This window comes from Hyaena hyaena, unplaced genomic scaffold (assembly GCF_003009895.1).
Source record: "Hyaena hyaena isolate Hyena2069 unplaced genomic scaffold, ASM300989v1 scaffold_43, whole genome shotgun sequence".
NCBI lineage: Eukaryota > Metazoa > Chordata > Mammalia > Carnivora > Hyaenidae > Hyaena > Hyaena hyaena.
The window spans coordinates 3,666,063-3,730,545 of record NW_024080675.1 but is presented as its reverse complement, the minus strand read 5'-3'; the positions used below and the strand labels follow the sequence as shown (position 1 = coordinate 3,730,545).

Here is a 64,483-nt window from a genome sequence, read left to right as displayed (position 1 = left end):
GCTGAGCTCTCGAACTCTTCTTTCCTGTTCTTGCATCAGTTTGTCTCTTTTTTTGTCAGCTTCTTGTTTGTCTATAATGGTGTCTTCTAAATCACTTATTCTCCTTTCTGCCTCTTCAATCCGTGCATTAGAGGCCTCTAATTTATTATATATCTCATTTATCGCATTTTTAAATTCTTCATGCTTATTTTTATTTTCCATTCTGTCTGTAGCCATAGTTTCTTTGATGTCCCCTATGTTTTTTTCAAGCCCAGCTATTAATTTTACCATTATTATTCTAAAATCTTGTTCAGTTATGCTGCTGATATCTGTTTTGAGCAGTTCATTAGCTGTCATTTCTTCTTGGAGTTTCTTTGGAGGAGAGCTCTTTCGTTTCGTCATTTTAGTTAGCTTTCCGGCTCTTCTTGGTTTTGAAGACCTGTTAATGCTCTCTGTATCTATGAGCGCTGCTATATCCAAGAAGACTCTTTGACTGTTCAGGACCTATCCTTTCAGAGAGTGTTTTTTGAATGGTATCTCTTGGTCTCTCTTGTTGGGACTTTGGTTATTTTATTTTCCTATTCGTAGTGATATTTGGGACTCTCCACCTTGTGTACTCTGGCTTGTTTCTTGAGGTAGCCGTTAGAAGGCTTTCTCAGTGGATTCTGCGTCCTTTTTCTCCCAATCTCTCAGGTTTTGTAAGGTTTCCAATGGCTTCAGATCTTTTCCGTGTGATGTATGGGGGTGAGTGCAAGTACGGAGCTCTTTACTTCTCCGTCATCTTGCCCCCTCTCGGCCAGGTTACATTTTGATTTATTTAGTACTAGTTATTGGCCTACTGACTTGGGAGATGGAGATAGAACCTAGGGGCAGGGAAGAGGCTACATATGTTCTCTGTATCATCTTCAAGTGAGGGAGAATACTAGCTTTTTACTGGAGAGGGCCACATAGCTTGCCATGTTCAGCTATTTCTGGAGATTTGAGATTTTCAGATGCATCAACCTGGATGCCACAGGCCAAATGTCCAAACTAGATCCCTGACCTTGGCACAGCAGAGTTACCTGGGTTAGGAAAGAAAACCTCTTTAGAGCTTGACAACTCTTACAACTAAGTTCTGTGTCTGGTTCTTAAAAGTCTCTGCCATCCTGCTCTAGGAGATGAGAGGCTCCTTGTTTGCTACCATGGAGGTTCTCTAGCTTTTACTCTCAGCTTTTAATTGCTAATTAATCATTCTTAACGCTTTTTTTTTCCAAGGCAATCAATGGAACTATATCCACAGCCACCAAGTTCTTTTTACCTTATGGTTATGATTTCTCCCATATTTTTCCAAACCCCATATTCCCACCAACTAATATGTCTATCACTGTTATTATTTCTTTCGATTCATGTTTGCCTGGCTTATCTTTTCCTGACTTTTAAGTTTTTGTATATCATTATATTTTGGGGATTCCAGCATATAGCAAATTTTTAAATTTCCAATTTCCAGTCTGCCTCTTGATAGTAAATAAAGTTGACCCTTAAACAATCTGGGAGTTAGGGGGTCCTGACCCCCTGCACCATTGAAAATCTTTTGACTCCCCCAAAACTTAACTGCTAATAACCTACTCTTGACCAGCAGCCTTACTGATAACATAAACAGTCAATTATTTTATGTGTTAGATGTATCATATACTATATTCTTACAATAAAGTAAGCTAAAGAAAAGAAAAATATTATTAAGAAAACCGTAAAGAAGAAAAAATACATCTATAGTGCTGTACTATAAAAATTCCACATACATGTGGACACTTGTAATTCAAATCTGTATTGTTCAAGGGTCAACTTTAATCCATTCAGATTTACAGTAATTTCTGATATGTACTTAAGTATCCTATCTCATTTGACATTCTCTATTTTGGCCACATTTTCCTTGTTTCCTTTCTCCCCTTCCACTCGTTTTTGAGGTTAAACATTCTCTTTCCTTTACCCTACCTTTTCCCCCAGTATTTACCTTTAGAATTTTAATGCACAAAGAGTTAAATCTAAGACTAATTGATACCTCTATCATGCTACTGAACAAAATGAGGAATGTAAGAGTGTTATCACTCTGTATTTTGCCCTCATTTCATCCATGATTATTGTATCACAACTTGATTCCACTTTGGTGTAATACTACCCTTTGACCCTTGGGTGCATATTTGGTCATTGAGCCCCACAGGCATATGTCGCTCCACCACTCTAGCTTTGAGTTTCCATTTCATCTCTAGGACTTTGTGATTCTTTCCACTTCTTGATTTCAATTTCAGCTATGTACTCTAAAGGAAAATTTGTGCTCTATCTTATTCAGCATTTTTGTGTATTTGGAGCAGGATGAGAAGTTGCCCATTTCTGCTTAGTTCACCATATTGGCTAGAAGTTTCCTTTTATTAATCTTTACTGCTTTTCAATCCTTGAAAGCTACCCCACATGCAGAAGATCATCAAGGCCACTCAGTCAGTCAATAGTTATTTATTGAACATCTCCTGAGGGCTGATGCTAAATTGTGGAGTTAGGAAAACTTGCTTAGTATGTCTGGAAATGTTTATTCTGTGGTTGAAAGGGTATGAGAGAGTGTGATTTTCCCCGGAGGGGTGGGGGATGCTCTTTTAATCCTGTCTCTTAGTTAAACATTCCTGGGGACAAATGCTCTCCTAAAATGAGGTAGAGGGACTGACTAAAAACTTTCCACTCTGTTAGAAATGATAGCAGAGTTTTGATTCTCTGAAGTAACAGCCCTCAGGGAAAGTCTGTGTAATTGAGATTCACCAAGAAATTGAAAATTCATTTCAGCCAAGAGATTCCACCTCATTTTTCATCCACCCTTCTCTCTCCCCTACCCTCTAATGTACCAAGGCTTTCAGCAGGGTCTCTCTCTCTCTCTCTCTCTCTCTCTTTCTTCCTCTCTCTTTCTCTTTCTTTCTTTCTCTCTCTCAGAGAGCTCTAGGGAAAAGAGAAATGGTGAGACAGTGGCAGTGTCGGAGAAGGTTGGAGCTCTGGACAATCCACATGAACCCCAATGACCAGACACAGTTTTTGAAAAGGTTCACCCTCTACAGCTTTGGCATGGCCCCAAGTACCCTTCAGAGATCTGTGCTTCACCTGGTAGGAAGTCAGCTCAGATATTATTTTACTTCCATTTTATATTTCTCATTGTTCATAGTGTTTATTTGCCTGTCACTCCCAGAAGCCCTCAACCACCGCATAAGAATATGCAGGGAATCAGTGTATCTTGAGTCATATACTAAGCCTCTCTGGGAGGTGCAGCAAAGCAACAGAAAAATCAAGGTGAGTCAGTCTCCGAAGATTTCCTCTCTCCACACCTGCCTCCAGAAATAGTTGGCCATCATCAGACTCCTGGAACTGGCCCTCTGGCTTCCTGGAGATCCCTGTCAGGTCCCAGGGGGTAAATACCATCCACTTCTCGTTAGCATTCTGCTCTGTCTGAGCGGGTCTTGGAAGCACCCTATGAGAGCTTGTTTTCCATCAGCCATTGACACTTTTGACTCCTTTACAGAGGCCCAGTAATTGGGACCTCCTGGGTCTTGAGCTACAAACACTGCCCCACTTACTCTACAAAAATTTCCTTTTTTTCTTTTACAAAACACAAGTTTGTAACTGAACTCTTCCTTCTCCACACCCAAAACAGGCATAAAAACAATCATCAAATAATCCTTCTGGTCCTTGGTCCAAAAATAAAAGTCCTTATTTTTGCATGTCCCAGGCCCTGATGACCTAAGGAGCTTCAGGTTTACCAAATGAACTATTCTTTTATGTGATGTTGTTTGAAACTATACATTTAAAAATATAGAATGAACTGTCATTGTAACTCTGCTTTCGTACTCACTTTTGTCTGATATTGTGATTAAGAGTGATGATGATAATGATGTAATAGTAATGGAATACTAAAAGCTAAATACTAAATATGTTTATCCGGTCCTTTCTTTCTTTTCTAATGTTTTATTTATTTCTGTAAGGGAGAGAGACAGCGTGAGCAGGGGAGGGTCAGAAAGAGAGAGAAATACAGAATCTGAAACAGGCTCAGGCTCTGAACTAGCTGTCAGCACAGAGCCCGATGCGGGGCTCGAACCCACGAATGGTGAGATCATGACCTGGGCCAAAGTTGGATGCTTAATGGACTGAGCCACCTAGGCACCCCTGTATGTGGTCCTTTCAAAATCCTTCCCGTGTATCATCTTCATTCAGCCTCACAGTGATCCTATGAAGTAATTACTTCTCACTTTTTTAAAGATGTGACTTTACTACAAGTCACATAGGTTGTGAACCCTCAAACCACCATATTCTGCCACCTTCGGAACCCCAATAAATATTTCTTCAGGTCAGACCCAGTAATGGAATCCCCACAAAGAGTAAGACACGTTGATTGGCGGCAAGGAGTTTACACAAAAAATAGACCATTGAATCTTAGGAGAAGTTCACAAGGCAAAAAGTGTCAAAGTGTTCCCTGGAAAAGGCTGAATGGCTGCAGATTTAGCTGGAGGGATAGACAGCAGCAAAATAATGAAGGGTCTTGTGTGACATCTCGGTCCTCTAGGAGTCTTTGAATACAATCAAAGTCTAAGAGTTATACTGATTTGCATCCTATGGACGATTCCAGAGTAAATGTCACTGCATCCTGATATACTTTTCCTGATCCTGAAATTGCTCTAATTGCAGAAGCAAAAGAGTCAGAAGTTTCACCCTGAGATTGTATATCACTCTCCTGGAAGCTGGAAGACTGAGGATGGCTCCTTGTCTTTCCTGGGATATAGAATGACAGGGAGACCAGAGTTCTAGACTTGAACTTTCAAAATAGAGGACTCTGCATTCAACAGACTTACAAAAAGTTACAATGTATTCCCCTCTATGTCAGTTGCTCAGAACATTAAATCAAGTAGGATTGAACCACCATTTAAGCAGTTTAAAGATTAATAGAGGGAGTGAGTATATAAAAGAACAAGTGGCCCCCCGTGTGACATGGTCACTGGTGAAAAGTAAGCTTCCATCTTGTAGAAGCACAGAGGGAGACGGCAGGCTCTGGGGAGGGGGCCTCCAGAATGAGTTTGGGTTCTGACTCTCTGACTGATTATTAGTTCTGTGACTTTAGGCAAGAAATGTAATTTCTTGGGGCCTCATTGCTTCTATCAGCAAAATGAGAACATTGGATGATATCCAAGGAAACTCTCAGCCTTAAAATTAAGTGATTAAAAATGCAATCATTTTATGATACTAATGACTTAAAAATACTTGATTTCCAAAATTCAGCACATCGAAATGTAAGCTAAGCATGAATTTCTTCTGCCTAACCCCCACCCACTCTGGAAGCCAACTGTCTTTGGTATATTTGAGGGAAATGCTCTCAAAAGATCTTTTGTAGGTTAAGGGTTTGAGTCTCAAATGCTAAGTTTCAATGTCCTTATAAAGCCCACAGAAGTACAACTCAATGCTTTTAAGTGTAAGCTCTGGAGACCAACTAGTTTTGTGACCATGAGAAAATGACTTTCCTTTTCAGTTTTTTAATCTGTAAAATGGGAATAACAATCAGGTATGCCCTTTTTCTGTTGTTTGGAGCAATAAAATAGTTAATGCATGTAAAGTGCTTAGAATAATCCCTGGCATGTGATAGGCATTCAATAAGTATGAGTTAATCAACCTATTATAAAGCTCAGTGGTTTTTCAATCTTTTTAAAGACAAGGCTACTTTCTACAAAAAACAAAAGTTCATGCAATTAAAGTTGTACATTGCAAACCCTATGGCAACCACTAAAAATATTTTAGAAGTGTGTAAATAATAAGTCAATTGAGTAAATAAAATAGAATCATGAAAATGTTCAGTTAACCCAAGAGAAGGCAGATGAAGAAGAAAAAAGAAATAAGGAACAGATGGAAGAAATTAAAAACAGCTATTAAGATGGTAGATTTTAATCCAACCATATTAATAATCACATTAAATATGAATGCTTGAATGCACCAGCTAAAAAAGACTATTAGATTAGATCAAAAAGCAACCCCCAAATATATGCATTTCTCAAGAAACCAACTTCAAACAGAAATGTAAATATAGGGGCTCCTGGGTGGCTCTGTCGGTTGGGCATCCGACTTCGGCTCAGGTCATGATCTCATGGTTCGTGGGTTTGAGCCCCACACTGGGCTCTGTGCTGACAGCTAGCTTAGAGCTTGGAGCCTGTTTTCGGATTCTGTGTCTCCCTCTCTCTCTGACCCTCCCCTACTCATGCTGTCTCTATCTCTGTCTCAAAAATAAATAAAACATTAAAAAATTTAAAAAAGAAATGTAAATATAAATATGCATGCAGTACCATTATCAATATAATATAAATTCATAGTAAAGAAAGAAAATATACCATGAAAAAATTAGCCCAAAAGAAATCTGAAATAACGACTTTTATATCAAACAAAATAGACTTCAGGAAAAGGAATATGGTCAGGGATAAAGAGAGACATTATATGATAATAAAGGAATAAATGTTCAGGAAGATAAAACAAACTTGAACATGTATGCCCATAACGTTGGAGCTTTAAAATGCATCAAACTGGATGGTTCAGTTGGTGGAGCCACCGACTCTTGAATTTTGGCTCAGATAGTTAACCTAGACTCTTGGGATGGAGCTCTTCATGGGGATTATTGCTAAGCATGGACCCTGCTTGGGATTCTCACTCTCTCTCCTGCTGCCCCTCTCTCTAGCTCCTATGCACTCACTCCCCAGGAAGGAAGGAAGGAAGGAAGGAAGGAAGGAAGGAAGGAAGGAAGGAGGGAGGGAGGGAGGGAGGGAGGGAGGGAAGGAAGGAAGGAAGGAAGGAAGGAAGGAAGGAAGGAAGGAAATACATGGAATAAAAACCAAATAGAACTAAAAGGCAATACTGAGTTAATATTCAGTTCAAGTATCATGAACACAGAGTTTGTCTAGAGCCAAAGCAATCGGAATTGGAGAGAAAAGTATGGTATCAAGACATATCTAAATTAATGTTACCTTTGTCAAAGGTGTAATTTATCTTTTGTTTCTTTTGGTGATCTTTTTATTTTTATTTTGTTTTGCTTTATAATTGTTTTATTATGATACAAACATAACATTTACCATCTTAACCATTTTTAACCATACAGTGCAATAATATTAATTATATGCATATTTTTATGCAATGGATCTCTAAAATTTTTTCATTTTGCAAGACTTAAAATCTATAAACATGAAACAACTGCCCTTTCTACCTCTTCCCACCTTCTGGCAACTACAATTCTGCTAAGAGTTTGACTACTTCAGGTACATACTATAAATAGAATCATGCAATATTTGTCTTTTCCTGATGGGCTTATTTCATCCAATACAGTGTCCTCAAGGTTTATTTATGCTGTAGTAGATGACAAGATTTCCTTCTTTTTTTTAAGGGTGAATAATATTCCGTTGTACTTATATACCACATTTGCTTTATTCATCCATTCAACAATGACCATGTAGGTTGCTTCCACTTCTTGGCTATTGTGACTAGCACTGCCTTGAGAAGGGCATGTACAAATACCTCTTTAAAATTCTTTCTATACTTTTGAGTAAATAGCCAGATGTGGGATTGCTGAATCAAATGACACTTCTATTTTTAAGTTTTTGAGAAACCTCCATACTGTTTTCCATAGTTGCCATACCATTTTACACCCCCAGCAACAGTGCACAAGAGTTTCAAAGTTGTAATTTGGACCAACTCTGAGCTTCAAAGAACACGGCATGAGTGCTCTCTCTGTTTTGTGATAAGATGTCTTATTCTCCTATGCCCTGGGGAGTAATGGTGGTTCAAATATTTAGGAGTTTTGAGACTGGGTCTCCAGACATTTGTAGACTAGGTTTCCGTCTCCACTCCTCCAGCCCCACTGCTGTAGCAACATGTGTGTCTGCTTTACACAACGGGCTTCTGCAGAACCATTTATTTAAAAAAGAGTTCTGCTGAAAACAAATATATCCAAAAAAAATAAATATATCTATATAAATATATATCTAGAAAGAGGTAGATGGATATGCAGATATGTAGATGTACATAGATGGACATCCAGAGAGAAGGAGAGAAAAAGAGAAAGAGATAATAGGTTGCTTCTTTTTTTTTAATTTTTTAATGTTTTTATTTATTTTTAAGATAGAGAGAGAGACAGAGTATGAGCGGGGTGGAGGGGGGGGAGGAGAAGAGAAAAGGAGACACAGAATCTGAAACCAGCTCTAGGCTCTGAGCTGTCAGCACAGAGCCTGATGTGGGGCTTAAACTCAGGAACTGTCAGATCATGATCTGAACTGAAGTTGGACACTCAACAGACAGAGCCACCTAGGCACCCCAATGGTAGATTGCTTCTAAAATGACTTGGAATGATCCCTTGTCCCTTGCAATTCATGTTCTTATGTAATCCCCTCCTATGTGTATGGACTGCACCTAGTCCTCCTTCTGAAAAACTGAATATAGAAAATTGATGAGATGACAGTTTCCAGATTAGCTTTTAAAAAACTGTCATGTTGTGGCCTATCTTATGGAAAGATACCCCCCCAAGGAACTGAGGAAGGTCTCCAGCCAACAGCCATTAAGGAACTGAGGTGCTCAACGCAAACACGCATGAGAACCTGACTCCTGCCAGCAACCATGTGAGTGGGCTTGGAAGCAGATACCTCCCCAGTCAGATTCACAGATGAGAGACTATAGCCCAGCTGATGCCTTGACTTCAAAGTTTCAGGAGACTGAGCTACAGGACACCTTGTGTTCAGACTCCTGACTCTCAAGAACTATGAAATAATAAATACTTGTTTTAATCAACTAAGTTTTGGGACAATTTATTAAATAGTGATATAGATAATTAACACAGTAACCTGTAAATTATATGATCTAATATGTATACATATTAAATGAAATATTACAGGTTGGCCTGGGGACCTGGAATCCTGTCATAATGTTGTTCCTGTGGGGAAATACGCAAGTATGCTCTGAATTCTACAAACTTTTCCTTATAAACAATTGAAAGAGTGAAGTCCAATGCATTTGTAAGTTGAGGACTTTCTGTATTTAAAGGACATGCTTTTAAAAAATTTAATTGAGGGGCGCTGGATGACACATTCAGGTAAACGTCTGACTCTTGGTTTCAGTTCAGATCATGATCTCACCATGTGTGAGTTCAAGACTCACGTCAGGCTCCGTGCTGACAGTGCAGAGTCTGCTTGGGATCTCTCTCGGCCCTTCCCCTGCTTATGTGCTCTCTCTTTCTCTCTCACACACACAAATAAACTTTAAAAAATAAAAAATAAATAAAAAATTGAATTGATATTTTCATTAATCTTCCTAGGATATAAGTTGAAGAATTATATGTAATTTGATATCCTTTTTGTATTTTTTCTGCGTTTTTCAATTTTTCCTCAATAAATATATTCCACTTGTTTTCCACCTGGTAGATTCATACAAAGCATTCATGGATCAATCCATGAACGGATACTACTTCACATGAGGCTTTTCTGCTTCCAAGTTAGGATGTAGCCCCTTTCAGTTACTCCATCCTTTCTGGAGGAAATAACACTGATCAAATTTTATCATAATTTATCTTTTGAACTTGCCTTCCTCACTGGGCTGTATCTTAATCATTTCCACATGCTCTGGGTCTAGCGAAGTGCGCTCATGCAGAGTAGGTGCTCAATAGTTGCTGATGAGGGGCACCTGTGTGGCTCAGTCAGTTGCACATATGATATTGGCTCAGGTCATAATTTCACCACTCAGGAGTTCGAGCCCAGCACCGGGCTTGCTACTGTCACCATAGAGCCTGCTTTGGGCCCACTATCCCCCTCAGTCTGCCCCTCCCTCACTTGCATGTACATGTTCCCTCTTTCTCTCTGTCTCAAAAATAAATAAAAACATTTAAAAAATAATATCTGGTTATTTAAATGGTTATTAAAATAATACAAATAAATAAAATAAAATAATAATAATAAAGAAAGTTGGTATATGCTGGTATATATATATATATATATATATACTAATAAATAAATAAATATATGGCTGTTGGTATGAGGGAGGCTGAATTAAAAGAGGAAGAATGATCTCTTAAAAGAAAATCTGATTTGTGGAGCACCTGTGTGGCTCAGTAGGTTAAGCATCCAACTTCAGCTCAGGTCTGATCTCATAGTCAGTGAGTTTGAGCCCCATATTAGGCTCTGTGTTGAAAGCTCAGAGTCTAGAGGCTGCTTCAGATTTTGTGTCTCCCTCTCTCTCTCCCTCCTCAGCTACACCATGTCTCTCTCTCTCTCTCTCAAATAACTAAACATTAAAAAATAATTAAAAAAAAGAAAATCTAATTTGTCACCCTTGCTTCAACCCTTCTAGTAGTTCCCATTGCTCACAGGAAAAGGACTGAGTCTTTATGGCCTGGCCTCTGCCTATATCCATAGTGTCTGCATTCTCCCCACATGGGCCATCTCCCACTTATTTGCCATATTCTCTCCCAATCATTTTGCATATGCTGTTCTTTGGGCCAGGAACGGTATTTCCCCCATCTTCTGGAATTTTATTTTGTAGTATTCACAACAATTGTAATTTTGCTTTTATTTGTGCTTTAATTTATTAGTCCATCTGCCATACAACAGAAAGCTTCACAAGAGAAGAAGGTGGCCTGTCTGCTCACCGACACTCATGAATGATTGGATGTGTTTCGATCACAGGAGGTTGCCTATTAACTATATTTCCCAGCCGCCCAATGAAAGGCTCCATTCTCCATTATAGGAGTTAACATGTAGGTAAGCACAGGAAAGGTATTTAAGGATAAGAAGGTGGAGTCTGAAGGTAGATTTGATTAAGCTCATTTAGGATCACCAGGAAGGAACAAAGCCCTAGAATCTATCTATCATGCACCACCTCATCCCCAGGCTTTAACTATGGGAACATAAAAGAAGACATGTTGACCAATAGATGAACATACCTTTGTAAAATAATTTTGAATCTTATTAGCTAAAATATGCTGAGTACTAAGCACTGCTTAGTACACTGCTCTAAGTATGTTATATGTATCATCTCAATCCTCAGCACAATCTTTTGAGACAACAGCCATTACCTGAATTTTACAAATGAGACAGAGGCACATAGAAATCAAGGTCACACAACTAGAACGTGGCCGACCAGGAATTGAGATTTGCGCAGTCCAGTTTAGTGTCCATACTCTTAAGTAGTGCAAGACACCAGCTGTCTTCCCTTGGGAGGGAAAGAGACTGAAGATCCAGCAGATTTCTCCCAAAAACTAGAGGCACTCTGTGACTAAGATTAGGATTTCCCATCCATTTTCCCACCTGAACCTATTCCTCTCCTATATCCACATACTTCCAGATGTATATTTTATTCTCACTGTCAGAGAACACCCTGAACTGTGGGGCCAAATTGTCTAGATTAGAATCCCAGCTCTACCACTTACAGGCTGTGTAAACTTGGCAAAGTTACCTGACCTCTCTGAGCCTCAGCTGGCTGCATGGAAAATGAGATTAATATCTGTGTAGTGGTGTGGGGAATATTGAATTAATTAATGCATATAAAGTTTTTAGTGCAGCATCTTCCCCATAGTAAGCAATGAATTAATTAGCTGCAGCTATTACTGTTGAACAACCCACTCATCTGGTTTGCAACTCAAGACTTTGGCAATATCGCCCTGTTGGGAACAGAATCCTTTCATGATCATAAGAATCACTGAAATTTTACAGGTGTGTTTAACAAAAATTATTTTCACTCCAAGCCATTGGGTTCACATGTCCTGCAGTCAGCTAGATCACTGAAGGAGTGGAATTCAGGGTACGCCACTCCAAAATATGACACTCCAGCAGAAGGATTATTTTGACATGAAAACAACTGAGAAAAAGCAGACACAGGAAAAACTCTCTACTTGGTAGGACAAGATGATTCTTAATCACTGGAGACAATTCTAAACTCTTATCAGCCCAGAGGAGGCATGAGACATCTACATAACAATTCTTACCTAAACAACTCTTATCTTCCGAGGTTTCTCCCTGGATATTTCCCTTTCCAGTTTGCCATCCTAAAAGTCTAAGGCTCTTTTCTTTTCTCCTGTCACTTCTCCACAAATGCACTGTTCTTTTAGACATGCTATGCAAGTCCTAAGTTCTAACCACCCCTTAGAGTTACCCATCACCGGGTTTCTCCCTTACCTGTGCAGGTTAATAAACTTTTGGTTTTTTCTTGTTAATCTGTCTTTCATCAGTCTAATCTGCAGGGCCCCAGTTAGATAACCTTAAGAGGGTAGAGTAAAAGGCTTTCTCCTCCCCTGCAGAACAAATTCACAATCCTGGTCTCGCTGCAATTTTTAATTTTATTTCTAGAAGTAAATTTGTGGTCTGGAAGTACAGTGATTGTTCTGGTCATCAGTGTTGAGTGCCGCAACGCAGATGCCTGAGTTCTCATTTCTCCACCGCACGCAGCTGGGGAGGTTGCCTGGGCCAGTCCCTTTCTGTCCATCATTGTCAATTTCTGATGTGTGAACCTTTCCTGGAGCCAGAGAGCAGCATCAAATAAAGGTTGTGGAACTTATTACTATGTGTAAAGCACCTGCCATCCCTGACTGAAAGAAGCTATAGAAATGCAGAGAATTCCATATGATTTTATCTGCAGAGTAAGTTCGGGCCAGAACATCAGGCAGGATTTAGGCCATATCTCTTCCTTCCTTTGCTATTGTGGATTAAAGCCAGTCCATTTTAATGTTCCTAAAATGTATTTTTTTTCTTTCTGGGAATAGCTAGACATGCTATGCTGAGAAGGATTTAATTCACTGTGTTGTCAGGGGCATGATGATATGGGCTCAATTTTGAATGTTAGGAGAAAGCCATAGGACACTAAACTCTCCCACTGTTGCAATCCTCACAATACAATATAATTAAGGGGAAGCAGGAGGGCACCTAAGCAAAATGTTAGGATGCTGGACAGTTTGATAGTGGGGTCAGAGAACGTTGAACTTGGTAGAATGGCTCCCTGGTGCGGGGCGTTATCAGGCCAGAATGAATGAGGAGGAAGAGAGAAACACAATCAGCCAGAGGGCTGCAGAGTGTGGTTAACTGCCGGAGGGCAATTCTGAACAAACCACAAAGTATAAAAAAAATAAAAAATAAAAAAGGACACCCTGGGATTAATTGTCATTCCACTGGCCTGTGAGGCAACTGATACCAAATATAATTGAATTACTTTGTAATTATTTCTTTTAGAGTATTTAACCTAAGCTAGGCTTTGGAGATGGATTTTTTCTCTCTCTTGCTTTGCACTGCAAATGGTTTTGCATTACGGATATTTTTCTGCTGTACTGTATTATCTTGTGCAAACTACTCTGGTTTGTTTTCCCCCTCTTCCTTGCCAATGGGGTTGTTTACTTATCGGAATTAAAGTCAGAAGTGAGCGTCTCTTGCCAGCAGGACAGAATTTCTAATAAATATGTAAATAACACCTCTCTCAGCTGTGGCTGCAGGCTCCGCACTCACGTGGCCCACCCGGGCCACAGTCTGGGGCTCAGGCAGGCTTGGAGGATGAAAGATTTTCATCAATCTTCAGATCACAGAGAAACGAAAATAAATCCAACCTGAGAGGGCAAAGGAACAGAGGTGAGGTAGTGGGAAAGGGCATCTGTCCTTGTGGTTACAGAAATGGGTCTTCCTTTGGCTCCTGGGTGAAAGCATCTGAAGGTTGGCATGACCTGTCATAAGAAAGGGACATAGAACATGCAGAAGTGGCTTAGGGTGGAGAGAAATAAATGTCTCCTCTGCAAGCAGGCCATGATCATTTTAATAATAATAGTGGCAATATTGCCATCAATCACTGGCTACACCTGCCTTATGTCCCAAGTCCATGTTGGCAGTGATTAACACCTGGTATCTACATTGTACCTTGAACTCAAAAATATTTTGAGGATGTTGAATAGATTTATCTCTCTGCTAAAAAGGAAATAAAATCAAACTTCTGCCGAAGTCATAGATTCAACACTGACTGATATTTACCAGTGTTAACTCTGGAACCAGAATGCAGAGGATTCAATCTTACCTTGCCACTTACTAGCTCGGTGCCTCAGGCTTCTCATGTGCAAAATAAAAATGAGTATTTACTCAACAAGTATGAATTGAGTGCCTACTATATGCCAAGCAAGTTCTAGATGGAGATACAGTAGAAATCAAAACAGAGGCTCTGATGTCTGGAATGTCTGCTCTGATTTACAATAGTGGTACCTACCTCAGTGGGTTGTTGTGAGCATTAAATGAAGAAATTCCTGGTATGTAGTAGATGTGAACTAAATTTAAATTTACCATTTAAAGTCATACAAAAAGGCAGACTACCGGATAACGTTCTGCTGAGCCTAGCACTAGTCTTGAGGTAATGTCCATGCTCCCATTACACAGGGCTACAGCCAGATTATGGAAAGACCCTTGTTGAAGTTCTCAAACATTTGGATACACTTGGCTGTGGTCAGCAGGCTCCAAGAGAGAGAGACTATCTTGGCTGGGGGCCATCCAAGTGATGCTCTGGTGTAATATGCAGAGATATGCTATAGAGAGCCACATGATTTTCTGACACCCTCTCCTCTTCCTCCTGGAATCAGCCTCAAAGCTTTGTAGAATATCTACTCTTCATGAACGTGCTTTGGCTGCAGTTACAGGCCCTCCTCTTGAAGGAGATGTGGCCTCAGTTAAACGACACGATCAGATTTTTTTTTTCTCTTCATCTATTTCTTCCTGAAATAAAGCAGAATGGGGGAGGGATCTCTTTCTGGACCTTTTGCCAGCTTAATGGGTTTTGTGAAATGACTTCCCGGCAAGGAAATCCAGGGGTTGAGTGGAGCGGTGTATGTGAGCTTTGTCAGAGTAGCATGCTTGGGTGAGTCTTTCTCCATGATAAAGGGAAGAATTAATTAGAGCCATAAATTATGGATTACTAATCACTGTGCATTCTAATGAGAAGATATTCAGCTAGTTTGGGGTTTTCTGCGGCCCACATGCGTGGTTGCGTACTTCAGCATAGTTTCTCTGGGGCTTCTTGACTTCCCCCTCTTCTCTCAAGGTGTCTGACCTGAGTGACATCCTAGAGGCATTATCGGCTTATCCACTAGAAAACCAAGAGTGCATTAGCTTTCGAAGCCTCAAGGAGTAAATATTGTTAGAAAGTGCTGGAATCACCAAGCAGATTTGCTGCTACCTTTTGGATTGAGGCCATAGCTAGGGAAACACAATTTTGTTAAATATTTAAACAGCAACTTCCAAGTATCATCAAACCATGGAAGCAGACCCCCACCACGACTGCCATCACTACCTCCCCCACCCCCCCAAAAAGTAAAATAATTCGTTTTCATGTTGGGCAAGAAGATGAATTTCAAAATGAAATTTCTAACATCATAGAATGTTAAGCAGCTATTAAAATGATATTTACATAGAGTTTTTAATGATATGGAAAGAATCTTATAACCTTAAGCACAAAAATGGAATAGAAAATTACATTAATATACAGAACGATCTTAATAAGGTTTCAAATGCATGGGGTGGTGGGGGTGGGGGGGAGTTTGAAAGAAATAAGCCAAAATTTCAGTAGGGTAGAATTAAAGACGATTTTTCCTACTCTTCAAAACCTGTCCACATTTTCCAAATTTTTAAAACATGAGCATGTATTACATTCAGAAACAATTTGACCATATGATTTTTTTAAACCACATATATGACAACTCCAAATCAGCAATACTAATCTAGTTGATCAAAGGCCACTCTCCCAACCCTCAAAGGGTGGCCTTTGACATTGATCAGGGTGGAGGTAACGAGCAGCTTAGGAGAAGACACTATCCTATGACTGCACTTTCTTCATTGTCCTGCCTTTGGGAGAGTTCTGGCTGTTTGGGGATCCATGCCAGTACTTCTAGCTTGGAAGTGGTGATTAGGGGGTGTTTTTGAAAAGATCATCCTGGCAGCAGCGCAAAGAGTCTATCAGAGGGGTACCAGAGTCCGGAAATTACAAGGCTATACAGGCAAGAAATAATGGTAGTTTGGGTAAGTGTGGAAGCAGTGAAGATGAGAGAGAAGTGGGCACTTTTGAGAGATATTCAGGAGCTTAAATCAATAGGTCTTAATAATGCATTTCAAGTGGGAAAATAAGTACGAGAGAGCTAGTGAACAAGAGAGATATCTCTTTTTCTGACCATGTAAGGGATAGAGTGTGAGTGAAAAAGAAGCACCAAAAGAAGCACTACAATATGACAAGGTTGTTTATTGGGTGGGAAGAGGGAGTAGACTAACTATTATTGCAAAACAGATTGGCCTAAACCTAGTGGCTTAAAATATAAACATTTATTATCTCAGTTTCTATGAATCAGGAATTTGGGAACAGTTGGGTGACTTTGGCTCAGGATGTTGCAGTCAAGATGGTGGTCAGAATTGCTTTCATCTGAAGGCTTCCCTGGAGCTGGAAAATCTATTTACAAACTTATTCATGTGGCTGTTGGTTGAAGGTCTCACTTTCTTATCACGTGGGCTTCTCCATGAGGGACCTTACAACCATCTTCCCCAGCATAAGTGGTCCAAGAAAGAGACAGAAAGAAGGAACTGAAGCGCTTTTTATGACCTAGTCTCTGAAGTCACACACTGTCATTTCTCTCTCTCTATTCTACTGAAGTGAGTTGCTAAGTCCAACCCACACAGTAGAATTAGGCTCCACTTTTGAAGGGTGTGTCAAATAATTTGTGGACATATTTTAAACCATCATGGGAGGGAGTGCTAGGTCATGTGCTTAGTTCTTGACATACTAAGTTTGAAGGGCCATCGAGAAACTTGAATCTCAGGTAGATGTAGATATGGATCTGTCCCCCACTGCATCCCATTCCCAAAATATTTGGGCTGGTGATACAAAAATTGTGAATCTTCCAGATTTACATGGTAATGGAATTTTTGGGTGTGATTTCTTAAGAAAAAAGTGTCGAGTAAAATTTTTAAAAAAATGAATAAAGGTTAAGGAATTCTAACAATGTCTGTATAGAGGAAAATGAATTTGCAAAGGAGACAGAGAACAAAACACACACACACACACACACACACACACACACACACACATACACAGAGCAGAGGGCAGGCGGCAGGAAGTGGGAGGGGGTAGGGAGGAAAACCAGGAACTGTTATATCATGAAAGCCAAGCAAATGATACTATGAAAGTACAAGAACCGATTAGGAGCTAATTTGGTGACTGCAAGGCTGGAGGCCAGACTAGAGTAGATGTCTAAATGTGGGCACTGATTACATACATTTTTTTATATTTTTGTTTTGAACTAAATTTAGTCTTACATAAAAGTTACGAAATAATACAGCAGATTTGCATATACCGTTCACCTGGCTTCCCCTATTGTTAACTGCTTATATAACTGCAGCACAATTATTGACTCCGGAAAGTTAACCCTGGTTCAATAATATTAACTGAAGTATAGATCTTATACAAATTTTCCCAATGGTGTTGGCAAGAATACTACAGAAATGATGCCATGATCTTCTCAAGGGCCCTGTTTTGTTGATATGCCTTGTAACTGGTGATATTAACCTTGATCACCTGGTTAAGATGGTGTGCTGCTGGATTTTTCTTCTGTAAAGTGACTTTTTTTTCACCTTTGTAATTACCAAACATCTGTAGGAGATACACAGAGACTGAAACATCTTGGTTTTCCTCAAACTTTGTCCGACTATTTTTAGCATCAATCAATGGACCTTGTTTACATAAATGGTGTTTGCCTAATTGTACTTTTCTATTTTCTTATCTCCTTCTACATTTATTCATTGAAGTTTTGGTGTAAGAAAGAGCTGTCCCTTTTCCCCAGCTATTTATTTATTCAAATATTTATGTCAATATGACTTAAGGACATTGACTTTATTCTAGTAGTTAAAATCCAATACTGTCATTATTTATTTTCATGCTCAAATATTTCCAACTTTGGTCATTAGGAGATCTTTCAAGTTGTTTTAACTGTCTTTTATGAAAAGTCTCCTTTTTTATTTGAGCGCTTCTTACTTTTTTGCATTCCAAGATACTCCAAGCTCATATTTTTTTTTTCCTTCCCCAGACCTGGTATCAAACATTTCTCAGAGAATGGTGTTTAGAAAAGATCTGATCATTAGATGTGCTCATAGCAATTAGAATTTCTATGCTTCTAGAACTTCTCAGTGGATGGAACAGGAAATGCATGTATGTATGCTAATCCACATATACACAAGCATCTGTATTTATCTGTGTGTGTGTATACATGTATATGTATTTGTTTATATACATATATATGCTGTACGTGTATATACATTTACAGATAACAAACCATAGGTTTATACTGATGACTGTTTTCAATTCATTTCCACAAATTTTGTTTTAGTTTTCCCCCTTTCTTTACCTGTAACTTCTTTCTCCAATGGCAAGCAAGCTGGCTCTCATTTATCCTGCCTGTGCGTTATTAGGAGATCTTTATTTCATTGATTCTGGTGAACTCCTAAAGTTGCTTTAGAATTGTTAAATTCTCATATCTCAGTAAGAAACAAATTAACTGATGAAATAAATGCAGCATTTATGCGCAGTTCTTTTTGCCTGTAGTTGTACAGTATCCAGTTAACATATTATTTACTGAAGTTATTTCTTTTCTTCTCTGTCCTCTTCAGTGCACTTATGTTATTTGTTTGCTATAAAGAATCAAGTTAATTTGCTAATTTTTTTGTCCTATTTTGGATCCCTCATCCCCATCCTGGTTGGTTCATTTATTCTGGTGAAATCTTAAGGTTGTAAGAAACATTAGTATGATTTTGAGAGCCAGAGGTTATGCTCAGAGAAGTAAACTTCTTTCTCACTCCTGTAACCCCAATCTTACTTTTTAAACAAAAATGTTCCCTTCTTTTCACCCATTCTCAATTGCCTCTCCTTTCTAGCGAGTAACCCATTTCCTTAATTTGTGAATCATCCTTCTTTTATTTCTTTTGCACAAATGAGTAGATACATGTGCTTTTACTTATACGCTCTTCTTGCACATAGAAAGGTAACATACCATACATGTTCTTTTACGCTTTACTTTTTTACTTACCAGCATGCCCTGGAAATCATTTCATATTATCCTATAGTGCTCTTTCTCATTTTTATGACCATATTAGCTCTTCATTGTGTGGATGTAAGATAGTTTATACAACCACTACTCTATGACTGTACGCTTGGGTCATTTTCAATATTTTGTAGTCACAAACAATGCTACAAGGAATAGCCTTCTGCATATATAGTTTTCTATGAATAGAGATTAATTCCTAGCCATGGGATTGTAGGCCAAAAAGCAAGTGCATTTGTAGCTTTGTTACTACATTTTAGCTAAATTTACCTCCAGAGAAAATGAGAGTGCCTGTTTTCCTATAGCTTCACTCCCAGAATGTGTTGTCTTTTTTTTTTTCTTTTTAACTTTTGTTAGTCTGTGTGGTGAGAAATAACATCTCAGAGTTATTTAAATGTGTATGTCATTTATTAGGAGTAAGCTTGAACATTTTTTCATTTTTTAAGAACCTTTTTTGTGAATCGTCTTTGTGTGTCTTATTTTTCATTTCTCTATCAACTTTTTGGTCTTTTCTTCTCAATTTTAAAAATCATTTCTTTATTGGGCATATTATCTCTTTGTCTGAGCTATCTGTGTTATCTGTGTTAGCTCAAGCTAACAGTTTGTGTATGGTATGTTTTGTGATGCAAATTTTTTAAAAACAATCGTTCTTTCCTTTTGTTATCTCTGGATTTAGTCACTCATTACAAATCTATTGTTTTAAATCATACCTCTATCCCCAGTCCAAGCTAAACACTCTGAACCATCCAAAGAAGAAATAGTCTATATTTACTTCTTAGAATCCTTCCCCCACCTTTTCCAGAATAAACTAGAATTGCCCCAGTCCCTACACGGAAGATTCATCAGTTTGTTCACTTCTACTTAACCATTTCTCATCTGCTACCTAACCTTGGATTTCTGATCAGATAGATTTCGTGGCTCTGTTTAATATGTGGTTTCATCTGTGACTCAGGGATATACTGCCACCTGGAAGGTCAGAAATCTCTTAGCAGTTAATGGCCACCTACCTACCTAAGAGTTGGCAAACAAGCATTTAACACAAAGTATAGCCCGTAGATTCCACTACAACAAAACCTTGGCTTGTGAGCATAATTCTTTCTTTAAACATGCTTGCAATCCAAAGCACTTGTATATCAAAGCGAATCTCCCCTTAAGGAATAATGGAAACTCTGATGATTCCTTCCACAACCCAAAAATATTCATATAAAATGATTAAAATACCATAATATAATACACAATAATAAAGAAAATACCAATTTTGAAGAAAAATAAGCAAATTTACCTACACTTATCTTTGAAAAGCTTCGTGGCTGGTGTGAAGGAGACGAGAGAGGAGGGTTATTGTGTAGGACGACACTCACTATCACTAATGTATGATGACTAGCGTACTGTAGTAATAAACTCTTGTCAGATACTGTATTTAATGTACCTGGCAATAAGGCGGCAGAGGAAAGGGTCTGTATCTGCAGGCAGCCTGACCTAGAATGAAGCAGAGCATTCCTAAGCTTACTCTTGCCTGGAAAAGCAAAAGACAGTCCAGGTGCTCTGAACTGACCAAAAATACAATAGTGTCAGTATGGGCACCTTCCAGCATTCTGAAAAATCACTGATTTCTGCCAAACACTGCAGCCTGAGCCTGAGCACCCAAGCATGGAAGATGATCCTGCAGCTTGAGAGAGAAAGAACCATTGACTCAGTTACGATCATGTGATGTTTGTCTTCGCGTGCTACTCGTATTGCAAGGCAGCGCTCTTTTATCAAGTTAAAATTTATTATAAATGTGTGCTCATCTTGCAGAACACTTGCAGAACAAGTCACTCGCAATCCGAGGTTGTACTATATGTATATAGGCACACGTTTTACAGAAGGCCATAGTGTGAGCACCAGTCAATGAATTCCAGCATGACTGACTCTGCTTGCAAATGAGCTCTGTGCCAGGTGCTATGGGTCCATAAGAGAACTATAACGCATAGCCTCTGTTCTTACGGAACACATAATTTCCTCCAAATGCTAATGTGAACACAGATCAAAGAGATAGATTGTAATAGTACATTGTCCATAAACAAGAGCTTGCCTGTAGGTTGCAAAGCACTAACTTGGGGCATAGTGGACATTAATTGAAAGAAAAGAAAAAATCACTCAGGTCTGAAGTCATGTGGTGAATCTTGAGATGAAACTTGAGGGAGGGGTAGGATTCGGATGGGTAATGAAGAAGAGAACATTCACTCATTTCATGAGAATGTACTGAACTGAGCACCTGCTAGGTGGAAAATATGAGCTCCATCTAAAGTGCAAAAATGAGGGGCGCTTGGGTGGCTCAGTTGGTTGAGCATCCAACTTCAGCTCAGGTCATGATCCCACAGTTTGTGAGTTGAAGCCTCGAGTCGGGCTCTGTGTTGACAGCTCAGAGGCTGAAGCCTGCTTCGGATTCTGTGTTTCCCTCTCTCTCTGCCTTTCCCCTGCTCCTTCTCTCTTTCTTTTCTCTCTCCCTGTCAGTCTCTCTCTCTCTCTCAAAAATAAAAAAATATTTTAAAATTTTTAAATAAAAAAATAAAGTGCAAAAATGTTACAGCCCAGCTTCCTTTTTAAAAAGTATGCACCCATCCACATGCCACCAGATTTCTTCCTATTTTAACATTTTCAAAGTACTTTTTGCTGAGAAATGTTAGATGGGATTTACCCCAAAATATTCTCCCAAATGTTAGAGGCGGTCTGATCTGATGTACTTGCAAAATGTATGGAAAATCATTCCTTTCCATTTTTTACTCATCAAAGATGCTTTCCCGTTTGTTCTCCACCCCATCCCTTTTCCTCCCTTTTAACAATAACCCTGAAGACTGAGTATTATAATCCCCATTTCACTGTTGAAAGAATTTAGATGTGTGAAGCCCAATCACTCTTTAACGGAAAAGATGAGGGGATGATCCAGGGCCTGAGTTGTGAACTCCTGGGTCACGTGAGCTTACCTTTCCTCAGCTGGAGGAGCGGGGTGTGGAACAGAGATGAGTCTAGGGTCTGGACAAGAATTCCCAATCCCCAGCTATGGTGTCTGTAGACACACTGGCATGGTTGTTCCCACCCACTGTGATGTGAACAAGTCCCTTTCGATTCCTTTCTATATCTCAGCCTCTTCCTCTGAAAAATGAGGGCTCTGGACTAACCATTCTCTAAAATTTAGTGCTAACGGTCTCTGCTGCGAAGCGCCTCACCAGCTCACGCTGCATTCTGCTCCACGTGGCCATCAGATTGTTCACAGTGTCCACGTAGGAGAAGGCACTTGGCCTGTTGACCTCCAGAAGCATCCCTCACCTCCACACCTGTGCAGAGAAGTCCCCCCCCCCAAAATGTCATATTCACCTTACTCCAGGGTCCTTTGATGTAGTAACTGGAGGGTTGGGCACAGCAGCGGGAGGAAAGGTAGGAGAGCAGAAGAGGAAATAATTTCAAGGAAGAACTTGCCTCTGATGCAGACAGCTTAGGTTAGAGAATTTTGTACTCGAGTAGCAGCAAATGTTATAAAAGAATCACTGGGGAGAGCAAGGTCTCCTAGCCCCTGCTCTGAGCAGAGCTGTGAAAAATGAAGTCGAAAAAGCCAGATTTACAGATCATCTAGGGAAGCTGAAATCCAGCAGTAGGATATTAAACACAAAAGAGCTGAAGTTAACATGAAGCGTTATTGGTTTGGGGAGATGGGCTATTTCCCCAAGGTCCATAATTAGAACCGGGAACCTTTTGCATGTAATTAAGAGTAAGAGATTGGTTTAACAACCCCAGCTGAGCGAGTCTGAAACATTTTTTTTCCAACTGGCATTTGGGATTAGGAATTTTTTTTCCTTGTACTTGTAAAATGTGAGAGTTTCCTGACTATTTAGGAAATTGAGGCTAATTCTACTTCCACAAGCACTTTTGTTGCTAATAATAATAGAATATGTTTTGCATATGTGATGTGAAATCAACAAGGTGCCCTACAGAAGCAAGATGGCCTTTGAGGCACTTCCCCCCCCTCAAGGAAGCTGTCACTGAGCAACTGATTAATTACTGTAATAATCATAATTTTTAAAAATTAAAAAAAAAATTCCTCTTCCCATTCATTAAGTACACTGCAGATAGGTGCCAGGGGTAATTATTGTCTAGAAGTACTTCCGAATTATCTTTTCTAATCCAGCTATGCTGACATTTTTGAGAGAAAAAAAGTGTTTTGTCTTTCCTCTTATGAACGAGGTGACATTTGAATATGCAAACAGTGTCACAGTCTGCCCCGTGGATGTTTTTCTGGAGGTATGATTTATGAGGCCAGACTATTGTATTTGTTATCACATGATGAAAAAGGTCATTAGACAAAAAGAGCTCTACCTACTGGGGTCTGTGGCTCATCTTGTGATATTTTAATTGTGCACTTGTGCTGACCTCAAGGCCCACCTCATGGGGTAAATTGTGTGGACAATAGTTTGCCTACACTTTGCCCATACTCTCTACTCTTTGTGGTGTGGTTTGTGCCAACTTTCAGTCACTCCTGGGATAGATTACAGATCGAGGGGCAGAAGGCCAAGGGGAGAGAGAATCTTAGGCAGCCTCTACGCTCAGTGCGGAACCTGATGCTGGGCTCCATTCCACCACTGTGAGATCATGACCTGAGCCAAAATCAAGAATCTGATGCTTAACTGACTGAGCCACCCCAGGACTCCTAAAACATTTCATTCTAGTAAGTAGGTTTAACTTTCTCCCCCTGAAAATAATTGTTTCTGAAGTATTTCACAGAGTCTAAACTAGAGGTGGTAAGCTGAGCTGTGTGTTGGTGATTCATTGTTAGGGAGACTGACTAGGTGCAGTGCTGTCCCATGGGCTCAGTGGTGTTACATCACTTTATCTTTGAGTTGGAAAGACCTCAGATGACTTCTTCTGTAGCCTTTTCCCCCAATACGACACCCTCCCTAACACTCCCAGAGTGGTAATCTCTGCGTAAACATCTCCAATGACAAGGGATTCATTTCCTTCTCGAAAAGAAGCCCTGTCCATTTTTAGACAGTCCTGAAACTATAATTTTACTTTTCAATGCACTGAAACCTGCCTCCATGTCAGTTTCGTCAGTTTTGTCCTAGCTACATCCTCTAGATGGAAGAATCTGTCTCCCATATGGTAACGAAGCCCGAAGAATCAGTCCATGTCTCAGTTAACCCTAACCCTAACTCATCTAACATTGGTTTTGCAACCTCTCTTAATGTCTTAATATGTGGATAATATTTACTGCTTTTTTAACCTCTACAGTAGGCATAATGGACCGGAGTCATATGAGTGTACTTGGTGTTACATATACTTCTTTATGTTCTAGATGTAATTCTTCCCCTTTATCTCCAACAAAAGTTTATCAGAAAGCAAAAAAGGGACACTATTATAAAAAATAACCTTGAATACATTTGTGTGTATTATGGTGACTTTAGCTGCAAGTAACAAAAATCCAACAACTTAAACTGGTTTAAACAACAAAAAATATTAAAAGTGGTGTAGGCGTAGGTGGGGACCTCAGGATTGGTGGATGTAGTAGCCCAGTGATTTCCTAAAGGACTCTGGTTCTTTCCAGATCTCTGGTCATCTACACTGGCAAATTTAATTCCAATTTCTCCCGTACTTGCAAAGTAGCAAGCATGGCTATTTGCTTTCTTGACCATGTCTGACAAAAGAGAGACTGGCCTGTCATCTCTCTCAAAGAGCTAAGAAAAAACTCATCCAACACTTTTTCATGTACTGCCCTTGACCAGAAATGGCTCACATATGTATCCATAGATCTATCACTGGTAAAACAGATCCCAGAACCAGGCTTAGACTCATCAGAGTCTACCCTCAGAGCTGGGCATGGGTTTTGCCCTGGGTCCCATGAGGATTTGTAACTGGGTAACTGACACCAGGATTTTTTAATAAGAAACCAGCATTAGGTTTATGGACTGCTGTACTGAAAAGCGAAATATTCACAAAGTTCAGCATCTTGTAACTACATGGATTTTTTTTGTTTGTTTATCTCTTGAATTGATTCTTTGTTGGCTTTCATCTCCATTTTTACCCATCATTGAGTTCCTGATATGAAATAAGTCTATACACTACCTTCCTAAGACTTCTTTTCCAGCTGGCTTATAGTTAGACTCTGTCAGTATGAAGGACTGGAGGAGACTGGAAGGCAGAATCTATTATGTGCCAATTTCTGTCAGTGTCTATACACAGAAGCATTTGTATATGCAGGTAGGTAGAGACCTCTAGGTTCAGACAGAATGATCCCAACGATAGTAGCAATTGCAAAAGGCTTGCAGCCTCCATAATGTGGCCTCCACAGCCTCTCATTAGTTAGCTGATCTGTTTTTTATGTTTTCTCAATGGGTTCTGAGTAAAAGTTTATGGGTGATTTATACACTGTCTATTCTGTCTGTTATATTACTCTATACTTATTAGGATATAACTTAAGGAAGAAGAGTTATTCATCACCTACCATAAAGGAATGGTCTTTCAGTTAAGGTTTTATTTACAAAAGAGAGGTCTTCACCACTGGAGTAAATCATCTGCAAATCCACATTTATCTTAATTCTTTTTGGTAATGGGAAGACTTTTTTCTCCCAGGGCAGTGAATCTCCAGTTGTGTCCTTCTGCCGAGCCATAATCAATTGTGAGGTGTATAAGTCAGTATCCAACCAGGAAAATGGAAGCTAGTTTGGGTATTTAAAACAGCAAGAATTCAATACAGGCAATTGATCATAAAATTATCGGAATGCTTGAATCCTCAGAGAAGATCTAGCACAAGGCACTTCAGTGCCTTTTCTGAACTAGTTCTGTTGCCTTTAAGCATGAAGGCCCCAGGTGCAGACTGTTCCATCGAAAATCATGTCATGGGGGGCAAGTCTGACATTCATATAGGGTCTTAAGTTAATACAAGTTGGGGGATGTCAATGCTGTAGGGGCCCTGCAAAGTGGAACCAGAGGTCCTAACCACAACGGCTATATTAGAGCATGTTCTAGCAGCCTCGATAACCAGCATGTCAAACTCTGGGTCATACCATCTTTCGTTCTACTCTTCCAGCTCAAGGAGTGATAAGAGTTCCCTGAAATTACCCATCCTTAGGTAATCCTTTTCTCACTCTTTTTGCATCTTTAATTCTCCCAGGAATTTTGTAACAAAGTCCCTGAATTTAAATCCTCTTTCTTAGGAGACTGTAGACTAGCTTCTGCTTTCCTTCCTGGATGCTAACTGGTCCAAACTGACCATTATTCAGTAAGTCACAATGGGATCCACAGCCCTGTAAATCAGTTTCCTTATCACAAAACATGCTTGAAATTTAAGGCTTAAATCTTCTACTTGACAGAAGGTAACAACTTGTAACTTTTGTCTGTATCACTTCAGTTTTGTTTAGGTTAACTTTTGTGTTGTTTGTTGGTAGCATTTTGTTTGTTTGTTTGTTGGGGTTTTTTTTTAGTTGTATGGAAGAGAAATTCATTAAAACACCTTAAGATAGTAAGCAAGGGATTTGTGCAGTTATATTTATAAATGCAGGCTAGATCTGAAACTGATTCTGTCATTCTATCAGAAGGAAGGTGATCCTCAGAGTCAATTCCTCTCTTTCTTGTTCAAAGGCCACATGACTACTCTGTCACATCTTTTTCTTCTATGCATTTGCTCCCTTTCCTCCTGCTGATTTGTTCATTTTTTTATGCAACTCTTTATACTTTCTCTTACCTCATGACTTCTCCATATTTCTGTTTCTATTTCCTCATAGTTTAGGTTACATCCAACTCCTATAACTCCAACTTTGTTGGATCCCATATTTCTCAATTCAAAATCTGGAGGAAGTAAATCTCATTGGCCCAGCACCTCTCTGTGCCAAGCAACAGCAGAGCCCTTTAATTTTGCTGGATACTGGCTGCCCTTGAGTCAGAGTCTACCTGTGGCCCAAGCAACTATACTCAGGAATAAGAGAAGAGGTACTAGTTACATAACCTAAATAAAGCCCAATGGCTCCCCTCTCATTGAGGGGGCAGAAACAATGCTGACATGCCCTAGGTAAGCCTCAAAGCATATGCATTACCTGTCATGCCACACACTCACAACCACACAAAACCTAAGTTGAATGTTATGATTTTGTAATTTTTTTTCCTTTAGGGTTGACATGGTGACATGTATAAAACCTTTCTAAAATGGAGGCACATAGCACTTATTGTCTCTGAGCCATTAAGCATGTTAGGTAATGTCCTGGACCTCATGTCTCAGCAAACATGACCTTGATGGCAGGTATTAGAAGACATTAGGCAGTGTGGAATAGTACAAACAAACAAACAAACAAAATGAGTCATGCAAATCTGGGGTTCAAAATAATAAAATATTATTTAAATAAAATATTATTTAAAAAATAATCTTTGTGTAATATATATGCATATATACATATACATACATATGCATATATGTATACATATATATATACACACACATATATATATGTGTGTGTATATATATATACTGGAATATTACTCAGCCACAAAAAAGAATGAAATCTTGCCATTTGCAATGATGTGGCTGGAACTAGTGTCTATTATACTAAGTGAAATCAGTCAGTCAGAGAAAGACAAATAGTGTATGATTTCACTCATGTGTAGAGTTGAAGAAACCAAACAAAGGAACATAAGAAAACCAAGAAACAGACTCTTAACTGTAGAGAACGAACTTATGGTTACCAGAGCGGGTGACAGTGGGCTAAGTGAGTGATGCGGATTAAGGAGGGCACATGTTGTAATGAGTACTGGGTGTTGTAGTTAACTTTTGAATCACTAAATTCTATACCTTCAACTACTATTACACTATATGTTAACTAACTGGAATTTGACTTAACCACCCCCCAGATCTTACATGTTAAGCCACCGAAACATATAGCAGTGATATATTGATGTTCGAATCATAATTTAAAGAGACATTTAATATAAATAATATAGTTTTATGTTGAGATAATGGTCACGTGTTGAATGAGCATATACAAAGGAACAGCAGCATGCATAGAAGATATGTATATCCTTAAAACCTCTTAAAAGAAGCTCTGCAAAAATAAAACAACTAATGAAATTTATTCAATGTATATTTTTAAAAGTTTCAAGAGATCAAAAGAAATCTAAATGTGCAGGATTGTACATAGTCAATCCAGCCGACCACTTATACCTCTCCTCTGGGTCTTTCCTTCTGCCACTTTGTTATTTCTTTCAGGCTCCTTCCCTTGATCTGTATTTATGTCTACAACTGCCTTCTTTTCTCCTGTCCATTATTAGTTCACTCCGATGTCGCTTCCTCGTAGCCCCTCTAGCCTTCTGGACTGCTTTAGACTTTTCCCCTTATTTTCTTTTGAGTTCAGTTTTTCTGCACTTGGCCCCACCCAGTGGCAGGTTTGTGATACAAAAATATTAGTGGATGACTGAGAGACTGAGAGTCGATCCCATGAATGTGGAGACCGTCCATCTGGCACCAGTTCATGTTGAAGCTACAGCTTCTGGGCTAGGTCAGAGGAGAGCTTTATAAAGACATTGATTGACACTATAAACTTAAAAGTCAAAATTCTATTCAAGGCCTGGACTCCATTTCTTGTGTTGATTTAGGGGAACTTTGTTTTGTTCTTCTCTGTTCTCTCCATTACGATTTCGCTTACATGAATAATTATTTCAAAACTCCACAGTAAAGATCTCTAGGCTATTTTCCAATTCTACCATGCCTCCTTCCCTCAAACTCCAGGCTACTTCCTATTTTTTTAAAATTCTGATTTCTTACCCTGCTCAGAAGAATAAAGGGTCTTTGTTTGTTTTCAATATATTTCTTTGATTTTAATCAATATTTGATTTATTTCTTCTCACTTGCCTTCATCCCTCTCCCTGAACATTGACACATCCTGTTCATTATCTCCTTTTTTTTTCTTTTTAATCTGAAGAGAAAAGGTGGCTGTTTTTGCAAACAATGTAAATCCAACTTCCTGGTCATTCAATTGAGATCAATTTCCGCCTGGGAGACTGAACATACTACATCCATGAGGCGTGTAACATCTGTCAATAAGAATGAGATCGGCAAACTGTAAAACAGCAAATAGCCAGCTTTATGGACCAATGCCATAGACAGGCCCGCTGGGAGGCCAGGCCTTACCTGCTGCTTCCTCAGTGTTCCTTCCAGGGATGCAGGCTGTTTACATGTTCTGCAGACCCCAGAAATAATTCCCATGATCCAAGCATAAAAATTCATTAAGTAAATAAAACACAATGACTCCTGCCCAGAAAAGGAATTTCATAGGAGTGACTTTGTGTTTTGTCATTTCACATTGTGTCATTCATAGGGTGGCAGGTTAGAGCCAAAGGAAAGAAGGGAAGAAGAATGACCAGTGTATGGACAAGATTTGGGCAAAGAGTTTCTGCATGAAGAGCGGAGCTTGTACAGTGCCCATTGACAGGGTACGGACGAGGGATCAGGCAGACTTGATTGCCGGTATATGCCCCTTAGAATCCTCTTGCTTGGGGCTCCTTGGACAAGCCACTTGAATAAGAAACAAAGATGAAGCATGTAGAAATATGTGATTATATACAAAGACCTCATTTTCATTGATCTCTTTGCACATTCAGGTATCATTTGTGAGCCTACTATGTGGCAGATACTGTCTTAGACACTAGAGATAAAACAATGAACAAAATAGAGATAATCTCTTCCCTCATGGGAATTATAGTTGGCCCATGAACAATGTGGGGATTAGAGGCCACTACCCCCTAATCCAACCCCCCATAGTCAAAATCCAAATATAACTTTCCACCCCAAAAAACTGAACTGCTAATAGCCTATTGTTGGCTGGGAGCTTTACCAATACCATGAACATTTGATTAACACATTTTTATATGTATTGTATACTGCCTTATTACAATAAAGTAATTAGAGAAAAGGTTATTAAGAAAATCCTAAGAAAACATACACTCACAGTACTGCTGTATTTATAAAAAAAAATCTGCATGGAAGTGGAGCTATGCCTTTCAAATCTATGTTGTTCAAGAGTCAACTGAATATTCTAGTTAAGAAGACAGATAATACATTTTTAAAAAGCATACAAAGATAGTTTCACACAATGTTCCACAAAAGTGGGAAAAGTAAGAGTAAGTAGAGAATGCCAGGTTTGAAGTGGTTATTTGAGACAAGGTGGTCAAAAGACTCTCCATGGCAGGTGGCACACGTGTAAAGAATGGAGGGAACCAGGCATTTGTCTAGAGAAAGAGCATTTCATAAATAGTACTAGAAAGGGTGTAAGGCAGAAATATGCTTGCTGCGAGCAGGAACTGCAAGAAATAAGTAAGAATGAGAAAGGAAAAGAGTGAAAAATATGGTAAAAATTTAGGGAACAAGGGTGCCTGGGTGGCTCAATTGGTTAAGCATTCGACTCTTGATTTCGGCTCAGATCATGATCTCACAGTTCATGAGATTGAGCCCTGCCTCCGGCTCTGTGCAGATGGTGCAGAGTCTGCTTGAGCACTCCCTCTCTCTCTGTCCCCCTCCTTGCTCTCTCTCTGTCTGTCTGTCTCTCTCTCTCTCAAAATTAATAAATAAAAATTAAAAAGTTTAGGTAATAGACGAGGCAGTGTCTTACAGGCTCTGACAAAGAGTTTGGATTTTATCCTGTCGGTATTTAGAAATGATGAAATGTCAGCATGGAAGCATTGAAATAATAATGATGGTGATCATAGAGTCTTATGTGCCAGACCTCATTCCATTTCTGTAAAATGGAGCCACATGGTAGCCCTTCCCCCTGGATTTTTAGGATAATTAAATGATATTGCATGCAAAGTACTTGAATAGTGCTCCAAAAAAAAATAGACCATTATTATGGTCATCAGGGACCAAGCTATTCGTGCTCACAATTTCAACCCCATTTTGTCCCCCAAGTACATTTCAGATACAAATATGTTAATGAGAATTATGCTAACATCAATAGACTTCTGTGAGAAAGTATTTTTCCGGCGAACTCCATTAAAGTCAATTTAATTCCTTGATCAATGTTCCATATTGCACAATTTAATCATTTGTAATTTTTTCCCATTTTCATTAGTGTTATTTCTTTTCCATTTCAATTTTGCGGCAAGGCTGAAATATCTCTGAAGTTTAAATGATGGAGTCAAATGGCGGTTTCAATCTGATCTGGTGAAAATATCCTACTGCTTAAGAATCCTGAGGGTCAAGGAAGTTAACTGATTTTTCCAAAGACATACAGCAAGTAATCAACAGAGATGAGATCCCAACCTAAGTCTAACCCTGGTACCATTATCTTTCACCATGATGCTTTTCAAAAAAGGAAGGAGGGAAAGAGAGAAAATAACACTACTAATACCTACCTTCAAGGGTTAACATGAGGCTTAACTGACATAATATATGAGAAAGCACATTTGCAAAATGTGAAGCACTATGTTATTGCTAGTAATAACAATTAAAATAAGATCCATTTCTGGATCTAGAAAAGCACAGTGAATAAGTTTATTCCTAGCTGAGTGCATTCAGCTAGATTGGTGAGTTTCATTTCCTAAAGGTTTTCAGTTGTCAAATTCATCACAACCCACTTCAGCATATCCTGAGAGCCTCTACCAAGGAGGAGGATAGATTTGGGAATCTGTTTGGCTTGTCCCAAGATGGGTTTAAAAACAACAATTGACTACAGTGGCGGAGATGGGTCGAGAGGGTCTGGAGATCTAAAACAACTTCAATTAATACTTTAAAGTCCCATTGGGGCCCATTGTCTGTTAAAGAGGATCTAATTCAAAGAATTCAGCATCATGACTTTAGGAAGATGATAGTTCTTGACAAAAGGACCATTCAGTAGTCCTTCTTTGAGTACTTAATATTTTGAGGCACTGTGCTAGAGGCCAATGGTATAAAAAGACACTCAGCCTCAAGAAGCTCGCCACTTCCTAGGGGAGATAGTCATGCTAAAAAGCCAAGCACGACACAGTATCAAAGCCATGATGGAAGCATGGAGAAGAAACATCTACCCCAATATGAGAAGACTTCCTGTAGGAAGTAAATCTTGATGGTAAGTTTCAAGGAAAAATAAGAGTAGTCATAAGACTGGGCAGAGAGTACATTCCAAGGGAAATAAATTACACATGTTAAGAGTTAGTGATGAAAGAGAATGGTGCCACCAAAGGAGCATATGAATGACTTTAGGGCAGGGAATGACTCAGATGTAAAGAGACTGAACAGGTGGAAGGCAATGGTTTGAGTACTGAGGGAATGGACAAGTCAGAGAATGGCTCAGATGCAGAGGGAGGAGGCAGGTGAGGTGAGGAAGAGGCTGAGTGCAGGTCCCTGTGAGGCAGGGTAGAGGCCACGGAGAAGCAGGCTCATGTCTCAGTGAAAGAGATGGGCAGGGATCAGACCTGGTCAAAATCTACTGCAGACACTGAATGATGAGACAGTGACCAAGACTAAATGTTGATTAGATGAGAATGGGTTGGTTAGATGAAGCTGATGTTGCAATTGCTCCCAGACTGACTAGAAAACCAAATCCATTCCTACAAACTGGGGAAATGAACCTAGGGTTGTCGGCTGTTCTTGGAGGCCATTGTCTTGGGCACAGCCTCTCCATGTGTGGTCTGGAACTAAGATGGACTGGGGCTGCAGGTAACAGACTTCTTGAAACCTAGCTGGAGTGGGACTGGGACATTTGGGAGTCAGTACAGTTTATACCCAGCAATGTGTGGGGCTCTTGGGAGATACAGATTTTTGCTGAGCCGCTACTACTAAACCCTTTTTATTTAATCTTCACTTTGAGTCTGTGAAGTACCTGTTAGTATTCCTGTTCTATATATGAGAAAATTGAGGCACTGTAGATTGCTTGAAGTGAATTCAACATGGCTCCTGGAAATATGCGTCCATATCCTAAACCTCAGACTCTGTGAATATTACCTTATATGGAAAAAGAGTCAAGATTAGCCTACATGGGAAAAGATGAGTTTATGATAAGGATCTTGAGAGGATAAGCCTAATTCCGGATTATCTCAATGGGTCCTAAATGAAACCACTTATATCCTTATAAGACAGACATACAGAGGAGAATCCATGCAAAGAAGAAGGGGTAATGTGACCACAGAGCCAGGGATTGGAGTCATATGGCCACAGACTAAGGAATGCCAAGCAGCCACCAGAAGTTGGAGGAGGCAAAGGATGGATTTTCCCCCCCAGAACCTACAGAAGGTGAAGCTCTGCCAACCCATCGGTTTCAAACTTTCAGCCTCCAGAGCCGTGAGAGAATGAATTTCTGTTGTTTCATCCCACTAAGATTGTCATAATGTGTGACAACAGCCACAAGAAAATCATACATCGCCCAGGATCCCAGTCAGGAAGGTGGAGCCAGCATTCAAACCTAAGTCTCTCAAACTCCAAAGCTCTTGCTGTCTCTCATACCTCACTACCTTACAATGACATTAAAGAGATTCAAGGTTTCTACAGAACAAAAGGGAAAATGGTGCATGTAGAAGCAAAATCTTGAGATGAATGACTAGCAGAACTGATGCCTATTGCACTGGGCTTTGCCACCAAGCAGGGGAGCCACAACTTGGCAGCAAACTAGAAAGAACTTAGGCAGGAGGTTTGGAAGTGCTGTGCCTTGGAATAAGTGGATAAGGTGGAAAGAAGGTTAAGACCCAGGTCAAATATGCCAGAGCTGGAAGACCATGAGACTGCTGCAAGTCATCTTATTGAATATTTATCTATAGACAGGCAAATTCATGTGTGCTCAGGATTCCAGCAGTACCAGAAAGCAATAAAATAAATTGGAGGTGACATGAAAATAGAAAAGAATTGGTTATTTGCTTCCCCCCGTCAATATCAAAACAATCACCATGGGTAAAATCAGAACTTTGTTAGGCTTCCTATCATTTTTACGTTAATGATATATGACTATAAGGCCATACTTCTTTTCAGTACCAACCCATTCCTGTATTACAACTGTGGAAGGAAGAATCACAAAATGGTGCCCAACAACCAGGTCTTCACCACAGGGAGGCTTGGAGAAAGGAAAAAAGTGCATCTGTTGTGGGTCCTGGGATTAAGCAAGGTGGGGACGTGAAGGAGGAGTTGTGCCCACACTCATGGTGCTTACTTGAGTATAGTCTGAATGAGGCTGAGATCAGCAGGGTAGAATGGCTAATACGGGGCATATGAGGTCGCAGGTTCATAAAACCAAGAATATTCATTTCCTAGAGCTTTCATAACAGCAAACCACAGACTGGTGGCTTCAACAATGAAAATTCATTTTCTTGCAGTTCTGGAGGCTAGAAGTCCAAGATCAAGGTGCTGGCAGGTGGGGTTTCTCTAAGGCCTGTCTCCTTGGCTTATAGATGGCTGCCCATTTAATGCTTCATCCCTACCTGGTCACCCTTCTGTGCATGAGTACCCTCTTCTTATAGAAACACCAGTCACACTGGATTAGTTCCCCGCCCCCCGAACCCTCTAATTTTAATTTAAAGTCCCTATCTTTGAATAGAGCCATATTCTGAGGTACTAGGGGTTAGAGCTTCCATATATGAATTTGAAGGGGAAGATGAACGTCATCCTATAACCTCAAGAAACAGAGGTCATCATGACTTGACAAACTGGATAGGGGGAGGAGGAAGACATGACACATGCACGGCAGAAGGAAGTCTGAACACATTCTCAGAAGGAGAAAGATAACATAGCAGAGAATATCCAAAATCCAGATTTTATGTTCTTTCAATGAAAGTTGACTAATGTGAATGTGTTTATTTAAAGGATACAAGATAAAGAAAAACAGTGGAGATGGTACCCCTGTGTGCAAAAGCTCTCAATTTATAAATGGCTTTGGTAATAATAGTGAAAATCACAAACCTTGAGTACTTACCATGTGCGAGGCACTGTGCAAGGTACTTCATGTGTACTCACCTCTGGGATAAGGATTAGACATATGAAAAATGGAAGATTGGACTGGAAAGTCCTAAACACTGGCACTATATATTTGTTAATATTAGCTGTTATCATTTTGATCATGGAGTTAGAAGCCATTATTTCATATGTCATTTTAGATACAAAAGAAGTAAAGTGCAGAGAGGTGAAGGAACTCACTCAGGATCACACAGCAAAAAGAGGTGGAGCTGTTATTTGAATTCAGGCAGTCAAGCCCCAGAACTGCTGAATTCAAGGACTACACAACACTGACAGAAGATATTGTGTCAGAGAAGCTTTGGTATCAGTGAGATCTAGGTTCAAATCCCAGGTCTGGCACTGATCAGTAGTTTGATCTTGAACCAACTGTTTAACTTCCATGAGCTTTAGTTTCTTAACTCTGTAATGGGAATAATACCTCCCTTTCAAGACTTTTGTGAGGAATATATAAAATAGTAATAACAAATAAAGTAATATAATCATGTTACATTCCAGGAACATTCTAAACACTCTGCATACGGGACCTTAATTAATCCTTATGTCAATCTTATGAAGTGGTGTACAATTATTATCTGCACTTCAAAAAAGAGGAAACTGAGGTATATAGAGGTTAACTAACAGGATAAACAACAGAGCTGGGGCATTATAAACCCAAAATTCTCACGCCAAGTCTCCTCACATAAGACAAAGGAAGAGGTTAGCAAATAATAGTTACTACTACTGCCACTGCCACCACTACCACCACCACTACTACTATTTTTATTAATGTATTATATTAATATTATTATTATGAAGGTCAAACACATGTGCCTTGAAGACAGAGAAATACTCACTTGCCCTGAGTATTCAGTCTATGATCAGGGATAGATTGAAACATGGGGACTAATGTTTTAAAATATTTGTTCACCATTTACACAGCAGAGAATTTGAATGCTCTGCTGGGGAGAATGAAGAAGTAGACCCAAAGATGGTATCAGTCAACCTCGCTTCTGTCATTAGAGTAACTCATCTTTGGTTTTAAATGTGCATAACTCAGCAAAGAAGAGAAAAGCACTATCGTCAAGGAGGTTATGTGTGATGTGCAGGTTGGTTGTTGCCCATGCTCATCCCAAGTGCCTTCCCCATCCTCCTTCTAACCATATCTGACACGATCCCAGAAAGATGTTAATAAATCCATTTATCTCTCTGATCATATTTCCAGGAGTGTTTTAGTGCCCCTTATACAACTTGTTGTCTTGTCAGCTACCCAGCTGTCCTCTCCTTGGTACTTCCTGTAGCTGATGAAGCAGATCATCAGCCTACGCCTCCTGATTCTTCTCCAGGTAGAATCAGAATGTGTCTAAAACAAAGAACAGGAAGGACGGCATTCAAGCCTACCTACTCTATGCACATAGCTTATCCTTAGGTGGGAGTAACTCTTCTGATCTCTAGTGAGGTTAGGTAATTCATCACCTTAGATAGAAGAACACAGAGTCAAAGCTTTGGAGGTTGGGTAACAGCAGGGGAAGAGGGAAAAATGGAAGATTGGATTGGAAAGTCCTAAACATTGGCAATATATATGTGTTAATGTAGCTGTGATCATTTTCATTTTGATCAAGGAGTTAGAAACCATTATTTCATATGTCATGGAGGGTTTGCAAAATCTTCACATCTACCTGTCTAACTTGCTCAAGGAAAGGAAGGCTTGAAGCACTCAGATGGCTGGGCCTGCTTATACCCCTTTCAAGGCCTGCATGGTTACCAACGTCAAGGCTGTCAGAGAAGCCTAATTGAGCCCAGCCTTCATAACATGGATTCGGCAGCAATTCCATCATGATAGGCAGTGTGTGGGTAATGGGAGTGATACAAAGCCTTGAATCATGGCTCTCTCTGAATGTGTTGGAGCTTGCTCACGAAGGGAATTCATCCCCAAATTAGAAACCTTTCTGAACTGAACATGCCATAAATTAAAGATCCCTTTTACTTCCAGGCATTCAGAAATTAATTCTCATGTGCCCAAGTATTTTCATGTGTATGCTACATTCTAAAATAAAAACCTTATTTTTCCTAATTTAACTTATTTGGTATTAGTACCAATTTTTCTATTAATGAACAGTAGGCTACGTACTCCTTGTGGGCAAGGAATGCATTAAATTCTCTGTGTCCCCAGGGACACACACCTAGTAGATGCTCATTAAATGTTCATTGGATGAAAGGAGAAATGATTTGGTCATTTATTTTATATGTACTATGTTTCAAAGTGGTCAAATTATAATCCTTATGAAATATTGCTATCCAGAATTTTCATGAAGTCGAATCCTGCCCTAAGCGACTTCGATCCTTTCAGTATTTCCAAAGAGTAAACTTGCATAGAATTTATATAGCAGCTTCAAAATTTAGCAACTGAATTCACTTTTATTTCCTTGGAATCCTTTGTGGTCTAAGGAACTGAGTGAATGAAGTCATGAGGATCCTCAAATTGAGCCCATTATTAATGCTTCATTGGTGAAATGAGCATATTCAGTGTGTTACCTGTCATGTGAAGTCCTCTCTATGGCCCTGCATGCCTCGCGCTGCTCTTCAGTAAAGGGTTAAGTCGGCATTTGTCCTCAGAGCGTTTTGTTTTCCCCAAGACCTCCGTTACTGCTATAAATTTTTCAGTGTGGCTTTTATGTAAATGTAGCAAGAAAGGCAAGACAGAAAAATTTATTTGTAAGCTTTAGGGGGAAAAATAAGGAAGCTGACAATGTTTATTGAAAATAAATGAATATGGAATGTAGAATAGAGGCCAAAGAAGAACTGAATATTTTGTCTTAAGTACTGCAGGAATAAACCCCTAGAGGAGCAGAAAAAGGCAGAGGATGACAGTTTCGGGCAGTCAGGCGCGCTCTATGTCCCCCTCGCTCCAGTTTCCTGCACTCAATGAAATCATGGACCCAGCTATGAACCAAGTCCTGGGCTGCTGGTCAGAAGAGCCTGAACTTGAGTCCTCCTTCCCACCATCCTGCTGTGTAGCCCAAAGCAGGCCATCTAATGCCTCTGCTGCCTCCTACATCTCCATCTGCTGTAGAGAAATTTTCACAACCTACCCCACTTCTGATAAGTTGCTGCTTCCCATATTCTCAACCAGGTTCCTTGAGAGTGGGAGCTAGGTATTATTCATATCTGTGCACCCAGGGGCCTCACACGTAGCAAGCCATTAATACGTTATGTTATATGAAGGAATTTATCAAGAGCCTTTTGTATGAGGTGCTTTGTCAAGCACACTGTGTTTTAAAATATAGGTTTTATTATTATTCAGGTATAGTGAGGCTAACATATTGGAGGGTTGTCATTGAAAAGATAATTTGTTATTCACAGATCCCAAGGGGGAAAGAGAATGGAGGTTCGAACCATGCTGAGCAAGGCCACAGGGGAAGGACCAAGATTAAGAGGCAGAAGAAGGAGGGGAAGACATAGGTGAGAGCCTTTATTCTTGTTTCCACAGGAAAGAATGGACACAGCAGGGTAAGCAGGATTAAGATTGACTAGTTCAGATAATTTCAGAAGTTCTGGATCACAGGGGCTGTCTCTCCTTGTCTGGTACCTGGCCCTGGAGTGATCAGGCCAGAGAAACAGTAGTTTGGAATGTGAGAGCCTGGTAAAGGAAGTGGTTAGGGTTTTGGGCTCTGGATTGATTGGGTTGCCTATGAAAGGTGGTGGAATTAGTTAACCTTGACGGGGACAATCCCTCCATGGTCAGCAAGGCTTTAACCAAGATGTTAAAGCATCAGACAGTAAAAGATACGGCTAATATATTAATTCTGTATATTGTATATATTCTTTTAAGATAAATATTAAATATACTTTACTATACATTTGCATATGAAGAAAGTATAGCTCAAAATGATTCTGAAACTCAGCCATGGTCATAGTAAGTGGAAGGGCTGGGATTCATAATTATGTTTGAACACAAAGCAAGTGTTTTTCTAACTCTGACATGCTGCCTCCAGTGTTTACTATTATCAACTTGGATTGCTATACATCTCTCCTAGGTACATGTCCAGTGTTAAAAGAAACACACACACACACACACACACACACACACACACACACACACACACGCTCATATTCAATCACAAACCAGTCAAGAATTTCTAGACCAGCAAGACAGTTATGACAATAACCCTCTCTTTAGACTTGATGGAAGAAAAAAGTCTTGCAAGGGAGTGAGGACATTTAGTTTTTAATTCTGTCACCCAACAAGTTACGAGACCTTAAAATGTCATTTGGACAAGAAAGGCTGAGCATAATCCTTTCCAAACAGTAAGTGGCCAATAAATATTTGCCAAATTGATTTAAGTATCTGTTTTCTTACCTGTAATAAAAAAGGAGTTAAAACAGGTGAGTTTCAAGGTAATTTACATTATTAAAAAAAGATCCATTGGCATGTTATAATGCCTGAAAAAGGGAATATTTAGATTACCCAGAAGATTTGAGCAAGAATTCAATGAACTCTGCTAACTTATTCCCCTCTCCATGCTCAGAGACCCACAAGATTTGGTCAGGTTGGGTACTCCAGGCCCAAGTTCATGATGGCAGATGCGCCAGGCAACCCGGGCTGTGACATGAGTGAGCCACTTGGACAGGTGGGTGTCCGGGAGTGTAGTCTCGCCCTGCACCCAAAAGCCTGCTTCTGTAAGAAACACTGTTACAAAAGTGATTACAGGAAGTCATTTGGCACTGAGCAGTCCTGTTGAGTCATCACTCTTGTTCTTGAACAAGACTGGATTTTTCCTCCTTTTAATTAAAAAAAGAAAGCGGCATTCCATAAATAACATCATCGGTGATGCAAAGAAAAGAAGGCACAAAGGAAGAAGAAACAGCAGTAACCTAACCCTAGTATAACTTGTCCTTCTTAAACTGCCCGCCCCTCTCAGGCCCTGTCTTCTGTTTAGCACCTCAGATACTATTGCTGGGCAGTCTCTCTCTGAGTGTGTCCTGGCCTTGGTGAGGCTGGGGTAGGAAGGGGGGAGACACATTCTGCATCATGGAGCATAAAAGAAAGATACCTTGTTCACATCCCATACTAACAGAAGTAGTAGACAGACATGGCCATTGATCATTTGAGTTGGAACTTTGGCTATCTTTGTTACTTCATTAGGATGGGGACAGAACAAAGAAATGAGAGATTGACTTTGGAAGTTTTATTGCTGTTTAGGAGTGAACATGACATAACCCAGTGTGCAAAGCCATAGAGTTTTCTCCTAACTTTGCCTTCACTTTTAGAGTATGACTTTGGGCCAAAACCTTCCCCACTCTAAGCTTTGTTTTTCTTACCCATGACAAAACAGGTCAGTCCTGATTCTTTCCTTTGTGTGTTCGACAGATACTTTTTGATTAGCTACTGCGTGCAAGGCACTGGGCTAACTACTTCCTTTGGGGAAATCATGGCCTCTAGGGGATGGGGTATATTCAGTGAGATCTTCTGCACTTTCCAGATGACAAAGACCAAAGCTGCTGTTGCCAAGGAACTGGGATGATTCTGAGTCCCTTCCAGATTTCATGGTCTGTTATTTGTTAGGAAGGTGACTTTGTTAATTCTCTTGGACTCCTTGCAATGTTTTGGAATAGCAACTTATTAGATCATTCTATCTTTTTAAAGAAATTAAGCTTTCTAATAATAGACTCATTGGTAGAATTCCAATACATAAAACAGTCAAAAGTGAAGCTACTCTGGTTGGAGTTGAGACAGAATGCCTGCACCTCCCCTCTTGGGCTGCCCCTCCCCTCCCTGGGGCACCTTCTTCTTATTCCTCTTACACTATAGAAAACCGTTGCTTTATTACATTTCAAAGAGACTTGTAAGTTGAAAAAAGTTTCCAAAAATAAGTAGTGCCTGTACCTCTGAAGAATGATGAGTTAGAGCAGAATACATTGCTTTCAGTCTACATCCCTATCTTTTGTTTCTCTGGTATATTGGTGGAGGCCCATACCATGTGTAGACTGTGGTTCATGGGACCTCAAATGACCCAAACACCCAAGAACCAAATGATAGAAGATCACTCGGAGATCTCTCCATGAGCGTTGGACAATAGTCTAGACACTCTTCCAATTTAACACCTGATTTCCATATGATAAGAACAAAACAGCAAACTGAAATCCCAACCTTAGTTTTATTGAAAAGACAGCCAAGGAGATATACACTGGGGTATCTTGGAGGTATGATAACAAATACATTTCCAACACTCTGAGTTCTTGGTGGGCAGGATTGGTGTCGACTTCATCACTGTAAACCCCACAGCTCCCAAGATGGATATATGTAGTAAATAAATATGTAATTAATATTATTGATGGGATAAAGGAATAAATTAGCTAAATGATAATAGATGTACTGTTGTCTTAAAACATATTACAGAAAAATCAGCAAATACAGATGGTATCAACCCATAGGTTTAGAAGACAATGCAGTGTAAACTTATAAAATTGACACCATAACATATTTACCTTTAAATCCCAACATTTTCCATAGTACCTAGCACACAGTAGGCTGTTTTAGATAAGCTGGTGTGGTGGTATTTAATGACACTTTCTGAATTCTAGCTATGCAGCTTCTATGTGCAGAATAGGGTTGTATTTTCTGGTTGATTGGGGCCATATGGCTAAGTCTGATCAATGGGTCAGAGTGATGTGTGTGACTGTCTGGCTGTTGGTGTAATGGCTGATGAAAGACTCTCCATGATTATTTCCTCTCCTTCAGAGTGACCAGCATTATCCAGATGGCAGTTGTTCCATGAGGCAGGTCCCCAGAGAACGAGTGAGAAAGTAAGAACACTATTGCAGGATTACCCTCAGAAAACTCTCAATGATTAAGTAGCATGATTAAGAAATAAACATTTATGGTTTGCACCACTGAGTTAAAAAAAAATCATAACCTAGCTTATCCTAATTGATATAGCTAGGCTATAATAATAAATAGATCCAAATACTTAATGGCTTAATAGCTTAGAAATTTATGTTTTGCTCACTAACTGTGCCAGATTGGTGAGATAAAAGTGGAAGGCACACTGGTCTCCGCAGTTATTCATGACCCAAGATGATGGCTACTTTGCCTTATTAAACACATAGTTTTCAAGGTCACTCAAGGGGCCTCTCCATCCCAGTCATACCATATTAGAGTCTAACCATATGGTCATATCTAATTGCAAAAGAGGCAGAAAAATGTATAACAATACCCAGGCATAAGAAGTGGACGTGAGTAAACAGTGAGCAGTCCCTGCCACGTGGGTACTCCACATGCATTTGTTGTAAGATGTATGTATGATCTTGCAATTTGTATTTAAGCAAGACAAATAAATGCAAAAGAATGTCTAGATTGATAAGAGGATTTTTTGAGTTTGTGGACCAGTGAATCATTTGATCTGAGTAGATATGTGTAAAACCACTGATGCTATTATAGGGCCCTTCAAAATTCCCTAACCTAGGGTATAAGTTTCTATTTTTCTGAACCCAACTCACAATTCCATGAATGCCCTAGCACCTAGCGTGATATTCAAAATAGTTAACAACTTACATGGCATGGGCTCTGACCAGTCAGAATAGACTTTTCCTGATCAGTCAGTGTGGGTGCCAGTCATAAACAGAAGATAGACCAGTTATTTCAGTGTAACACGCAATTTATCTCTGATTCTCACCATAGTGACCACATTGTCGAAACCAAAGGTCAGGGTCAGAGCATATGGTCTAATAAGTGACAAGTCTTGAAGATTAAATCATACAGATATAAAATGTGTTCTATTAAGAAAAAAATTCATTTGTAAAAAATTAAGTGTTCAGAAAAATATAAGATAAACTCATTGTGTTAATATTGGAAGTTAGAATTCCTTATAATTCCCCAAACACACACCATGTCATATGGAAGTTGTCAACAAAAGGTTATGGAGGGGGTAGTCAGAGAAGACTTCATAGGACAGGTGGCATTTGAGTTATTTTGGAAAGAAAAACCATAGTTTGACAATCAGAGACTGGTGCTATTGGGAAGGACTTTCTAAACAGATGCCAGCATATAGAACACTTTGTTTCTGCCTTTCTTACAGCACTTATTCTCGTCCCTTTTATATTCAACTTCTGTGGTTATTTGTCTTATCCACTCTGCTAGATTGTGATGTCCTTAAGGGCAGGGAACAACACTATTCTCTACATCTTGTTTGTTTTCTTCATGGACCTAAAAATTATAGGTGTCCAGTAAGTGTCTGTTGACTGGATAACAAATGATAGAATCATTGAACAGTGAGTGAAGCGAATTTAAATATAGTAGCACAGTATTGATGGGGGAAAAAAAATGTACCTCAGAAACCTATACTTTCAGAAGTCAACCTTAGGGATTCACGCACTTAAGGAAGATGCAAACCCTTAAAAACTGAGATCCTAACTTTTAAAGATAACTGTTATCTGGGGCGCCTAGGTGGCTCAGTCAGCTAAGCATCTGACTCTTGATCTCCGCTCAGGTCATGATCTTACGGTTTGTAAGTTCAAGCCCTGCCTCGGGGCACAGAGCCTGCTTGGGATTTTGTCTCTTCCTCTCTGTTTGCTATCTCTCTATCTCTGTCAAGATAAATAAATAAACTTTAAAAATAAACAAATAAAAGCTATCCAAGTAAACTCTACTTCACCACCTATATCTACTTCCTAACCTTGGTTGCTAGTTGGTTTTTACACCAGCCTTGGGCATTTGTCTTCCTCAGACTTTAGCCAACCTTATTTGCCTCCTTGCTAAACTCACTCCCTTTCTCTATTCTCTACAAGCTCTAGCCTCACTTTTCTTTTGCCTTTTCCTTTCCTTGTTCTTCTTTTTAATCTAGTCTTTCTATTGATCAATACATGTATTTCTGGCTACCACTAGCAGCTAGATCTACTCTTCACCCCACTTGGCCCTGATACCTGATCCTTGTGGTGTTTCTGAATGAATAGCTTGAATTTGGTAAAATAAAATTAAGAGATGCAATTATTTGCACTTTCAAAAAGCCTTGACTAAATTATATGCTAGGTGATTTTTTTTTCTAAAAACACATAATTAAAGAGATCCTTTTGCTTCATGGCTGAAGAACTGGCATAGATCCAGGAATGAAAGGATTTAAAAAATAAGCATTCTGTGATGAAATGTTAATAGTAGGATCACCAAGATATTAGACTCTTGATCACTCTTATTTAAAAGTTTAGCTAATGAAGGAGAAGGATGACTATCTAGTGAAATCTCCAAGTTTGCACATAACAGAGAATTTTTTCATATGGGGAAAAGAAAACTCCTGTGATATACTTCTGAAAAACGTCAGGAAAAACCAAGTGAAGGTCAAGAGGTGGAGGTATATTTCCACATGAGCAAGAATAAGGCAATGACTTAAAAAAAAATTGTCTACACTCAAAGGACACTGGACTCTGAGTGATCATTAGAACTTGATAAGGGGATTCAGGAGACATTGCAACCATTCCCTGAAGAGAGCCTTTGGCCTTCAGGGGCAAGAAGATATTGTAATAAGGCAGAAAACATTGCTGCTGCCTTGTACAAACCATAAATCTTCTGCTCTTGGAATCCTGCATTCAGCTCAGGCTGTCCAACCTGTCCTCGTTTTATAAAAGATGAAATAATACTGCAAAGCTCCAGAGAAAACAACTAAAATTATCAACAGGATGCAATATATGAAAATGAATCAGAAAGATTAGAACCATCTGGAAAGGAAAAAAAAGTTGAAGGGGATGTGTTGTGAATCCTTTAAAAGAGTACAGAGTGTGAAAAAATTGTGTCACACTAAGTATCCATCGACTGCTGTGTATATGTATGAAGTAGGAGCTAACTCTTGAATCTTAAAAAAAATAATAATATTGGAACCAGTACAAGACTCAGTGTTTGTCAATATCTGATTCTTCATTGTTTCTTTTCCTAAAGATTTATGGAGCACCTACTATGTGCCAAGCACTCAACCAGGCCCTCAGAGTACCTGGATAAATAGACTGTGACTGTGTCCTTGATGGAAAATTTAACAGAAGAGAGAGAGAGCTATAGAAAAATAGGCGTGATTGCATTATCATAAGTATGTGGTAATAAAAGAAAAGAATCAGTCAGCTTCACAGCTGAGGTGACATTTGATCTGAGCTTTGAAGAATGAGTAAGATTATGTCATCAGACAAGGTGAAAAAGATCATTTCAGACACAGAAAAAAGCATAAGAAAACATAGGGATATGAAAATAGGTGGTCTATTACAGGAAGTGAGAAGCCTGGTAGCGACTCTGCAACTTGGTCTCCAACTCAGGGAGCCATTGGAAGCAACACCAATGGCTGTATGAGTGACACAGCCACTGGAGTTGTTAAGAAGGGAAATGACACAATCAGACTCACATTTTAGAAATGAGGTTCAGCATGTATTACTCTATGGAAGTGGTGGAGCCCAGGAAAGAAATATCTAAGTTCAAAAGCTTTGATGAATGAATACATAGAAACGTAAAACAATTCATGTATCTCCCAAATCTTATGAGGTTGACATCACCAGAATGACATCACCAGGACAGACTAACAAACGTCATGGCTTTATCCCTGCCAAGCCTTAGCCAGGGCCTGACCAACCCTGAATATACCATTTTCTACATCTTGCTCACCTAAAACAAAGCCAGTATGGGCTGTGTGTGTCCAATAGTGTAATAGAAAATGAGAAGCCCTCTTACAAACAGAAGCATTGCCCTTTTTTGACTTTGAACTCTTGTGAACCCAAGTGGCTTCTGCCTTGCTGGACAGTGTCACCTGTGAGATTTCACATGGATGTGCAGCTGCTGTCCAAAAGTGCAGCAAATACAAGGAGAGCAGAGTTTTGATTCCTGAAAATGCATCTACCAAATGACAAACAGGCTGGTACAAGGGTACAGAGTAAAACCATCTGGCGACTAACTCAGGACCATTTTTACAGATGTAGAACACATCCCTGTATCTAGAATGGAATGGAATGGATCCTAACTGTGCTGTTGCTAATGTTTGCTGGCGCCTCTACCTGGGTGAAGTGGTAGCTAGAAAGGACCAAAACATTTCCACCTGCTGAAAGAGAGATTTGCCTTTAAGGGTTTTCATATTCAGATCGGGGTAGGAAGAAAGCCCACAGAAGTGAGAGTGTTTATGAGGACAATGTAGAAGAGGAGCTTAAGCCAAGATCAATGATGAATCATGGAGCACATGAGTGAGATCCAGATGAAACCAGCAGGATCCTGTTCCCAAAGGGAAAAAAATGATCTGTTTGTGACTAACCTATCTTGGAACGGTATTTTTCTGGTGGTAGCTTATGCAATGCTTTCTCATAGTGTTTTTCAGCCTTACACTTTTATTTTATTATAATTCCCATTTTACAGGTAGATTAACTTGAAACTCCATGAGGTCAATGACTTGGCCAAGTTTGCACAGCTGATTAGCACCAGAGCTGGAACTTAAAAGCAGGTCTTCTGAGTCTCGACTCAGCCTTCTTCCCTCCTCACTGTCCTCACTGTTGAATGGCTCGTCTCTGATTCCTCACGTAACTGGGCACTCAAAAAGACAGACCTAGTTGTGTAGCCCTGCTCATATGTCTCAGTATGAATAAGGGAATGGTAAGAGAAGGAGACTCCCATTCCTTGGCTGAAAGCTGATGGAGAAACTTAAAGGTTCTCAGGTGGCAGCCACACACCAGAACCAAAGTCCTCAAAGCACCTTGAAATTCCTAAAGGATAAAAATATTTAATATTCTTTCTTTGTCTTGGAAATTATAGGCATAGACCTACAGTAGCCTCATTTTGACAAAGCACACTGGTAATCTCAATGCACATTCATTAGTTACCCTCCTACTGCCCCCAAGAGATAAGGAAAGAACATTTTATCAGCAGGGAAATCACAGCAAACAGGGAGAGTAGGTGATCCAGCATCACCTAGAAGATCTTTGCCAGAGATAAGCATGCATCACTTAATATCCCATAATACTTGGATTTCTGTCCCTAGTTTCTTGTCTATGTCACTCGTATGCTAAGTGCTGTTCTGGAATACCATACCTATCACTGAATGCTTGCAGATGGAAAACTAAATAAGTAACTAAATGGCTAAGGGTGTCAGATGATTGCCTCTTTAGAAGCCCAGGGGGTAGACCTGCAAATGGTGACCAATGAATATAAAAATCAATTTTTATCAGCAGATAAATTTTAGCAGGGTTAGGCACTAATATCACTTTAAGTAAAAGCAGCACTAATTTCCTTTTATTTGGCTATAATAGACTCAATGACACCAGCTACCCTACCGTGGGGCATCCTTTACCACAGAGCAGTTCTCCACATTGAGAAAGGGGACATTTAGAAGCCACTGTGAACAGGCACTGCTCTGTCTATACATTCGTACTTAGAGCTTTCAGTGCATTTAAATTGCTTTCTGCAGCAGTCGAAGGAATCAATAGCTCTTAGACTATTTAAGGGACGAATAATATACAAGATGGACATTTTAAGCTCTTTAGAAAATATATTCATGAGGTCATCCAGTTTCCCCTGGTACCCAACTTTGCTGGTGACATTTATTAATGTTTTTGCAGCAAACAGGAGGTGGAGTTCTCCAAAGGCTCTCATCTCTGTTCTTCCAGAAAACATTGATTTTCTTTTTTTACAAGACTGAGGAAGAGGGGAGGGGATAAAAAAATACTCAAAGCAAAAAAAAAAGTCTCACAAAAGAATAACTCAGCTTGAAGCTGACTTGACAAAGTAATTCTATCTAAATAGCCTTGTGCCACTTGATAGAGACAATTTCTCCTGATTTTCTCTTTGAACAATTTCATAGTCTTCATAAGAGACATGCTTTGAGAATATTATGCTCTTAATGGGAATGTAGGACTTTCTACTGAATCTTCCTACGAGTGAGAGAAGACAGCTTTACATTACTGTGGATTTGGAAAGCTATCTTAAAGTCTAATTAATTAAGGTTAATTAATTAGACGTTTGATAAAAACACTGTGAGATGTCAGACTGGGGAAAAAATAACTACTTGATCATGGCTGCTTGAAAGAAAATGTTGGAATGCATTTGGAAGCTCAGTCTGACTCAGAGGCCTGTAAGAGCTTGGGTAGTTGATGGAGTTTGTGAGAAACCAGGTACTAAAATTTCTTCCTCCAAAAAAGAGGGGAGAATTAATTCCACTGATGCTCTTTTGTTAAGTTGATAATGATGTTAAGACTTCATACAAAGACTAAATATGCTGGTATGAACCAGGCAGGGCAGTGGTTAGAGAATGGGTGTACAGGTGTCAAGTCCATTCATGCATATTGAGATAGCTAAGTGCCAGACACTGTGTGGGGGTGAGGAGATAATGGTGTACAAAATAGGCCCTAGTCTCACCTTCACTTTGCTTTCAGTCCTGTGCTAGATTGTAACAAGTGACTCAGTAGGTCTACAAAATGGCTATTTTGTAGCCCACAAAGTGTTTTTCTTATTAGTTGTGAACATGCGGAAATGAGTAAATTTCACATGCAAATCCAGATATTTAGTTTCTCTTGAAAAATGACAACACAGGGCAGGATTCCTGAATCTCCTGGAGCTCAGCAGTGACGTGCTCTTTAAATTGATCATACATGCTGCCATCCCCCTGCCCCTAGACTCATATATTACCCACTGCCCTTCCCTGTGGGCATGGACTTTGTCAGTTATTACAGACACACATAGAATTGGAAAATACACACCTCCAATGCAGAAAACAAGGATTGAGTGAGACATGTGTCTGAATACCTGGGAATCCTTAGCTAAGCTATTGAGATTACTCTATCCACTGCCCACATTTCATCGAGTCGTTCTTCCTACCTTGTTTCAGCGGTATTGAAGACCTTCTTTCTCCTCAACGATCTCATACACCCCAAAACCATTTCAAATAATCGCTCATTATTGATCATAACACTCCAGCTAAAGTTCTCCTGGTCTCTAACCCTGGAAGCTGCCCCCCCACCTAGCTCCTGCCATCACCCCCGGAGAAAAGAAATGCTCCTCAACCCATAGGTATATACCTCTGTTAACCAATGGTTGGGGGTGGGGAGGCTGAGTGGTGTTGCCCGGGTACTCAGCCTGTTTCCTGCTCTTTGCCTAGCTGGCTATTCTTGTCCTTTAGGCTTCAGCTCAAATACCAGCTTCCAAGAGGATCCATCATGACTATCCTGCTCAAAGAAGCACTTGCTGTCTGCTGTGAATCTAAAGTATCACAGAGAGAGAGAACATGAGAGAACCGGAGGCATCAGAGTACTGGCTTCTACCCAAGACCTCAGGATTTCCTGAACAAGAAAAGACAATGGGGAAATGAGTAGGGAGGGCAGCTCAGGGCTATAAGAAAGAAAGGTTTATGGGGTTCCTGGGTGGCTCTGTCAGTCAAGTGTCCAACTTCAGCTCCCGTCATGATCTCATGGTCCGTGAGTTCAAGCCCCGCATCGGGCTCTGCTCTGACAGCTAAGAGCCCAGAGCCTGCTCTGGATTCTGTGTCTCCCTCTCTCTCTCTCTCTCTGCCCCTCCCCTGCTTGTGCCCCCCCAAATTAAATAAACATTAAAAATGATGTAAAAATAAATAAAATAAAAAGAAAGAAAAGTTTATAACTGCTTCTTAGAACTGAGGCACCTGTGAAAGATCCCTGCTGTGTAAAAAAGACCCATAGGTATAAAGGAAGGATTCAGAGAGCATCAACCAAAGGAGCTTGCCCTCCTTGGGGGCCACATTGAAGCTCTACTTGGGTTGCTCCCATTATCCCCTTCCTGGACTTAAGGTCCTTTCTCTTTGATACCATTCCATTTGCCCAAAAGCAAGCGGGAACAAAGACTTCTTTCTAAAAAGAACATTTTTTTAATTGTCTGCTAATCCAAGTCTCCCTGTTCTTCTTGAATTTCCCCCCAAATAATCTGATATTTTTGTTTCTTGGGCATAGCTTGCAAAGTTTCTCAAAAACAGAACAAAACAAAAATCCTTGCTTTTCCAATTGCCACCCAAATCCAATACATTTAGATGCTTCCCCACCTGTTAGATTCACACAACATAAGGAACCTTTCGTTGAGAGGATTGTGGCCCTGGAGGTGAGTCAGCAAATATATGCGACTGGTAGATATGAAGCAATGGGCTGTCCACCAGTGGGAATTCAGAAACTATTCAACATGCCCTGCGTGCAGAGAGCTTAGAGTCGAATTATAGTCCAAAATATAAATAAGATTCCCATACAAGGGGTCACATGTGTTTGTATGGGATATGAGACAAGTCACATAAACATAAGAACTATAAATATTTGAAGGAAAGAGACATTAGGGCAGGAAAGGCTAGACCAAAAGGAAAGAGTGGAGCTGGCTATTGAAATCTGATGAGAATTTACATGAGTTTGGAGTACAAGAACATACAATAAGAGATGACATTGCATGGGTGAGGGGAGGGGGTGGAGCCAGTGGAGACTGAAAGCTAAGACCAGCAAATGCACCCAGACTGTAGACCCATGGCTTCTCCCAAGAGCGTCCCCAGGAGGTCCTGTTTCTGTCTGCTCATTACCATCCCCCAAAGTGCTCCATTATTTTATTAGTTCCCCATATAAATTATTTATCTGAGAGACTGCTGATGCTGACCAGCTCTGATAAGTAATGTCTTCTATGGGAAATGACGCTGGAGGGACGAGGGGCTCCTGTGCCTGCCAAAACATTGAAAATCAATTTTCATTCCTTTTTGTGTGTGCGGGTGTCTGTGTGAAGATCGTGGCGGATGGGGGCTGTTCCGATGATGGCTGCCCTTTCTTGTGGGTCTCCATCTGGTCTACAAATTAGATTTGGGAGGACAACATGAGGGAAGTTGCCTGGGGAACTACTCCTGGTGGTGTTTGTTATAAAGCGACTCATAATAACTTGACTGGGAGCAGCACATTAAAAGGTCGCCTCATTTTATCTCCAGTATGCTTCCTTTGAAAAAAAAAAGTCACCTCACAAACACATTTAGAGAACAATTTGTTAGTGTATTTACCTTCTCCTTGTCATTCAGGCTGAGCTTAGCCTTGGGAAAGATCATCACCTTCCAGACTGTTCTAAAAAGCTCATAAAAGCTTTGCACAATTACTTTTGCTTCTTTTACCAACAAATGGCTCTCTTAACTGCTCAACTGCTGGAAGTTTCCTTGGTGTTCTATGGAGCTGTGCTGTCTGATCTCAAAGGCTACCAGTAATAACCAGTAGTATGCCCCTTTTAAGGAAAGCTGAGCTGTAAGAGTTAAAAATTTACACAGCAGAGAAGTAACCTGAAATTAAATGAAGTAGAAAAGGGGCTTTGATTCACTTTACAAAACTGCTCTCTGTGCTCTTTCAAATTTGACTCAACTTATAAAATTAAACATGAGTCACCTTCTCCTGGGTAAAGGTAGAGATGTCACATAGGCTTTACCAACCTAATGGCAACTGTGCCCTGTAGGAGGAACAGTTAATGTCAACACAGATGCAACACTTGACCCTATGAGAATGGAGTTTTGGTTCACATTTTTTTTCAGTAGTCGTATATTCTTGAGTCTTCAGTGGCCTGGTCTCATCTGATATATCTGATACACACACACGCACACACACACACACACACACTCACACACACACACACACACACACATCTATGATTTGTCAAAATGTCTAGACAATTTTATTTATTTTTCTAGTACATTTTTTATTATTACTTTCTCCTATTCTTCCATAAATTTTGAGAGTCTTTTAGGAGATATTTCAAAGGAATTTCTCTAGGTACTTTATGAATGCACAATAGAAGTCATTGACTTATCTTCTATGTTTAATATTATGTATTTTTCTATTTTAATTTGGTTTATAAATTCCTTTTTATGTTAATGTCTTTTATTTATTCTTATTTTTTAAATTTTTAAATTTTTGTTTTTTAGTTTATTGTCAAGTTGGTTTCCATATAACACCCAGTGCTCATCCCAGCAAGTGCCCTCCTCCATGCCCATCACCTCCCTTCCCCTCTCTCCCACCCCTATCAGCCCTCAGTTTGTTCTCAGTATTCAAGAGTTTCATGGTTTGCCTCCCTCCCTCTCCCCAACTATTTTCTCCCCTTTTCCTCCCTGATGGTCCTCTGTTAAGTTTCTCCTGTTCCACTTATAAGTGCAAACATATGGTATCTGTCCTTCTCTGCCTGACTTACTTCGCTCAGCATAACACCCTCAAGTTCCATCCACGTTGCTACACATGGCCAGATTTCATTCTTTCTCATTGCCATGTAATATTCCATTGTATAGATAGACCACATCTTCTTGATCCATTCGTCAGTTGATGGACATTTAGGCTCTTTCCTAAATGATGCCCCTGTGCATCAGCACTCCTGTATCCCTTGGGTAAATTCCTAGCAGTGCTATTGCTGGGTAATAAGGGAGTTCTACTGTTAATTTTTTGAGGAACCTCCACACTGTTTTCCAGAGGGGCTACACCAGTTTACATTCCCACCAACAGTGTAGGAGGGTGCCTGTTTCTCCACATCCTCGCCAGCATCTAGAGTCTCCTGATTTGTTCATGTTAGCCACTCTGACCGACATGAGGTAGTATCTCAGTGTCGTTTTGATTTGTATTTCCCTGATGATGAGGGATGCTGAGCATCATTTCATGTGTCTGATAACCATCTGGATGTCCTCTTTGGAGAAGTGTCTGTTCATGTCTTCTGCCTTGTCTGGACAATTTTAAAGAGACGTCTGAATTCCACTTTATCTCACCAAATTTGGTGGAGTGACCAGTACATGCTTAGCAGGAAAATACCTAACAATCCTCTTGAAATTGCCATGAGACAGGTGTGACTCTTTCTGAAGTTTTCCCACAGATGCTGGGCAAGAGTTCAGCTCAAGGTTTTAGCCCACAGGTATGAACTTGGATTCTCTCCTGTGTCTTATAAACCATCGTATCCTGAAGGTGAACTGGGAGGTCTACATTCAACTTGCCTCTCTAATTCCAGGAGGAGTCAGTCTTTCTCACCCTCTGCCTGAGGGAGTTCAGATCCAAGGAGAATCCTGGCCACCAGTGTGATAGCCCTATGCACCCCTCAGAGGAAATCCTGGTGAACTTGCCATGGTAGTTACTTCTTTTCATTCCACTCCAAGTGCATCTTGAAAGTGAAAATTGCAGTGAGACTTGTTTTGGGCTTCAACACGCAAATTCACAAATGCAGTAATGGGTTTACTTTTTCTGGTGTGAAGAGAAGTCCAGAGGCAGGCTGGCGAGGATTAGCGCAGTAGCTCAAAGACACGGGCAGAGACCAGGTGCCTTGTGCTTCTGCTGTGTCACCTCAGTGATTGTCTATCATCCTCATGGTCATGTGATGTCACATGGTCACAGTGTCCTGGCTACAATTCTAGAATACCTTAGAAGAACAAGTAAGGGAGGAAATGTGAGAATGAAATGAATCTGTACCCCTCCCAGGACCTTTCCAGAAGGTGACATCCATTTACATCTCCCTGGCTGGAAATGTTCCATTCAGCCACCCCCTATATGCAAGGAAAGGCTGGGAAAGAACTAGATTCACTGCCACCTTAAACAGAGTCCGAGTTGAATTATTAAGGAAAGAGGTATCATACAGACATTCTGCAGCATCAGCCACAAAGAGTAAGAATTGCTTGCTTTCTTTAGACCCAAACTACAGCCTGAAAATTAATATATATTACAGAGCTACAAATGAAAAATAATCACATTTCTTATAAGGACAACCAGAAACTTCCATTCCCTTGTTTTTCCTTTGCTGGCCTTGCAGATTTCTTACAGTTGGTATTTACTGTGGCCAAGTCTAATTCGTTCATTTATGAAGCTATCTCAGGCACCAGCAGAAGTCATAAACTATTCATCTCTGGAATGTTTATATTTGAGAAGGTCACAGTATTGAGTGTATGTGTACGCCAAGGCCCCCTCTCTCTTTTGGGCCCCTTGTGGCCTGGGCCTGCTATTTTCCTTTGAACAGTGAAATGAGATGTACACAGCTCAAAATACATATTGTGCTTTCCCACAAGCTCCAGAGAGCCTCTTCAAGTAAAAGAGGGTTGGACCCTCTCCGACTCCGGTTTTTCCTCTCCATCCCTCTTGCCATTCTTACCGCTTTTGACCATAGGCAAGTATCCGGTGACTAAAATGGCTTTATTTTTCTTCATGACTTCTTCCCCACTATGGATATCTCTGGAATCTTAATGTCAAAATACAAAAGAGAAGGGATTTCAGCTCCTTGGTCTTTCATTCCAAAACCCCAAATAAAAAATGAGATTCAAGGAAAGAAATGCTGGCTTCCTGAAAAGAAGTGGTCCCGGAATCCCCTCTACACCACAACCCCTTTGCTCGTCTGCTCTTTGGAATGATCTTGTAGCTGAGCTAAAAGTATGGGATCCAGAGCACAAAGGGAAATGAATGATTGCATTGATGCTGGCACAGATTAGCTTTGGGGTTGAGATTGCCCACGCAGCAGAAATATAAAGAGAGCTAACACATAATGTGTTTATTCTACAGCACATTAATGTATTATCACATTGAGTCAGAATGGTGACCGTGCAGAATAAAGATGAACATCTTTTAGCACAAGTACAGTGAAGTCCAGTAAAGTTAAATGACTGACCCAAGTATCCAAAGCTATGGTCACCCTCCTACCTATTACTCGCACCATTTCTCACTCCCTAAAGCAGAATCTAGACTCCCCTGCCTTTCCTGGCATGCCCACGACTCCCGCAACAGCACCCACTGGCCAGTAAGTTCGGTTGAGCATTGAGGCTGGGTCCCACTGCTGCTGCCCGGCTGGTGGTCCTCCCTGCCTGCTTTTCCTTAATGCCTCCACTTCCTTGTCAGCTACTAGAATCCTGGGGTGCAGTTCTCTCCTCCTATGATGCTGCTATCACTTCTAGGTCTCAAAGTCTCCTGGGAGAAAGGTGCTAGGAAGCCTTCTCCACTTCACCATACAGAAGCTCATACACTGCTTCCACTCCACTCAACACCCTTAACACTGTGCTCAGTGCTGAAACAAACCTGTATTTTAGGCTAATGGGGATAACGTCAGGGCAATGTCAAACATTCTAGAGCCCCCTCCTTTGCAAGGGGGCCATTGCTCCCCCAAATTGTCCAGGTCTGCAGAACCCACAGCCAATTTGTACTCATCTGGTCCATCCTCCCTTCCATCTTCAAGCCAAGAACCCACCAGAACTCTCCTCCAGAGGAAATCTACCCCGTCGCTATAACCAATCACAACACATCAAAACAACCCCTCCAGTCCCTGAGAGAATGCAATTCTTTATTATGTAGTTTTACACAGTCCACCTAACTTCCCCATTTCAGACAAGGCCCAAGGCTGCGCCTTTTATGACCAAATTATTTTTTAAAAAATTAAAATGTGTTTCAAAACAAAAGAATAAATTTTACCCTGAGGTAAATTCTGTGACTTCCCTACAATGAAAAAAGAAAAAAAAAAAGGTACGTCTATATTTAGTTCCTTGTTTAATAGTAAGTTCTCCTTCACTGCATCTGCCTAGGAGCGTTAAGTGTGAATTCAGAGCCCCAGATTCCAATTCAAGTGCTGTCACGAGCTGTGTGATTTCGGACAAAGGCTTCTATTTCTCTGGCTCTCAGTTCCTGTGTATAAAGACTTGGCGAGGACTAAATGATCACTCCAAGACTTCTCCTAGCATTAAAAGTTTGATTCAAAACCAAATATTTGAGAAATCAAAAATAAAAATTAGGAATTCATACTCCTCAAGGAATATTCCTGGCTTGGGAATAAGGCTAAGTTTGCCTACGATCCCCTCTCAGCCAGGAGGGCATGGTTAGAGGGTTCCAACTCAATTGAACACAAAGCTATTTCAGCAATCATAGGTTTCAGCTGAGAAGCCCAGCAAGCAGGCTTCTAATAGCCTCCCCTGACCGCATGGAGAGGTGACTTTGCTCCCTGGGGGGGACAGTGGAGCGCTGAGGCCTTACAGGCAGCACAAGCAGGAATTTTATTATTATTGGTTTTGCAATTTGTTCCCATTTTGCTGTCATTTGCCTTCGTGGCCGTGGATCTCTACATTAAGATTTCGATTCCATTCCCCCCGGGGCTCCCGTGTTTTATGGAGATCGCTCGTGTTTGCCGTCTTTATTGCAGTTGGTGTACAGCCTCTGGCTGCTGTGTTGAGCATAATCAAATGTCATTTATGAAGTCCTCCTGCCACTGGCGGACTCAGGGAGAGCCGTGTGGCCCGTGCCTGAGCAACTGAAAGAGACAGGCAGCCTTGGAAGCGTGCTTCTAGGTGCTGATAAATTACCGGGCTGAGGCTTGATTATTTCTGACCCTGGCTTGCCGGTTGTAAGTTATAGGTCACTTAAGTCGGCTCCAATGAGTTTCTTCCAGACGGGAGTGCCAGGTGCTGCCTGACAACAGAGCCAAGGTCCTCTTCCTGAGTCTCTTGCCTGCAATAAGGACACTGAGGGAGGCAACATAGGTAGCAGAAAAAGCAATGAAGGGACTCCAATCCAGGACAAGGTTCTAATCCTGGCTCACCCATTCTTTCACTGTGTGACCTCAAAAAGGCATTTCTAGGGCTCGGCTTACTCTCTATGAAGCCAGGGTTTCATTAAATGATCACTAAGGATCCTTTTATTCCTAATCATTCTTTGTCACTTTGATGCAGTATTTTGCCCCGGCATTCCTCTGTGTGCTTGACTCCTGACTTGTGCCCACACTCTGCTTTCTGAATCCTGCTTTCTGACAATGTCCTCATGAACTCTATCATTCTAGTATTGGATCCTGGAATGCTTGCTACCCACTCGGTAACCTTTCTTCCAAGCTCCTTCTCCTCTGGCTTCTGGTGCTACCTTTCCCCCTAAATGTTCTTTTTTTTTTTTTTTAAAATGTTTTATTTATTTCTAGGAGAGAGAGAGAGAGAGAGCGTGAGCAGGGGAGGGTCAGAGAGAGAGGGAGTCACAGACTGAAACAGGCTCCAGGCTCTGAGCTGGCAGTCAGCACAGAGCCCGACGCGGGGCTCGAACCCACGAACCGCGAGATCATGACCGAAGCGAAAGTGGGGCGCTTAACCGACTAAGCCACCCAGGTGCCCCTCCCCCTAAATGTTCTAAGATCCCTAATGGCTTCCATACTGAAAACTCCATTGTGCACATTTTAGTTCCTGTTCTTACATGATATCTCAACAAATTTCAATGCATTTGGCCAGCCTTTCTTTCTTGATATACTTGCTCTGTTCATGTCACACTTCTGGTTTTCTTCTCACCTCCCTGGCTCCTCTATGCAACCTCTAAGTGGCAAAGGTATGCCACCAACTCCCACATTTTAATCTCTTCCCTTTATAGTTTGTAGTTCTTTTCTGACTTTCAGAAACTTCTACACAGCTGTTGGTTTACCGTCTCTGTTTAGATGTTCCATAGACCCCTCAAATTCAGTGTCTTGAACCCTTCAGTTTCTTCTCTTCCTCCTGTTACCAGACCCCCAAGACCAGGTTGTTGAGTCTCAATGTCATAGAAATGAACATTGAGCTCAGGAGAGAGAAAACAGGTGAAATGTATTAGAGATAGCTCGTATTCCAGGGAGCCAACAAAAAAGAAGAGTATGATTTTCTGAAGGAATAGCGTGTAAGACTTATAAAGGCACTTTTCCAGAGAGTGAAGGACTGGGAATAGAGAAGTATCCTTTAGTCACACGGTCATTATATTGTGGTCATTACTTTGTAGTGAACGCAAGACAATCACAGGATGCCTGTCTCCATGGTCAACTTTCTTTAGGGCTTCTGGAAAGTAAAAATACTTATGCAAGCAGGCTTTAAATTGTTACTTCTAATTTTGCTCAGGCAACCATTACCCACTAATGGCTGTTCTCTCTCAAGCATTCTCTTTCCCAGAAGGAGGTATTTATCCTTTAGCATATGGAAACTTTTAACCCTTGCCTCAGACCAGTGGCTTTACAGGAGTTAAGTCCCTCTTACTTTCCCTGTACTGTCTCACTCCTGCCTACCATTGGCTCCTATTTACATGGCTTCTCTGTTCACCTTTTGCGCATGCCAGAAACCTGGGAGCTGTCCTAAACACTTCCTTTTACTTCATCCATTTCAAGTCCAAGTCCTTTTGTGTATACCTCCAACATGTATCCCAAATAAGCCTTCTTCTTTTCATCTCTCCTTATTTCCAGACCTGGTCCAAAGCACATTTCTTCTAGACTATCACAAAAGTGTTCTTCTAGATTTACTTCCAATCTGAATTCATACTCTTTACAGCAGTTAACATGATCATTTCTAAGCACAAATCTGATTCCCTTACTCTCCCATTTAAAATCCTTTAATGGGTTTCCAAAATGTTCTATGTGGCCTCCAAGGTGCTGCATGACTGGGTGCCTAAGGGAACATGGACTCTGGTCTTCCTCTAATTCTTCAAATGTGTAATATTAGCTACAGATTCTAAAGACAAGCTTTCCTCTCTTTGAAACACTCTTCTCAAAATTTCCACCAGACCACCTCCACCCTCTAATGATTTTTCCCTGAAAACTTTCTATCTAAATCAGATGTTTCTCTGATTCTGTCTTATAATATCCAACAGCATCCCTTTATACAATCATCACTATTTTAAACTACATATCATTTTGTTTCATTATTTAATGAATATTTGTCTCCCTATCTAGACTCTAAGCTCCATAAAGGTAGTGACTATGTATGTTTTCTACTTTTTCAACTTCTAATGCCTTTGTCAAATGCTGTAATGTAATAAGGACTCAATAAACGTTTGTTGAATAAATGAACAAATCCTAATTTCTGTTCACTGATTTACTAGCGGTCTACTTGCTGAGGCTCAGAACCTCATGTCCTAGTTTTTGACATATAACACACTTCACCTCTTTGTAACAGGCTGTTATACTGAAGTTTTACATGAGTTACAATTATATCAGACACCAGGTTTAGATACACAATCAAGATGCAAATTTTCAGAGGAAATGATAAGAACCAGTGTCACGGTTCTTGGACCTCCTCGCCAACATTAAGGGTATATATTAAGGGACAAGAAAATAGGAATGCAGAGATTTCTGCTGAGAATCTCTTTGGGAGAGTGGTGCTATGAGCATCTCCTTTTGACCTTCACCTAACAGCGAGAGAGGGGTTCAGTGTAAACTCTCAGTGGGTCTGATATGTGATCCTGCCCTTGGATGTGGGAGAAGGGTGTCCCAATGGACCGATATCTTAATCCCATTCTGTAAATCATGACAGATAAAGATAAGCTGGCTAGAGGCTTTGGTGGTAGAACAAGGGAGGGATTCTGCCCTGTTAACTAGTCACTTAGCCAGCAAGAAATGAAAGTTGACACATCAAAGGATACCAAAGAGAGAGCCAAAATTAGAGGGTTTTTTTTTTATGTTTATTAATTATTGAGACAGAGAGAAACAGAGCATGAATAGGGGAGGGACCGAGAGAGAGAGAGAGAGAGAGAAACAGAATCCGAAGTAGGCTCCAGTCTCTGAGCTGTCAACACAGAGCCCCACACGGGGCTCGAACCCACGAACCATGAGATCATGACCTGAGCTGAAGTCAGACGCATAACCGACTGAGCCACCCAGGTGCCCCAAAATTAGAGTTTTGTTTTGTTTTTTTTAATTTTTATGTCTTTATTTTGAGAGACAGAGAGCGAGCAGGGGAGGAGCAGAGAGAGGGAGACCCAGAATTGGAGGCAGGCTCCAGGCTCTGAGCTGTCAGCACAGAGCCCAACGTGGGGCTCAAACCCACAGACTGTGAGATCATGACCTGAGCCAAAGTCAGACACTTAACCGACTGAGCCACCCAGGCACCTCCAAAATTAGAGTTTTTAAGATGTTTTTCAAAATGGCCCACCTCAGGTGCTCCAGGGTGGCTCAGTTAGTTAAGGGTCTGACTCTCAATTTCCGCTCAGGTCAGGATCTCATGGTTCATGAGATTGAGCTCAGCAGTGGGCTCTGTGCTGGGTGTGAAGACTGAATAAGATTCTCTCTCTCTCTCTCTCTCTCTCTCTCTCTCTCTCTCTCCAACTCTCTCTTTCAGTACCGCTAATGGAATCACTGCTATCTATTGGCTCAATGGAATCTTTTTCTGCATGGGGACCATTGTACACTCTCCCATAGATGTTGACTACAGGACAGTATTAATCAACTCTTATCATATACTGTATCTGATATAACTGGCAATAATGCAGCAGAGGAAAGGGTCTCTATCTGCAGGCTGACTGACTTAGAAGCAAAGCATTCCTAAGCTTACTCCTGCCTGGAAGAGGCAAGAACTGTCCACAGGTGCTTCAAAGTGACAAAAAACACACCACACCAGTGTCATTTGTGGGCGCCTTCCAAAATTCTGAAAAATCACTGATTTCTGCCAAACATCACAGCCTGAGACCAAGCATCTGAGAGTGGGGGACAATCCCCAACAATCCCACAATAAGAGAGAGAGAGAGAAAAGCCATTGGCTCAGTTGTAATCATGTGATATTTGGCATCATGTACTATTCATATTGCAAGGTATCAGTCATTTATAAAGTTAAATTTTATTAGAAATGTTTGCTCATCTTGCGGAAGACTCACAGAACAAGTTACTCATAATCCAAAGTTTTACTGTAAAAGAAAAATTAACAAAATCGTTTCATGAATAAAGTTGGGCCAGAGAAAAAGATGCCCAAGTTAAGTTAAGGAACTGAAGGTGAGAGGCTGCCAGTGATATAACCCCAAAGAACTTATACTTCATGATAGAGACGATAGACATTTACCTCTTAGGCCTGACAGTGCTGGTAAGTAAGAGCTTTTCTGCTCCCCTCATCTCTCCTCATGCCTGTGCTCTCCCCATCCCCATATTTCACACTCTTCTCTACCCTGGAAGGTTGGATAAAATATGAAGAAAAAACTGACAACACCATCTTTCCCCAAAGTGGAAGACTCCATCGGCAACATACATGCTCCTAGCAAAGAAATGAAGGAGGAAAACATCACATTTTGATGAAGCTGGAAGCTTTGGTTATTATATAGGAAATGACATGTTTATTACCAAACTGAGTTTGTGTTTGCAATTTTAAATAACCATAGGTTTTTATCTTGACTGGAAGTAACCAGAAACATCATGAGGTTCACCCTACTTTGAGTCCATGGAAAGGAAGGACTTCTACCACTGAGCAGGTATAAAAAGGCAGTGGGGAACAAATATAAAAGTGCTTTCCAATCAAACCTCACGAGTTCTGCTTATTTATAGAAATAACTACATCTATAATGCTGTGAATAAATAACTCTTTTGAAAACCCATAAAAGGAGTATTTTATCCTTATGGTAGGCTTACAATATTTGAAGTATATTAGGCTAAATGCAGTAGCAAATAACCTTTTAAAAATGTATAGCACAAACAAAATAAACACTTAATGTTTTTTGCTGGTAGGGTGCACGGTTGGCTATTATTCAAGGACCCAGACTGATGGAGGTTCTGCCATTTTCAAGACTTGAGTGTTGTTCTTTAGAGGTACTCTCATGCCTGCCATCTATGAGAAGAAATGTACAGGATGTGCCCATGGGAAGTTGTCATGGGCCAAGCCTGGGCGTGGCACAGATCACTTCCACATCACATTCTCCAACAGGACTTCTGTCACACAGAGGCACCTATGAGCAGGAGAAGATGGCATCACTGTCTATCTGTCCAGGAAGAAGAAGAAAGCATGGACTTCAGGAAGGAGGTAGCCGTTTCTTTTGCACAGAGCATTATAAAACAGTAATTGTATGTTCTACTTATGCACAGTCCTCAGCTGCCTATGGACATAAGTGAGGTTACATTAATATTTAAATCCAAGTTTGCAAAGACTTTGGTATCAACTGATTAACTAAAGATCCTCAAAGCCATATGTAAAAGCTTATGCAGGTTGTTTTGGGGACTTCCAGCAAGATGACTAATGAGCTCAAAAATCCTTCCATGAATTCCTCACAGCAACAACAAAAACAAGAGCAAACTGGTAATAGAATTCTTTAAGGCAGGAACAAAAATAAGACTAGACCATTAGGGGCACATCTTGGAGTGTTGCTGGTTGAGTTGTAGACTACCGCAAGAGAGTTAATATCGCAATAAAGTGAATCAAATGATTTGTTTACACTATGCTGTTGTCTAGTAAGTGTGCAGTAGAAATAGGTCTTTAAAAAATGTACAAACCTTAATGAAAAAAAAAGCACTCTAATGTTGAAAAATGCTAACCGTCATTGGAGCTTTCGGTAAGTCACAGTCTCTTTGCTGGTGGATGGTCTTGCCTCAATGCTGATGGCTGCTGACTGGTCAGAGCAGTGCCACAGCTGGGGTGGCCATGGCAACTTCTTAAAATAAGACAACAGTGAAGTTTGCAACATCAATTGACTCTTCCTTTCATGAACGATTTCTCTGTAGCGTGTGATGTTCTTTGATAGCATTTTACCCCCAGTAGGATTGCGTTCAAAATTGGAGTCAATCTTCTCAAACCCTGCTTGTGTCATCAACGAAGTTTATGTGATATTCTAAATCCTTTGTTGTCATTTCAACAATTGTCGCATCTTCACCAGTAGATTCCATTCCAAGAAACCACTTTATTTTCTCATCCACAAGAAGCAACTCTTCATCCATTCAAGTTTGATCATGAGGTCACAGCAATTCAAGCACAGCTTCAGGGCCCACTTTGAATACCAGGTCTCTTGCTGTTTCCACCGAATCTACAGTGACCTCCTCCCCGGAGGTCTTGAACCTCTCAGAGTCATCTGTGAAGGTCAGAATCAACTTCCAAACTCCTGGTACTGTTGACATTTGGACCTCTTCTCGTGAATCAAAAGTTCTTAATGGCATCTAGAATGATGAAACTTTTTAAAAAATGTTTATTTATCTGTGTGTGTGTGTGTGTGTGTGTGTGTGAGAGAGAGAGAGAGAGAGAGAGAGAGAGAGAGAGAATGAACGGGGTAGGGGCAGAAAGAGAGGGAGAACCAGAATCCAAAGCAAGCTTCTTCCTCTGAGCTGTCAGCACAGGGCCTGACAGGGGCTGAAACTCCATGAGATCATGACCTGGACTGAAGTCAGACACTTAACCAACTGAGCCACCCAGACACCCCTAAAATGATAAGTCATTTACAGAAGATTCTCAATTTACCTCCCCCAGATCCATCAAAGGACTCACTATGTAGCAATAGCCTTACAAAATGCATGTCTTAAATAATAAAACTTAAAAGTCAAAATTACTCCTTGATCCACGGGCTACAGAATGGATGTTGTGTTAGCAGGCATGAAAACAACATTAATCTCATTGGACATCTCTACCACAGCTCTTGGGTGAGCAGGTGCATTGTCAATGAGCAGTAATCTCTGTAAGGGATTCTTTTTTTCTTTTCCCCTGGGCAGCAGGTCTCAACAGCGGACTTGAAATATTCCGTAAATCATGTTGTAAACAGATGTGTTTTCATCTGGGCTTTGTTTTTCCATTTATAGAGCATGAGCAGAATAGATTTAGCATAAACCTATTAGCAAAAACGTTAGAGGGGCACCTGGCTGAGTCAGTCAATAAAGCAAGCACCTCTTCATCTCAAGGTGGTGAGTATGAGCCCCACATTGACGGTATAGCTCACTAAAAAACAAAAAAAAAAAAAAAAGAGGGTTTGAAACATTGCTAGGATTACCAAAATGTAATACAGAGACACAAAATGATCAAATGCTGCTGGGAAAATGGTGCTGACAGATTTGCTTGATGCAATGTAGCCACAAACTTTCACTTTGTAAAAGAAAAGAAAACAAAATAAAACAAAAACCAAACAAAAAATAGAACAGTGTCCGCAAAGTGTAATAATGCAAAGGGCAATAAAATGTTGCATGCCTGTAAAAGCAAACACTTGCTGAGAGCCTTCTACATGCTAGTCACTGCTCTAAGCACTTCAAATGTATTTGCTAATTTAATCTTCAACAAAGACCCATTTACCAGATAAGAAAATCGAGGCACTGGCCAACAGACACATGAAACGATGTTCAGCTTCCCTCATCATCAGAGAAATAAAAATCAAAACAACACTAAGATAACACCTCACACTGGTCAGAGTGGCTAAAATGAACAAATCAGGAGACTCTAGATGCTGGCGAGGATGTGGAGAAACGGGCACCCTCCTACACTGTTGGTGGGAATGTAAACTGGTACAGCCCCTCTGGAAAACACTGTGGAGGTTCCTCAAAAAATTAACAGTAGAACTCCCCTATGACCTAGCAATAACACTGCTAGGAATTTACCCAAGGGATACAGAAATGCTGAGACATAGGAGCACATGTGCCCCAATGTTCATAGCAGCACTCTCCACAATAGCTAAAACATGGAAAGAGCCTAAGTGTCCATCAACAGATGAATGGATCAAGAAGATGTGGTTTATCTATACCATGGAATACTACATGGCAATGAGAAAGAATGAAATCTGGCCACGTGTAGCAACATGGATGGACCTTGAGGGTGTTATGCTGAGCGAAATAAGTCAGGCAGAGAAGGACAAATATCATATGTTTGCAC

At 40.3% G+C, this 64,483-nt stretch overlaps 1 long non-coding RNA gene across 1 annotated transcript; it reads left to right on the top strand.

Annotated features, from left to right (window-relative positions):
• Positions 1–23,746: 23,746 nt before the first annotated feature.
• LOC120230527 lies at positions 23,747–49,372 on the top strand. Its single transcript, XR_005528065.1, has 4 exons — positions 23,747–23,789; positions 35,934–36,100; positions 38,355–38,501; positions 49,115–49,372. It is a non-coding gene; the product is annotated as an uncharacterized LOC120230527 (long non-coding RNA).
• The last annotated feature ends 15,111 nt before the right edge of the window (positions 49,373–64,483 follow it).